The sequence below is a fragment of the Pectinophora gossypiella genome, unplaced genomic scaffold (genome assembly GCF_024362695.1).
Source record: "Pectinophora gossypiella unplaced genomic scaffold, ilPecGoss1.1 Pgos_35, whole genome shotgun sequence".
Classification (NCBI taxonomy): Eukaryota; Metazoa; Arthropoda; class Insecta; order Lepidoptera; family Gelechiidae; genus Pectinophora; species Pectinophora gossypiella.
Genome location: NW_026063245.1, coordinates 203,352 through 275,440, shown reverse-complemented (window position 1 = coordinate 275,440; position 72,089 = coordinate 203,352). Strand labels below are relative to the sequence as shown.

Here is a 72,089-nt window from a genome sequence, read left to right as displayed (position 1 = left end):
CTGGTTTTATTGCTGCAATTTGTATTTTAGGAAATTTCACGAGGTGGTTTTCTATTTTATAAGATGCTAGCAAGCACTAGTATGGCTCATACTCCACCACCCTGTTCCACTGCGGGTCGGTGGAGGTTTTTTTTTTCTACGGCTAGTAGCCAAGACAAACGTTTTAACTCCTCAAAAGCACAGAATCATCTCACTTTTTAGGGCAATCAGTTGATTCAAGCCTGCAATGTCGCTACCAGAAAATGCAGTCTTACAAAGTAATTTCGTAAATTTTTATTCTATTTTCTTTAATGATTCGAACCCTGACCATGAGCTCAACGGACTGTTATGATAATAGTATTTTATTATTTATTATTTCAGTTGTACCGGTTCGCAGCGGACTTCGTGTTCTCAGTGATTGCGGCGTTCACACTATGTGTCCTGGTAGACGCGCCGTGCATTACGCTGCAAAAACTATTGATTCAACAGCTCGGAGGTGACACCACATTTTATTCTACTTTATCCTTTATCACAACCTCCGCCCAACAGCCTCCGTGGTCTAGTGGTTAGAGCGTTAGGCTCACGATCTGGAGGTCCGGGTTCGATTCCCGATGAGAACATTGTCGAAATCACTTTGTGAGACTGTCCTTTGTTTGGTAAGGACTTTTCAGGCTTGAATCACGTGATTGTATGAAAAAAGTAAGATGATTCCGTGCTTCGGAGGGCACGTTAAGCCGTTGGTCCCGGCTATTAGCCGTAAAAACACCTCCACCAACCCGCATTGGAGCAGCGTGGTGGAGTATGATCCATATACCCTCCGGTTGATTGAGGGGAGGCCTGTGCCCAGCAGTGGGACGTATAGGCTGTTTATGTATGTTTATGTCATCCTTTATCATGCGGGTCTTAAGTGCACTATTACTCCAACACTGACTCGACCATTATAGACGGCTCACCACATATCGACGCTGATGCTGACAAATCTGAAATTTTCGGCTAATCTGATTTGTACCTTTTTCTATTGTCTATAAGACACAAATTAGTTTAGCAAAAAATTGCAGATACGTCAGTTTGCAAAGTCAACCACGACATCACGTTGGTCTCACAGAAAGCTCGATGATGTGTGGATACTAAGTGGATACTAATTATTATTTACGATGGATGTACTTCTGACTACCCCGATAGGGATATAGTCGTGAGTTTATGTTATGAGTTGTTATTTTATCTTGAGTAATTAAGATTAATAACTCGTTGTTATAATTATATTTTTTTTTTTTCAGGAAAACCACCACAAAGAACTAAAAAAACGGAATCTACAGCTAATATAGTAGAAGATGGCGAGGCGACAGTCAAAACTTCTTTATAAAGTTCACTGTAGTTAGAAGAAATTAGGATTTACTAAATTTGTATTTTAAAAATATAAAATACAATTTGCAGACAGAGATTTTTTTGGTATATTATATAATCTCGGAAAATGATGAAGAAATCTCTCTTTGTAACACTGTATCCAATCAAAAACATAAATGTGAAGTGAGAGCCAAGTTCAATATTATGATTAATGCCTTGGTTATTGACTTGAACGACAAAAGTAGTGAGATGTAAATGGATGCCAAGTTCAATGGTCAGTTCTGAAATTTATTTATAAGTAACAGTATAACATAATGTCATATCTTCTTATAACATAGGATAATGTATTGTAGCCTAAGGTCTCTCTTGGCTAGTTTTTATAAACCTACTAACGAATTATTATGTTCGATCGCTAGTTTCTACCTACAATCCAAATTTTCAGAATTATAAAATAAGAACCGACAAATACTTGTAGGTTTAGAACTTGCGAAGGCTATAATAAATTCATATATGAAAATTAGCCAAGACAGACCTTAGGCTACTAAACATTATCCTATGTTATAAGAAGATATGATACTATGTTATACTGTTACTTATGAATAAATTTCAGAACTGACCATTGAACTTAGCACCCATTTAGATCTCACTTCTTTTGTCATTCAAGTCAACAATCAAAGCATTAATCGTAATATTGAACTTGGCTCTCACTTCTCATTTCTGTTTTTGATTGGATATCATTACTTTTTGCAGGAACTTACCTACTAAAACGGAAATACCTAAGTATCATGAATCGATGAAATATACAAATTTCTAAGCGTTGCTACTCATAGTCAATACATCTGCATAAATTTTACCCTTGAGTAGTAAGTTTGACCTAAGAATGCTGTCGACTCCTTCGACCAACCTTCATTGATCAATCAAATATACAATTATCTAGGAGTTGCTACTCAAAGTCAATACATTTGCATCAATTTTATCCACAAGTAGTAAGTTTGGCCTAAGAATGCTGTCGACTCCTTCCACCCACCTTCATGAATCGATGAAATATACAGTTTTTTAAGAGTTGCCACTCAAAGTCAATACATTTGCATCAATTTTACCCCCAGGTAGTAAGTTTGACCTAAGAATGCTGTCGACTCCTTCCAACAACCTTCATGAATAGATGAAATATACAGTTTCCTAAGCGTCGCTACTCAAAGTCAATACATTTGCATTAATTGTACCACTGAGTAGTAAGTTTGACCTGAGAATGATGTAGATTCCTTCGACCAACCTTCATTAATCGATAAAATATACAGTTATCTAGGAGTTGCTACTCAAAGGCAATATATTTACATCAATTTTATTCCTAAGTAGTGAGTTTGGCCTAAGAATGCTGTCGACTACTTCCAACAACCTTCATGAATCGAAGAAATATAAAGTTTTCTGAACGTTGCTACTCAAAGTCAATACATTTGCATTAATTTTACCCCTGAGGAGTAAGATTGGCCTAAGAATGCTGTCGACTCCTTCCAACAACCTACATGAATCGACCAAATATACAGTTTTTAAGAGTTGCCAATAAAAGTTAAAACATTTGCATCAATTTCATCCCCAAGTAGTAAGTTTGGCCTAAGGATGCTGTCGACTCCTTTCACCAACCTTCATGAATCGATCAAATATACAGTTTTCTAAGCGTTGCCACTCAAAGTCAATACATCTGCACCATTTTTATCCCCAAGTAGTAAGTTTGGCCTAAGGATGCTGTCGACTCCTTTCACCAACCTTCATGAATCGATCAAATATACAGTTTTCTAAGCGTTGCCACTCATAGTCAATACATTTGCATAAATTTTACCCCAAAGTAGTAAGTTTCGCCTAAGAATGCTGTCGACTCCTTTCACCAACCTTCATGAATCGATCAAATATACAGTTTTCTAAGCGTTGCCGTTCATAGTCAATACATCTGCACCATTTTCATCCCCAAGTAGTAAATTTGGCCTAAGGATGCTGTCGACTCCTTTCACCAACCTTCATGAATCGACCAAATATACAGTTTTCTAAGCGTTGCCACTCATAGTCAATACATTTGCATAAATTTTACCCCAAAGTAGTAAGTTTCGCCTAAGAATGCTGTCGACTCCTTTCACCAACCTTCATGAATCGATCAAATATACAGTTTTCTAAGCGTTGCCACTCATAGTCAATACATTTGCATAAATTTTACCCCAAAGTAGTAAGTTTCGCCTAAGAATGCTGTCGACTCCTTCAGACAACCTTCACGAATCGATCAAATATACAGTTTTCTAAGCGTTGCCACTCATAGTCAATACATCTGCACCATTTTTATCCCCAAGTAGTAAGTTTGGCCTAAGGATGCTGTCGACTCCTTTCACCAACCTTCATGAATCGATCAAATATACAATTTTCTAAGCGTTGCCACTCATATTCAATACATTTGCATAATTTTTTCCCCAAAGTAGTAAGTTTCGCCTAAGAATTCTGTCGACTCCTTCCAAAAACCTTCATGAATCGATCAAATATACAGTTTTCTAAGCGTTGCCACTCAAAGTCAATAAATCTGCACCATTTTTATCCCCAAGTAGTAAGTTTGGCCTAAGGATGCTGTCGACTCCTTTCACCAACCTTCACGAATCGATCAAATATAAAATTTTCTAAGCGTTGCCACTCATAGTCAATACATTTGCATAATTTTTTCCCCAAAGTAGTAAGTTTCGCCTAAGAATGCTGTCGACTCCTTCAGACAACCTTCACGAATCGATCAAATATACAGTTTTCTAAGCGTTGCCACTCATAGTCAATACATTTGCAAAAATTTTACCCCAAAGTAGTAAGTTTCGCCTAAGAATGCTGTCGACTCCTTTCACCAACCTTCATGAATCGATCAAATATACAGTTTTCTAAGCGTTGCCACTCAAAGTCAATACATTTGCATAAATTTTACCCCAAAGTAGTAAGTTTCGCCTAAGAATGCTGTCGACTCCTTTCACCAACCTTCACGAATCGATCAAATATACAGTTTTCTAAGCGTTGCCACTCATAGTCAATACATTTGCAAAAATTTTACCCCAAAGTAGTAAGTTTGGCCTAAGGATGCTGTCGACTCCTTTCACCAACCTTAATGAATCGATCAAATATATAGTTTTCGAAGCGTTGCCACTCATAGTCAATACATTTACATATTTTTTTTCACAAAGTACTTAGTAAGTTTCGCCTAAGAATGCTGTCGACTCCTTTCACCAACCTTCATGAATCGATCAAATATACAGTTTTCTAAGCGTTGCCACTCATATTCAATACATTTGCATAAATTTTACCCCAAAGTAGAAAGTTTCGCCAAAGAATGCTGTCGACTCCTTCCACCAACCTTCATGAAACGATCAAATATACAGTTTTCTAAGCGTTGCTACTCAAAGTCAATACATCTGCACCATGTTTATCCCCAAGTAGTAAGTTTGGCCTAAGGATGCTGTCGACTCCTTTCACAAACCTTCATGAATCGATCAAATATACAGTTTTCTAAGCGTTGCCACTCATAGTCAATACATTTGCATAAATTTTACCCCAAAGTAGTAAGTTTCGCCTAAGAATGCTGTCGACTCCTTTCACCAACCTTCATGAATCGATCAAATATACAGTTTTCTAATCGTTGCCACTCAAAGTCAATACATCTGCACCATTTTTATCCCCAAGTAGTAAGTTTGGCCTAAGGATGCTGTCGACTCCTTTCACCAACCTTCACGAATCGATCAAATATACAGTTTTCTAAGCGTTGCCACTCATAGTCAATACATTTGCATAAATTTTACCCCAAAGTAGTAAGTTTCGCCTAAGAGTGCTGTCGACTCCTTTCACCAACCTTCATGAATCGATCAAATATACAGTTTTCTAAGCGTTGCCACTCATATTCAATACATTTGCATAAATTTTACCCCAAAGTAGTAAGTTTCGCCTAAGAATGCTGTCGACTCCTTTCACCAACCTTCATGAATCGATCAAATATACAGTTTTCTAAGCGTTGCCGTTCATAGTCAATACATCTGCACCATTTTTATCCCCAAGTAGTAAGTTTGGCCTAAGGATGCTGTCGACTCCTTTCACCAACCTTCATGAATCGACCAAATATACAGTTTTCTAAGCGTTGCCACTCATAGTCAATACATTTGCATAAATTTTACCCCAAAGTAGTAAGTTTCGCCTAAGAATGCTGTCGACTCCTTTCACCAACCTTCATGAATCGATCAAATATACAGTTTTCTAAGCGTTGCCACTCAAAGTCAATACATTTGCATAAATTTTACCCCAAAGTAGTAAGTTTCGCCTAAGAATGCTGTTGACTCCTTCAGACAACCTTCACGAATCGATCAAATATACAGTTTTCTAAGCGTTGCCACTCATATTCAATACATTTGCAAAAATTTTACCCCAAAGTAGTAAGTTTCGCCTAAGAATGCTGTCGACTCCTTTCACCAACCTTCATGAATCGATCAAATATACAGTTTTCTAAGCGTTGCCACTCATAGTCAATACATTTGCATAAATTTTACCCCAAAGTAGTAAGTTTCGCCTAAGAATGCTGTCGACTCCTTTTACCAACCTTTATCAACCGATCAAATATACAGTTTTCGAAGCGTTGCCACTCATAGTCAATACATCTGCACCATTTTTATCCCCAAGTAGTAAGTTTGGCCTAAGGATGCTGTCGACTCCTTTCACCAACCTTCGTGAATCGATCAAATATACAGTTTTCTAAGCGTTGCCACTCATAGTCAATACATTTGCATAAATTTTACCCCAAAGTAGTAAGTTTCGCCTAAGAATGCTGTCGACTCCTTTCACCAACCTTCATGAATCGATCAAATATACAGTTTTCTAAGCGTTGCCACTCATAGTCAATACATCTGCACCATTTTTATACCCAAGTAGTAAGTTTGGCCTAAGGATGCTGTCGACTCCTTTCACCAACCTTCATGAATCGATCAAATATACAGTTTTCTAAGCGTTGCCACTCATAGTCAATACATTTGCATAAATTTTACCTCAAAGTAGTAAGTTTCGCCTAAGAATGCTGTCGACTCCTTCAGACAACCTTCACGAATCGATCAAATATACAGTTTTCTAAGCGTTGCCACTCATATTGAATACATTTGCAAAAATTTAACCCCAAAGTAGAAAGTTTGGCCTAAGGATGCTGTCGACTCCTTTCACCAACCTTAATGAATCGATCAAATATATAGTTTTCGAAGCGTTGCCACTCATAGTCAATACATTTGCATATTTTTTTTCCCAAAGTAGTAAGTTTCGCCTAAGAATGCTGTCGACTCCTTTCACCAACCTTCATGAATCGATCAAATATACAGTTTTCTAAGCGTTGCCACTCATAGTCAATACATTTGCATAAATTTTACCCCAAAGTAGTAAGTTTCGCCTAAGAATGCTGTCGACTCCTTTTACCAACCTTTATGAATCGATCAAATATACAGTTTTCTAAGCGTTGCCACTCATAGTCAATACATTTGCATAAATTTTACCACAAAGTAGTAAGTTTCGCCTAAGAATGCTGTCGACTCCTTTCACCAACCTTCATGAATCGATCAAATATACAGTTTTCTAAGCGTTGCCGTTCATAGTCAATACATCTGCACCATTTTTATCCCCAAGTAGTAAGTTTGGCCTAAGGATGCTGTCGACTCCTTTCACCAACCTTCATGAATCGACCAAATATACAGTTTTCTAAGCGTTGCCACTCATATTCAATACATTTGCATAAATTTTACCCCAAAGTAGTAAGTTTCGCCTAAGAATGCTGTCGACTCCTTTCACCAACCTTCATGAATCGATCAAATATACAGTTTTCTAAGCGTTGCCGTTCATAGTCAATACATCTGCACCATTTTTATCCCCAAGTAGTAAATTTGGCCGAAGGATGCTGTCGACTCATTTCACCAACCTTTATGAATCGACCAAATATACAGTTTTCTAAGCGTTGCCACTCATAGTCAATACATTTGCATAAATTTTACCCCAAAGTAGTAAGTTTCGCCTAAGAATGCTGTCGACTCCTTCAGACAACCTTCACGAATCGATCAAATATACAGTTTTCTAAGCGTTGCCACTCATAGTCAATACATTTGCAAAAATTTTACCCCAAAGTAGTAAGTTTGGCCTAAGGATGCTGTCGACTCCTTTCACCAACCTTCATGAATCGATCAAATATATAGTTTTCTAAGCGTTGCCACTCATAGTCAATACATTTGCATAATTTTTTCCCAAAGTAGTAAGTTTCGCCTAAGAATGCTGTCGACTCCTTTCACCAACCTTCATGAATCGATCAAATATATAGTTTTCTAAGCGTTGCCACTCATAGTCAATACATTTGCATAATTTTTTCCCAAAGTAGTAAGTTTCGCCTAAGAATGCTGTCGACTCCTTTCACCAACCTTCATGAATCGATCAAATATACAGTTTTCTAAGCGTTGCCACTCATAGTCAATACATTTGCATAATTTTTACCCCAAAGTAGTAAGTTTCGCCTAAGAATGCTGTCGACTCCTTTCACCAACCTTCATGAATCGATCAAATATACAGTTTTCTAAGCGTTGCCACTCATAGTCAATACATCTGCATACATTTTTACCCCAAAGTAGTAAGTTTCGCCTAAGAATGCTGTCGACTCCTTCAGACAACCTTCATGAATCGATCAAATATACAGTTTTCTAAGCGTTGCCACTCATAGTCAATACATTTGCAAAAATTTTACCCCAAAGTAGTAAGTTTGGCCTAAGGATGCTGTCGACTCCTTTCACCAACCTTCATGAATCGATCAAATATATAGTTTTCTAAGCGTTGCCACTCATAGTCAATACATTTGCATAAATTTTACCTCAAAGTAGTAAGTTTCGCCTAAGAATGCTGTCGACTCCTTTCACCAACCTTCATGAATCGATCAAATATACAGTTTTCTAAGCGTTGCCACTCAAAGTCAATACATCTGCACCATTTTTATCCCCAAGTAGTAAGTTTGGCCTAAGGATGCTGTCGACTCCTTTCACCAACCTTCATGAATCGATCAAATATACAGTTTTCTAAGCGTTGCCACTCATAGTCAATACATTTGCATAAATTTTACCCCAAAGTAGTAAGTTTCGCCTAAGAATGCTGTCGACTCCTTCCAACAACCTTCATGAATCGATCAAATATACAGTTTTCTAAGCGTTGCCACTCAAAGTCAATACATCTGCACCATTTTTATCCCCAAGTAGTAAGTTTGGCCTAAGGATGCTGTCGACTCCTTTCACAAACCTTCATGAATCGATCAAATATACAGTTTTCTAAGCGTTGCCACTCATAGTCAATACATTTGCATAAATTTTACCCCAAAGTAGTAAGTTTCGCCTAAGAATGCTGTCGACTCCTTCCAACAACCTTCATAAATCGATCAAATATACAGTTTTCTAAGCGTTGCCACTCATAGTCAATACATCTGCACCATTTTTATCCCAAAGTAGTAAGTTTGGCCTAAGGATGCTGTCGACTCCTTTCACCAACCTTCATGAATCGATCAAATATACAGTTTTCTAAGCGTTGCCACTCATAGTCAATACATTTGCATAAATTTTACCTCAAAGTAGTAAGTTTCGCCTAAGAATGCTGTCGACTCCTTTCACCAACCTTCATGAATCGATCAAATATACAGTTTTCTAAGCGTTGCCACTCATAGTCAATACATTTGCATAAATTTTACCTCAAAGTAGTAAGTTTCGCCTAAGAATGCTGTCGACTCCTTTCACCAACCTTCATGAATCGATCAAATATATAGTTTTCTAAGCGTTGCCACTCATAGTCAATACATTTGCAAAAATTTTACCCCTAAGTAGTAAGTTTGGCCTAAGGATGCTGTCGACTCCTTTCACCAACCTTCATGAATCGATCAAATATATAGTTTTCTAAGCGTTGCCACTCATAGTCAATACATTTGCATAAATTTTTTCCCAAAGTAGTAAGTTTCGCCTAAGAATGCTGTCGACTCCTTTCACCAACCTTCATGAATCGATCAAATATACAGTTTTCTAAGCGTTGCCACTCATAGTCAATACATTTGCATAATTTTTACCCCAAAGTAGTAAGTTTCGCCTAAGAATGCTGTCGACTCCTTCCAACAACCTTCATGAATCGATCAAATATACAGTTTTCTAAGCGTTGCCACTCAAAGTCAATACATCTGCACCATTTTTATCCCCAAGTAGTAAGTTTGGCCTAAGGATGCTGTCGACTCCTTTCACCAACCTTCATGAATCGATCAAATATACAGTTTTCTAAGCGTTGCCACTCATAGTCAATACATTTGCATAAATTTTACCCCAAAGTAGTAAGTTTCGCCTAAGAATGCTGTCGACTCCTTCCAACAACCTTCATAAATCGATCAAATATACAGTTTTCTAAGCGTTGCCACTCATAGTCAATACATCTGCACCATTTTTATCCCAAAGTAGTAAGTTTGGCCTAAGGATGCTGTCGACTCCTTTCACCAACCTTCATGAATCGATCAAATATACAGTTTTCTAAGCGTTGCCACTCATAGTCAATACATTTGCATAAATTTTACCCCAAAGTAGTAAGTTTCGCCTAAGAATGCTGTCGACTCCTTTCACCAACCTTCATGAATCGATCAAATATAGAGTTTTCTAAGCGTTGCCACTCAAAGTCAATACATTTGCATAAATTTTAACCCAAAGTAGTAAGTTTGGCCTAAGGATGCTGTCGACTCCTTTCACCAACCTTCACGAATCGATCAAATATACAATTTTCTAAGCGTTGCCACTCATATTCAATACATTTGCATAATTTGTTCCCCAAAGTAGTAAGTTTCGCCTAAGAATTCTGTCGACTCCTTCCAAAAACCTTCATGAATCGATCAAATATACAGTTTTCTAAGCGTTGCCACTCAAAGTCAATACATTTGCATAAATTTTACCCCAAAGTAGTAAGTTTCGCCTAAGAATGCTGTCGACTCCTTCAGACAACCTTCACGAATCGATCAAATATACAGTTTTCTAAGCGTTGCCACTCATAGTCAATACATTTGCAAAAATTTTACCCCAAAGTAGTAAGTTTCGCCTAAGAATGCTGTCGACTTCTTCAGACAACCTTCACGAATCGATCAAATATACAGTTTTCTAAGCGTTGCCACTCATAGTCAATACATTTGCAAAAATTTTACCCCAAAGTAGTAAGTTTGGCCTAAGGATGCTGTCGACTCCTTTCACCAACCTTCATGAATCGATCAAATATACAGTTTTCTAAGCGTTGCCACTCATAGTCAATACATTTGCATAAATTTTACCTCAAAGTAGTAAGTTTCGCCTAAGAATGCTGTCGACTCCTTTCACCAACCTTCATGAATCGATCAAATATACAGTTTTCTAAGCGTTGCCACTCAAAGTCAATACATCTGCACCATTTTTATCCCCAAGTAGTAAGTTTCGCCTAAGAATGCTGTCGACTCCTTTCACCAACCTTCATGAATCGATCAAATATACAGTTTTCTAAGCGTTGCCACTCAAATTCAATACATTTGCATAAATATTACCCCAAAGTAGTAAGTTTCGCCTAAGAATGCTGTCGACTCCTTCAGACAACCTTCACGAATCGATCAAATATACAGTTTTCTAAGCGTTGCCACTCATAGTCAATACATTTGCAAAAATTTTACCCCAAAGTAGAAAGTTTGGCCTAAGGATGCTGTCGACTCCTTTCACCAACCTTCATGAATCGATAAAATATAAAGTTTTCTAAGCGTTGCCACTCATAGTCATTACATTTGCATATTTTTTTCCCAAAGTAGTAAGTTTCGCCTAAGAATGCTGTCGACTCCTTTCACCAACCTTCATGAATCGATCAAATATACAGTTTTCTAAGCGTTGCCACTCATAGTCAATACATTTGCATAAATTTTACCTCAAAGTAGTAAGTTTCGCCTAAGAATGCTGTCGACTCCTTTCACCAACCTTCATGAATCGATCAAATATACAGTTTTCTAAGCGTTGCCACTCATAGTCAATACATCTGCACCATTTTTATCCCAAAGTAGTAAGTTTGGCCTAAGGATGCTGTCGACTCCTTTCACCAACCTTCATGAATCGACGAAATATACAGTTTTCTAAGCGTTGCCACTCATAGTCAATACATTTGCATAAATTTTACCTCAAAGTAGTAAGTTTCGCCTAAGAATGCTGTCGACTCCTTTCACCAACCTTCATGAATCGATCAAATATATAGTTTTCTAAGCGTTGCCACTCATAGTCAATACATTTGCATAATTTTTTTCCCCAAAGTAGTAAGTTTCGCCTAAGAATGCTGTCGACTCCTTCCACCAACCTTCATGAATCGATCAAATATACAGTTTTCTAAGCGTTGCCACTCATATTCAATACATTTGCATAAATTTTACCCCAAAGTAGTAAGTTTCGCCTAAGAATGCTGTCGACTCCTTTCACAAACCTTCATGAATCGATCAAATATACAGTTTTCTAAGCGTTGCCACTCATAGTCAATACATTTGCATAAATTTTACCCCAAAGTAGTAAGTTTCGCCTAAGAATGCTGTCGACTCCTTCCAACAACCTTCATGAATCGATCAAATATACAGTTTTCTAAGCGTTGCCACTCAAAGTCAATACATCTGCACCATTTTTATCCCCAAGTAGTAAGTTTGGCCTAAGGATGCTGTCGACTCCTTTCACCAACCTTCACGAATCGATCAAATATACAATTTACTAAGCGTTGCCACTCATAGTCAATACATTTGCATAATTTTTTCCCCAAAGTAGTAAGTTTCGCCTAAGAATGCTGTCGACTTCTTCAGACAACCTTCACGAATCGATCAAATATACAGTTTTCTAAGCGTTGCCACTCATAGTCAATACATTTGCAAAAATTTTACCCCAAAGTAGTAAGTTTGGCCTAAGGATGCTGTCGACTCCTTTCACCAACCTTCATGAATCGATCAAATATACAGTTTTCTAAGCGTTGCCACTCATAGTCAATACATTTGCATAAATTTTACCCCAAAGTAGTAAGTTTCGCCTAAGAATGCTGTCGACTCCTTTCACCAACCTTCATGAATCGGTCAAATATACAGTTTTCTAAGCGTTGCCTTTCATAGTCAATACATCTGCACCATTTTTATCCCCAAGTAGTAAGTTTGGCCTAAGGATGCTGTCGACTCCTTTCACCAACCTTCATGAATCGACCAAATATACAGTTTTCTAAGCGTTGCCACTCAAAGTCAATACATTTGCATAAATTTTACCCCAAAGTAGTAAGTTTCGCCTAAGAATGCTGTCGACTCCTTCAGACAACCTTCACGAATCGATCAAATATATAGTTTTCTAAGCGTTGCCACTCATAGTCAATACATTTGCAAAAATTTTACCCCAAAGTAGAAAGTTTGGCCTAAGGATGCTGTCGACTTCTTTTACCAACCTTCATGAATCGATCAAATATATAGTTTTCTAAGCGTTGCCACTCATAGTCAATACAGTTGCATAATTTTTTCCCCAAAGTAGTAAGTTTCGCCTAAGAATGCTGTCGACTCCTTCCAACAACCTTCATGAATCGATCAAATATACAGTTTTCTAAGCGTTGCCACTCATAGTCAATACATTTGCATAAATTTTACCTCAAAGTAGTAAGTTTCGCCTAAGAATGCTGTCGACTCCTTTCACCAACCTTCATGAATCGATCAAATATACAGTTTTCTAAGCGTTGCCACTCATAGTCAATACATCTGCACCATTTTTATCCCCAAGTAGTAAGTTTGGCCTAAGGATGCTGTCGACTCCTTTCACCAACCTTCATGAATCGATCAAATATATAGTTTTCTAAGCGTTGCCACTCATAGTCAATACATTTGCATAAATTTTACCCCAAAGTAGTAAGTTTCGCCTAAGAATGCTGTCGACTCCTTTCAACAACCTTCATGAATCGATCAAATATATAGTTTTCTAAGCGATGCCACTCATAGTCAATACATTTGCATAAATTTTACCCCTAAGTAGTAAGTTTGGCCTAAGGATGCTGTCGACTCCTTTCACCAACCTTCATGAATCGATCAAATATATAGTTTTCTAAGCGTTGCCACTCATAGTCAATACATCTGCACCATTTTTATCCCCAAGTAGTAAGTTTGGCCTAAGGATGCTGTCGACTCCTTTCACCAACCTTCATGAATCGGTCAAATATATAGTTTTCTAAGCGTTGCCACTCATAGTCAATACATTTGCATAAATTTTACCCCAAAGTAGTAAGTTTCGCCTAAGAATGCTGTCGACTCCTTTCAACAACCTTCATGAATCGATCAAATATATAGTTTTCTAAGCGTTGCCACTCATAGTCAATACATTTGCATAAATTTTACCTCAAAGTAGTAAGTTTGGCCTAAGGATGCTGTCGACTCCTTTCACCAACCTTCATGAATCGATCAAATATACAGTTTTCTAAGCGTTGCCACTCATAGTCAATACATCTGCACCATTTTTATCCCCAAGTAGTAAGTTTGGCCTAAGGATGCTGTCGACTCCTTTCACCAACCTTCATGAATCGATCAAATATACAGTTTTCTAAGCGTTGCCACTCATAGTCAATACATTTGCAAAAATTTTACCCCAAAGTAGAAAGTTTGGCCTAAGGATGCTGTCGACTCCTTTCACCAACCTTCATGAATCGATCAAATATATAGTTTTCTAAGCGTTGCCACTCATAGTCAATACATTTGCATAATTTTTTCCCAAAGTAGTAAGTTTCGCCTAAGAATGCTGTCGACTCCTTTCACCAACCTTCATGAATCGATCAAATATACAGTTTTCTAAGCGTTGCCACTCATAGTCAATACATTTGCATAAATTTTACCTCAAAGTAGTAAGTTTCGCCTAAGAATGCTGTCGACTCCTTTCACCAACCTTCATGAATCGATCAAATATATAGTTTTCTAAGCGTTGCCACTCATAGTCAATACATTTGCAAAAATTTTACCCCTAAGTAGAAAGTTTGGCCTAAGGATGCTGTCGACTCCTTTCACCAACCTTCATGAATCGATCAAATATATAGTTTTCTAAGCGTTGCCACTCATAGTCAATACATTTGCATAATTTTTTAACCAAAGTAGTAAGTTTCGCCTAAGAATGCTGTCGACTCCTTTCACCAACCTTCATGAATCGGTCAATTATACAGTTTTCTAAGCGTTGCCACTCATAGTCAATACATTTGCATAAATTTTACCTCAAAGTAGTAAGTTTCGCCTAAGAATGCTGTCGACTCCTTTCACCAACCTTCATGAATCGATCAAATATATAGTTTTCTAAGCGTTGCCACTCATAGTCAATACATTTGCAAAAATTTTACCCCTAAGTAGAAAGTTTGGCCTAAGGATGCTGTCGACTCCTTTCACCAACCTTCATGAATCGATCAAATATATAGTTTTCGAAGCGTTGCCACTCAAAGTCAATACATTTGCATATTTTTTTCCCAAAGTAGTAAGTTTCGCCTAAGAATGCTGTCGACTCCTTTCACCAACCTTCATGAATCGACCAAATATACAGTTTTCTAAGCGTTGCCACTCATATTCAATACATTTGCATAAATTTTACCCCAAAGTAGAAAGTTTCGCCTAAAAATTCTGTCGACGCCTTCAGACAACCTTCATGAATCGACGAAATATACAGTTTTCTAAGCGTTGCCACTCATAGTCAATACATTTGCATAAATTTTACCCCAAAGTAGTAAGTTTCGCCTAAGAATGCTGTCGACTCCTTTCACCAACCTTCATGAATCGATCAAATATACAGTTTTCTAAGCGTTGCCGTTCATAGTCAATACATCTGCACCATTTTTATCCCCAAGTAGTAAATTTGGCCTAAGGATGCTGTCGACTCCTTTCACCAACCTTCATGAATCGACCAAATACACAGTTTTCTAAGCGTTGCCACTCATAGTCAATACATTTGCATAATTTTTTCCCCAAAGTAGTAAGTTTGGCCTAAGGATGCTGTCGACTCCTTTCACCAACCTTCATGAATCGATCAAATATTCAGTTATCTAAGCGTTGCCACTCATAGTCAATACATTTGCAAAAATTTTACCCCAAAGTAGAAAGTTTGGCCTAAGGATGCTGTCGACTCCTTTCACCAACCTTCATGAATCGATCAAATATACAGTTTTCTAAGCGTTGCCACTCATAGTCAATACATTTGCATATTTTTTTCCCGAAAGTATTAAGTTTCGCCTAAGAATGCTGTCGACTTCTTTCACCAACCTTCATGACTCGATCAAATATACAGTTTTCTAAGCGTTGCCACTCATAGTCAATACATTTGCATAAATTTTACCCCAAAGTAGTAAGTTTCGCCTAAGAATGCTGTCGACTCCTTTCACCAACCTTCATGAATCGATCAAATATACAGTTTGTTAAGCGTTGCCGTTCATAGTCAATACATCTGCACCATTTTTATCCCCAAGTAGTAACTTTGGCCTAAGGATGCTGTCGACTCCTTTAACCAACCTTCATGAATCGACCAAATATACAGTTTTCTAAGCGTTGCCACTCATAGTCAATACATTTGCAAAAATTTTACCCCAAAGTAGTAAGTTTGGCCTAAGGATGCTGTCGACTCCTTTCACCAACCTTCATGAATCGATCAAATATATAGTTTTCTAAGCGTTGCCACTCATAGTCAATACATTTGCATAATTTTTTTCCCCAAAGTAGTAAGTTTCGCCTAAGAATGCTGTCGACTCCTTTCACCAACCTTCATGAATCGATCAAATATACAGTTTTCTAAGCGTTGCCACTCATAGTCAATACATTTGCATAAATTTTACCTCAAAGTAGTAAGTTTCGCCTAAGAATGCTGTCGACTCCTTTCACCAACCTTCATGAATCGATCAAATATATAGTTTTCTAAGCGTTGCCACTCATAGTCAATACATTTGCAAAAATTTTACCCCAAAGTAGTAAGTTTGGCCTAAGGATGCTGTCGACTCCTTTCACCAACCTTCATGAATCGATCAAATATATAGTTTTCTAAGCGTTGCCACTCATAGTCAATACATTTGCATAATTTTTTCCCCAAAGTAGTAAGTTTCGCCTAAGAATGCTGTCGACTCCTTTCACCAACCTTCATGAATCGATCAAATATACAGTTTTCTAAGCGTTGCCACTCATAGTCAATACATTTGCATAAATTTTACCCCAAAGTAGTAAGTTTCGCCTAAGAATGCTGTCGACTCCTTTCACCAACCTTCATGAATCGATCAAATATACAGTTTTCTAAGCGTTGCCACTCATAGTCAATACATTTGCAAAAATTTTACCCCAAAGTAGTAAGTTTGGCCTAAGGATGCTGTCGACTCCTTTCACCAACCTTCATGAATCGATCAAATATATAGTTTTCGACGCGTTGCCACTCATAGTCAATACATTTGCATATTTTTTTCCCAAAGTAGTAAGTTTCGCCTAAGAATGCTGTCGACTCCTTTCACCAACCTTCATGAATCGATCAAATATATAGTTTTCTAAGCGTTGCCACTCATAGTCAATACATTTGCATAAATTTTACCCCAAAGTAGAAAGTTTCGCCTAAGAATTCTGTCGACTCCTTCAGACAACCTTCATGAATCGACGAAATATACAGTTTTCTAAGCGTTGCCACTCATAGTCAATACATTTGCATAAATTTTACCTCAAAGTAGTAAGTTTGGCCTAAGGATGCTGTCGACTCCTTTCACCAACCTTCATGAATCGATCAAATATACAGTTTTCTAAGCGTTGCCACTCATAGTCAATACATCTGCACCATTTTTATCCCCAAGTAGTAAGTTTGGCCTAAGGATGCTGTCGACTTCTTTTACCAACCTTCATGAATCGATCAAATATATAGTTTTCTAAGCGTTGCCACTCATAGTCAATACATTTGCATAAATTTTACCCCAAAGTAGTAAGTTTCGCCTAAGAATGCTGTCGACTCCTTTCACCAACCTTCATGAATCGATCAAATATACAGTTTTCTAAGCGTTGCCACTCATAGTCAATACATTTGCAAAAATTTTTCCCCAAAGTAGTAAGTTTGGCCTAAGGATGCTGTCGACTCCTTTCACCAACCTTCATGAATCGATCAAATATATAGTTTTCTAAGCGTTGCCACTCATAGTCAATACATTTGCATATTTTTTTCCGAAAGTATTAAGTTTCGCCTAAGAATGCTGTCGACTTCTTTCACCAACCTTCATGAATCGATCAAATATACAGTTTTCTAAGCGTTGCCACTCATAGTCAATACATTTGCATAAATTTTACCCCAAAGTAGAAAGTTTCGCCTAAGAATGCTGTCGACTCCTTTTACCAACCTTTATGAATCGATCAAATATATTGTTTTCCATGCGTTGCTACTCAAAGTCAATACATTTGCATAAATTTACCCCTAGGTAGTAAGTTTGGCCTAAGAATGCTGTCGACCCCTTCCACCAACCTTCATGAATCGATTAAATATACAGTTTTCAGATTAGTGATTCCCGCCTTCTCTTCAATGATTCACGTTACGAATTGTTTACGCGATCGCTTGCAGTTTGTTGTTTTCCCTGCCGCCCGCTACCCGCCCGCACGTCAACGAGCCGGCCAGCCGCTCATTATTGCGTCATCCGTGACACGAGTGAAATAGTTAAAATACTCAAAAAGTTATTAAAACAGTGCTGTATGTATGTGCTGCATGTAAGAACAATGAGTGGGCGAAAAATATCAGGTGTTTGGACTTTCTTTTTAGAAGTAAATCAACCAAACAAAGTAAAAAATGTAGTTTGTATGCGAGTCACTAATATCTTGTGGTGGTAGTAATTCTGAGTTTTATTTAAATAATGCCATTGACTTTGAGTACCTCCTCAAAAAAAAAAAAAAAAATTCCATAACACATTTACATAATTAATACATAAATAAGTCCATAATACATTCCACCTATCTAAACCTATAATCAAATTATATAAATGAACATATTTATTTTTTATGAACGTTCTACCCCGCAAGGGATCTGTGCGTGACATGTATGAATGCTCGCTCGTCAACCTAATGACGAATTTCGGCCGAAGTTCGGTTTTGTGAACCGAATTTCGGCCGAATGACGAAATTCGGTTAAACCTGCCGAATTTCAGTTAAACCGAATGTGAAACGAACTTCGGCCCTTCCCTAATATTTATCAATTGATAAAAACAAAAAAATACGCTCTTGAATGTGCATGTTGATGAAAAGTTCGCTCCTTTCATAATGGCATTAACAGCAAAAGCTCATCCTTTTCCTAAATTCATGTTTGGAGAATCATTCAAAAGCACCCGCCCTTTATTGTGTCGGACTTTTGTGACTATAGAAGATGAAGAAAGATGGCCAGAAAAAGAAAGTTCATTAAATTTTGTGAACAGTTATTAACCGCAACCGCTTCAACTGCGGCATTAGAAATACGTTTTTCAACATTCGGGCTAGTGCAGTCGAACAGATTGTGCAATGAAAAGGCTGTAAAGCTTGTATTTTTGTTTAAATATTATAACCAAGACAACTAAACCAAGAAGCAAGATATAAGTTGGATTTTGGGAGAACAAATTAGTTGTACTTCAGCTACAGCAGTGTCCAGACCAATGGAAATAGATTCATCAGCTATACTTCATGCATGTATGCATACAATAAAAAATTAAAAAGGTAAAAATGAAAAATTATCAGATAATTATTGGTTATGATAATTATCAAGAAACATAATTATCTTGATAATTTCGAAACCTGGTTGTATGTTAAGTTAATAACATAACATAACATAACATTAATCCACATACCTACCACATAAAGACCGGCTGTTATGAGTTTTGATTACTTACTGATTTTTACATCTTACATGTATGTACTTATGTATTCATTTAACTAAGAAGAGCGGCGGTTCTCTGCTTACCTATATACATTTACACACACAAAAAAATATGGTAGGTAGGTAAGTACTTCTACTATTTGAGCTACATTCTTCCATTATGACATAAGGTGGGTATTTTGTTTTGATAAAACAATTTAAAATAGATAAACTATTAAGCATAGGTAGTAGCACGGAAAGTTCAATCACCTTTGCATTTTTATTCCTCACATTTCGGCGACGACGAAATCACTATTAGTTGACAAATAATGCGCAACCATTAATCCATCTATTTTAGGTAGATTATCCGATTGCCCTTTTTCGAATCCTTCATCCATTTTATTAATCGAATAATATTTACTATTATTAGGACGAAAACAACAAAATACTGCGCAAACTTTTACACCTATTACTACCTATAAAAAAACAAATCATCAGCCGTATGACGCCCACTGCTGGGCATAGGCCTCCCCCAAGGATCTCCACGACAAAAAAATGCAAAGGTGATTGAACTTTCCGTGCTACTACCTATGCTTAATAGTTTATCTATTTTAAATTGTTTTATCAAAACAAAAAACAAATAATTTTGTTTAATTTTTTTGTTATCAAAATGAGAGATGTGGTGTAAAATAGTCTCTGCTTACCAAGGTGGGAAATAGGCGTAAATCGTTTTCGTATCTTCGACCTGTAGAGTCCTGGACTTTAAGAATGCGTGCGTGGAGCCGAAGACAACACGTAGAGGCCCCTAGCTAATGTGGTGGGACACCAACCGGCGGTTATCCTTGCACGTTCTATGGGAGTGATCTCAAAGACAACTACCGGTTCGTGTAGGACTATTCCGTATCATTATTAACGTAGAAACATTTTCTTTATTTTCATCAGTCGTGCGTGCTGCGACTAATAATATCCAATGAATATCTACTTAATAAAAGTGCGAGGCGACCTCATTCGGAGTGGACACTGGCTGCTCGACTCCAACAACGAGAAACAATGTAATTGGGTTCCACAACTCGTTACAACTTCTTACTAAAGGTTACTTAACTGGGACTCCGCTAACTTCTATTAGTCGCGAATAAAGATTATGTTCTTGTAGCGGGGATTCACAGGAACGGGGGAAGTTAGGAGAGAGGTGTTGTGTACTTATGTCGGACTGCGAGCGAATAGTAACGCATTCAGATGGTTATCTCTTTGGGCATTTACTTATTTATTTATTTAGATAGGTATACCAACAGTACACATATTGTAAAGTTATAAAATGCAAGTCTTAAAAACTACTTCCTTTCATAACACACTATATAATTACGCCTGTATCTTTGTAGGTAGAGGTATATAGTAATACACCTACACCTTGCCAGCTATTATTATTATTTCTAGCCTACCCCATCCCACTGCAGGGCAAAGGCCTCTCTCCCTTTCTCCCAGTCTTCCAGATGTTGGCCGCCATACCATTAACAAATACAAATTCAAATTCAGATGTATTTATTGCATTGCTACAGGTCAAGAAGGTCTCAAACAATATTACATACATCCTTTGCAGCATACCAGTCTAGGTGTACAATTTTTAATGTTAATATATTTAAATTACAATTTTAATTAGATATTAAAATAATGTGAGTCAATATAAATGTGAATATGATTAAAATTAATTTGACTAGGTACGCTTAACTAAATACATTGTCAAAATTATAAGATAAGGTCAGTCAATATAAATGTCAATATTCTTAAAATTAAATTGATTTACGCTTAATTAAATACAATGACAAAATTATAATTATCAATATTAAATCCATAACTCATAAAACTCCAACCGGGCTTATGCCTACGTGGTACCAATTATCTATGTTCCAAACATGAATTCAAAGTTATTTATTTACTTGTCGTAAAAAATCAACAGAGGGACAGTATTGTTAGCATGATTTCATGGCAACAGTGGCTGCAAGTTGTCTGCCCACGCCATTACGGTCGCAAGTTTATGTATATGTAGGTATGTGTGTATTACAGTGTTTTATAATAAAAAATACTAGTAACTTCTTATTGCAACTACTTTATTACTATTTAAAAAGAAAGTGTTTATTTATAGCATTAGAAATACAATTGTTGTGTTGTATTGTTACTTTTATAGTAATGTGTCATTGTTACTTATAATGTAACAAAGTAACATTGTTACTTTTATAAGTAACAATGATTAATTTTAGAAAATTCGTACAATTATAATTACCTATTTCAATTGATTACCAATAATTGTTTGTTTGTAAAAGACAGATAACAATTATATTCTGCACGCACGCCACCTAATAATAACCGGTATTGTGCGAATCTTATCAGGTTTGCTCATTCATAATGTGATCTTTAATACAGTTTCGTGACTCATACAAAGGGTAACTAATATACGAATTATATCCACAGTATATAAAATTCCGGGGCAGTCTATTTGCGCAATCGATTGCAAAAATCGCAATAGGACAAATTCGTTAGTGGGAAAATTAATAGCTTTTTTAAATACACAAGTGGACCTATGAGATAATAATGCTATGACGTAAGATTGTTGTTGCATATTTTGGCCTTATACATAGACAGAGCAGATACCGCATATTGAAAGAAATTTTGGAGGGGAAAATAGATGGGAAACGGGGAAGGGGAAGAAGGAAGATAAACTGGCTGGATAATATAAAAAATGGACTGACAATAGGGACGCAGCCGTGCTCTCCGGACTGGCTCAGAACAGGGAAGACTTTGCGGTGATGGGCACCGACGCCCGATAGGAAATTTCACTTAGAAGAAGAAGACTTATGGCAGTACATAATAATGAAAAAGCTAGCCAAGTGGGTTCATACGGATAAGTGATTTTGAAAACATTGTGCAACGTACTTTGCTAAAATTATTCGACAGTTTTATCCTTCCTTCTCATGTAAGGGAACAAACGCTTTTCCGTGCCAAATTAATTAACTTTCACCCAAAAATCTTTCCAAATTATAAAATGAAATTAGAAACATAATGATTAAACTCTCCTGTTATGAGTAATCAGCAACTATTAATTGATAAAACTCGTATCTGTATCAACAGAAGACAGTTATACCATTATCTGATATTTCGATAATATTTGTTTAAATCCTTAATAAATTAATTTATAGACTTGCTGTTCGTTCGTATTAATTTAATCCAATATGAAGACATAAATAAAATCAATTAATACATTGTCGGAGCCAGTAGAGCTACAAAACAACAGAAGTATTTTACCAGACACTTTTAGAAGCTATCCCGAAGCTATCGATGTCCAAAATTGATTTGTGTGTAAGGGGATTATCACACGACGACGCAGCACGCCGCTGCACGCCACATGACAGGCGGACGCGGTGAATCGTATTTGTACCGGTGTGGTACACCGAGCGGCGCGGCGTGGATTGACCGCGAGGATTGTCGCCGTCCTGTGTGGACGGTCTTCAGTCAGTACCTTCATACCATACATTCCCTAGACAGCAGTGATCCGCGGGGTAAAGCGATTTGTCGTGTGCCAAGCACCGGCCCACTGCGCGGTATTCTAAAACGTAAGAAAAAAAAAATGATTTGTTCCATTTGGAGGGGAGTTCATCTGCGCGGACAGGCCGTGACAATGTGTTAGGAATCTATGGACTACCATACAAGTCAACGCTACTTACAATCCGCGTCAATACACGGTGTTGTGTGTTGCGCCGTAGGCCTGTAATAATAAACCGATACCAGACTTTATTTCTTAATAGATCGCAGAACAATATTTTCACGAAACATACAACTTGTGAGCACATCGAAGTAACAAATGAACAACTACACAAATAGTCAATTCACACGTTATACGAGTACGTAGTAAACTTATTTTAACGGATCGATACGTGATTAAATGTAAATAAGACAAAAAACCATTACCAAGTTGTGTTGGCGTCTAAAAAAATAGTTGTGAAGTGAGGGTAGTTACACGTACAACACCTTCGCAATGAGCACTCTTCGCGTCATTCACCCCACGACCACGGTCGCTGCAACGCATCTGAAATGATGGGAAAACAAAATTATTTAACAATTAATTAGGCATCGATTCGTTAAAAAATTTACTATATACAAAAATAATAATTATAAACACACAAAGTCAGGTGCAAATAATATCATATCGATAAAAATTTCTTTAAAACAATCCGATTAGAACGACTGTTACTAATTGATCTGAAAACGAGTGGTCGACAAGTTGAGACCATTGTACAATTAATATTAGTAATTACTAAGTAAATAGTAGCAGTGGTAAATAATAGCACATAATAGTGCAATGGGACGACTGCAAGTGATAATATTGTTGTCGTGTGGATTTATGGGTTCGGTGGTGAGCTGGCAGGATGCCTTCGACCAGCAGATGTACCAAGATGTTCTAGATGAAGAGATCTGCAATCGGCAGCTGGAATTACTCAACGAGCATCCACTCAGGCGTCAATGTAAGTGTATACCAGAGAAAGAAATAAGCATTTAATATTTACAAAACTAAATAGTAACGTCCATACTGTAGATTTTTTGCTGAAATAATCAAATAATATTCTACGAACAACAAGTAGAAGTCCACAAAAAATGGGCCTATATTTATTTTATTTTGTTTATTCACCATAACCTTAAAGTAATATTTTAATTATTCGAAATATCAAGAATTAAATCCAGGGCATATAAAGCCAGACAAACCAACCATATATGGTTAATTGTCACGCGTCGAAAGAAAAATTTTACCTAGTTAATAAATAATAAATTGTACTTAATTAAACAGATACTTTTTTGACAAGAAAGATCAAACTGATTAGTCCCTATGCCATAGGTAGAGTATTAATAAAATAAATGTTTCAATACGGATCCTGCCCCCAGAAATTAACTATTCTGAGAAAACTAAAACAATGTTATAGAGCTATCAAAACTCAAATCTACCACAACAAACTGACACCATGTCATTACTGAATAACAACCCAGGAATTTATTTTCCAGTTTTGGATGCAAGCGCAAAAATTCCAAGTGGTATCTTAACGGGAAACCTTGCTAACTTTGGCGACTACCACCAATGTCTCAGTATCGACGGTCTTGTGCAGAACATGAGAGTTCAGGGCAAGTATTGCGCGATCCTGGTTCCTCTCCAACAAGAACCTATCGATTGGCCTAGTATACCAGATTGGAACATAACATTGCCGGAGATCCCAGGGCTGAATTTTACCACGCCAAGCCCTGGGTTGCCAGAAGTTGATCCCGAAACCGTCGCAGTGGTGGAGAGATATTCTAAGATCAACTTGTGGGCGCACAAATTTGCTGGCCATAACGAAGATGATCACTCCAGGTTAGTTGCTAGCTTAATATTACAATTATTAACCTTCATTACGCTCGTGGCTGTTTCCTCAGCAAACGTTGGAACAAGGGTTTCATTCGTTTCGACGGATAATGAACAAGAATTGTTAGCAATTATCACTTAAAGCGACATCGTCTAAGTGGCTAGGAGAGTGGAAGGTGGAGTGGAAAGAAAGAAAGAAAATATTTCAATTACGATCCTGCTTTAAATCATACAAACAAATTAAAAAAACGTAAGAGTCCACTAGATTCAAATTTACAAGAAAATAAAACAAATCTTTATTTATTCATCTTCCGCAGGATATTTCCAGTATTGTTGACAGCCCAGTACGGAATGACTCTAGGTGTTTGCATACCGAAGGCGTGCACGGCTCGACAGGCGCTAACGCACTGGCAGCAGGCCGTGCCTTTCCTTAACGTCGAGTTTCAGGAGTTCTACTATCGCCTGCCCGGAGACAAACCCTTCGTTGCTGGTGACTACGTTGCTATGTGAGTTACTGTAACTTGCTATTGGTTAAGTTTCATAACATGATGATTTCTACATCGTAGAACGAATCAAAAAGTGTACGGGATGAATATATAATATTTATAATTATGATTTGCATTGAAAAATAATGTTTTATTACAAAGATGAACACATATTAATGAAAGATACGTATTTCAATCTTATTTATTTAAGATTTCATATTGCTTTATTTTCTATCTTTTGTAAAACATTGTGTTGAACAAAGTCACAAAACTAATATCAATGACTGCTGGCTTGTTTCAGAGCTCTTTTATCGTTCATCTTACTGCTTACTGCGATAAGCACTTCGTATGATCTCATGCAGAAGTTCTACTTCAAGAAAGGTCAGTATATCTTCTACATATTATTCATCAAGTCCAATTTCCTCCTTCTTTTGAAATTCACTTACTAATGAATCAAGTAGTAGTCTTATTTGCAACAAACTTTCTCTATGAACTGTAACACAGCCAGTAAGTAATTCACTAACTGGTACATTAATGTTACCAGATACGTCAGAAGGAAGCGACCTGTTCCGAAGCTTCTCAGTGTACACCAACTCCCGTCGACTGCTGAACTTCAGCTCGAACCCCGGAGCCTTGGACTGCATCGACGGCATCCGATCCATATCTATGATGTGGATTGTGGCTGGACATACCTACTCCTTCACTATACTCGGGTACATTCATAACCAGATGGATATTCTTAAGGTTTGTAGTGCTATAGTTTTCTTTTACATTAAATACCTACCTAGCTTTTTTAACTTTTTGATGTTATAATGTGTATTATTCAAGAAGTCATATAATTAAATAGGTACACCTTTATGACATTCTTAAAAAACAAGTTGTCAGGAGGAGTATTTGGGTGCTTTTTTACAAGTACCTGTGTATGTGATTTCAATGGCGCATCTGTTGCATGCTTTTTAAAGGCCGTTCAAATGTTCTATATTTATGATGTGTTCTATAGTGGATGACGGACTTCTCGAGCACATGGATCAATGCGGCGCCCATCACCGTGGATACCTTCTTCCTCTTCACCGGCCTGCTCATCGTATACACCACTGTCGGCAAGATGCGCAAAGGTTAGTGTGACGTCATCGTTTTTTTCTTTTTCGTCATTTTTCAGCATAGGTGGGGCTTAGAAGTTCAAGTACCACCATATAGTTCTTAGATACTTAGTTTAATAAAAAATATGAGGGCACGAAGAGCTAAAAGACGTAGACTCACTCATCTGATATATCATCTTTTTTTAAATTTCTATTCATGGGCATCTCTTATCTTAATATTATTAATTTATTTGCGCATATTATTCCACTATCAGCTAATTATTTAGTTTTGTGTCAATTTCTGAAGGTTACATTATTTCCAATGTTCTTCCTATTTTCATAATACAGCTTAATTTATCAGAATGCCTTGAACATCATTATTGAATTATTATGAAATGCAACTCTTGTGACTCACTTAAATAGGTATACCAGTACTTATACTGTAGGTAGGAAGCCGTAACAAAAAATATCTATATCGTTGATGATAAAAATTTACACTCGTAATTGATTTATTTGCGAATGACGCCACGACAAAATGTGAATTACTAGAAATATAATCAGTGTGACTAATTCTGACGCTAATCTTATTGGATTAATTTAAATCGTGATTATAAGGTTTACCTTAATCGTTTCCTTGAATTTTATTTCAGATTCAGTAGTGTTATTTTTAGAAGAAAATATTCGAAGTATTGTTAAAACTTTAAATGGATAAAGCTTCATAGTGTAGCGTCTCTTCATTGTAAATCTTACTGAAAGAAAATTTGTTGTAAATTTTAACAGCTGAATAGCCGAGGCTGTTATATTCACCAGGACCAAACCAAAATAAAAACAAAGCCTTCTTCAATGCTCTTCGTTTGTCGACAACGATCTGGCAGCGATGAACCTTTGTATTTTTAAGATGACTAAACTAGATGAATAGTTTTATCTCGCGCCGTTACAAACGCTAGTGTCGATTCTATATAATCTCGATGGCAATAGCAATGCCTTAGATAGAGAATCACATTGCAGGTAAAAATAATTGTTGCAATAATTTTGTTCTTTCAGAACGTTTCCTGCCTTTGTTGCACCTGTTCTATCTGAACCGGTTCCTGCGCATGTTCCCGTTGCTTGCCGTAGTCGTCTTACTATCGTCGTCACTAGTTCACCACATGGCTGACGGTCCCTTCTGGCTCAACGTGGCGCAGAGCACACACAACTGTCGCGAGTATTGGTGGAGCGCGCTGCTCCATGTCCAGAACTACGTTAACCCGATGCAAGTTGTAAGTAGATTCTGGTAGTAGCATGCTATTAAAAGCGTGATATAGAAATTGACTCCACCAAATGGAAAACCCTTGAGCGTCTGTATTAAGATCGATCATTTTTACCTTAAGATGTCCATTCATTATCACATTGTGTTGTTTCAGCCATTTGACTATGGTAAACGCGTGACAATTTGCGCAACTCGACGTCCAAACGCCCCTTTCTCCCAATAAATGATTACTGTTTTTCCTGCTAGTGCCTGCAACAGACGTGGTACCTGTCGGTGGACACTCAGCTGTACATCCTGTCACCGCTGGTGCTGTGGTGGCTGTGGGGTCACCGCCGCGGCGCGTGGATTGCACTCACTGCCTTCACCCTGCTGGCTCTTGCCTCCTCCTCTGCTATTAGCTACCTCAACAACTTCTCCGCTGCTCTCGCCAACTTCAAGTAAATTATACTTATAATTAATATTATTTTTTTAATATTATTATTGTGAATATCATATGGCCTAGTAAGTCTAAAGGTTGTTTTCTTATGTTTAGCTCTTAGATTAAAAGTAATATCAATATCAATGTTTTATCACGGACAAAATAGAATATCTTAAGACTTACTAGTTACCTTATTAATATTTTCTCAAAATAATTAATATATGACGCCATATTTATTATCTAGATTATTTACTACAAACGTGTCAGTAGCTAATGACTTTATTATACCTAATTAGATATAATATAATTATTCTATTTTGTATGAGTATAATGCTATAGGAATTATTATGCCATATTATAAAATTGTGATATATTAGTACATTATTAATATGATACTAATTATGTTTGTACCCTACAGCCGCGTTGCAGAGTTCAATGACTACTTGAAGTACTATTATATCAACACACTTGCGCGTGCGCCGCCCTTCTTCATCGGAATGATCTACGGATACATGCTGGTTTTGTACAAGGACAAGAAGATTAGAATCTCCACGGTGAGTTTTGGAAACATATTTATTTTTTGCACTATATTTGTAAGTATACGTATAGACTAGCTTTTTCCCGCGACTTCGTCCGCGTGGCGTGTTATAAAAGAGAGATCTTTGTGTGTGGGAGTGCGCATATCAAATTTCAAGCATCTAACTTATGCAGTTTAGATCTTTTCATACATTTTTTTTCCCGCTAGCTCCCATTTTTCAAAATACAGCCATAACTAAACTTTATATTTACTAAGGTATGCATGCATGCTAGATTGAAAACACATATATCTTACGCGATTTCGATATTTTCATACAAATGTTTTTTTCCGCTAACTCCCGTTTTCGTGGGAATTTTGCAATATCCTGTTCCAACTAAGCTTTAAGTTAACTAAGGTACCTGTCCTGTATGCCAAATTTCAAGCGTCTAACTTAAGCGGTTTAGATTTATTCATACAAAAGGATTTTCCCGCTAATTCCCGTTCCCGTGGGAAATTCCGGAATTCCTTTCTTAGTGCACCTCTACGGTACCTAAGCTACGTCTCTTACAAATTTCAAGTGCCTACGTTTAGCCGTTTAGGCTGTGCGTTGATATGTCAGTCAGTCAGTTTCTCCTTTTATATATTTAGATAATGTTCCAATTTGTTTATTTGTAGTTGTAATGTACTTGGGTTTTCCATACTATGTTTGTATCTGTGGCAGCAAGTTGTCTTTGCTTCCTTGTGACTCTGTCCACCCTTGTGTTGATGTATATTTACGAGTTTATAATCACAGATTTTCATATTTTATTATAGATTTTTTTTTGTAGAGGAAGCAAGAGAAGTATGTATGAATTCCATAGTCTCCGCTTACCCCGGTGGGAAATAGGCGTGAGTTTATGTATGTATTTTCATATTCTATCTAGTTGCCATTGAAAATGATTATGACCACACACACACGCAGAACACATCGATATTGTAATCGAAATGCTTTCTTGATCGACAACAGATTCGGAATATCGATTACTTTGTTTTGTGGATTTTTTTTTTGTTAGACAGAGATAAGGATTTCACCTGCTTGTAGATAAACGCGAAAAAACGATAACGCTAATTTTGTTTGCCAAATGATCTTTTAAAAATTATCGTAAGTATAAGTTTGTTGATAACTATATTAATGGTCTTTATCAAGGCATTAAATCTCAGTCAGATTTGTTGGAACTATAAATCATAGATAGTGACACAGTGACGCAAGAGTGATATGTGAGGAAATATTTACTATTTACTTACTCTCGTTGATAATACAAGTAGCGATGACAACTACGTAACTTTCTTATAACGCACGATGATAATTATGCATTTGTGTAGTGAATTATTTCTTAACTTACAGTAAGTGTAAAATACGAAGAATAGGTGTCTTTATTCGTTATTTTAGCGCCTACTTTACATTTACATTATCCCCTAGCCCAATAGAATGTTTTGAAAAAACATTAAAATTAGCTACATTAGCAACGTTATAATAAATTTTATTATTTATTTATTTTTATTTATTTTACAGTTAAATAATGTTTTAAAACTTTTTGTCGCCCAACATCGGATGGAAATAAATTAAAGTTCGCAGAAGAATGATTATTTCTAATAATATTCTTGCACTGTGGCTTATTTGCGCTTAAGGAGCATCACGGTTATAAGTAAAGACGATATCTGATTCTCACGATTGTTTTATTATTGCACTGTTTGATTGTAGACACATAAGCGTGGCCAATTATTGGTCAGCTAAAATTTAGCTTCGATCGCCATCGACTCGCAAAGAAGAAGAAGAGAAGATTGTAGACACATCATATTGTATGGTTTACTATAACATTCTTTACGCGAGTGGTCTGTATGGCGGTTCTTGATGGCGGCTATTGTTACTGACAACTTGACACGCGCTGGTAGCCAGCGCTGGTGGCCAGTTCTCTGCGTACTGCCATGCAGGTACTCGTCGAAGGAGTCCTCATTCAACAAATATTACTTCTTCCCTCAGACGAACACCGCTCTCCTATGGGTGCTGTCACTCTTGATAATGGCATTCTGTCTGGTGTCCATATACCCGGTGATGCAGGCGGACCACACCGCGCAGTGGTTCGACAACTTCCTCAACTCATACATGCGAGCGATGTGGGCGGCCGCGCTGGGATGGCTCATCTTCGCCTGTGCTAAGGGATATGGAGGTTAGTAATGGAGACTATGATGATTGGAAAACAAACATTATTCTACTGGTGGATAATGGGATACCTTGGTGTTGGGCTAACACTCACATAACATAAGATATGTTCACAACTATATCCCGATTGGGATAGTCAGAAGTACATCCATCGCTAGATGAATTAAGTACTCACACCTCACCGAATTTTCTGTTAGACTAACGTGATAGATGGTGAGCCCTATTGCCGTCTATAATGGTCGAGCCAACCGTGTTAGTAAAAACTGCACTTAAGATTAATTAATAACTTATTGGTACTAATTGGGTGCCGGGGTTTGATACCGATGAAAACAAGCCGGTGTACCACAGAACCATAGTAACTAATGTGGACTGACAATAGTTTGATGATATTAAATTTACATATTTATTTATTTATTTATTTATTTATTACATATTCACACACATTATCATAACAGGCCAGGCCCAATTCGATAATGCTTAATACAATCCAATTACAACTAAACATTAATCAATAGATAACAAAAATAATAATCAAATACATCATCAATAATTCCCATAAATAAAAACAAAAAATTAGAACATTATTAAATTATTATTTCAAAAATTAACAATTAGTCAAATTTACAATCAATTGATATTTTAAATTAGGCAATGAATTCCTAGTTCCTAGATCTTAAATTCCATTTACCTGCTTAAGTACTCTAAAGTGACAACCGTGAATTTATTTTTTTATAAAACGATTTTTTTATGTGAACATTCTTCAACAGGTCCAGTGAACTGGTTCCTATCTCTGAAGATGTGGAAGCTGCCGGCCAGGCTCTCCTTCGCCATGTACCTCGTTCACGTGCCCATCATACTCGTCGCCAACGGCACCTGGAGCAAGACTCACTACTTCACCGAAGGAGAGACGGTTGGTATTACCTACTATAAATGTAAGAGTCACATTGTATAGATCGGAGAGCCACATGATTAAGAATGTCGACCAACAAGCTTAATAAAAAGAAGCGAGAACAAACAGATATTAAGTACACTTTATTACAGACGCCAAACAAATTTCTCTATTGTGATACATGCTGCATTGCAAATTGTTATAATTAAGTGCTTACTGAACAATTTTATCAATGATAAAAAACTATACAAAACAAACCTCGCAATTATTTCTAAAACTACAACTATTATAACATACATAAATTACATAATAATGTAAACTCACGCCTGTAACCTTTAATAGAGTGGGCAGAGTCACAAGTAATCAAAAAGTACTTGCAACCGCTACTACTATATTACGGAAACAGATATTATATTTTCTATTTAAATACATAAAAATCGTGGACGTGAAGTGCACCAAAGTCTAGGTTTTTGCCCCGCTTTGTTCAAAATTTACAAGTATAAATTGTCGATCAATACTCATTTTACTAAAGCCAAATAAGCAGAGGAAATGTATTGTGATGAGTTTGTAATAGGTAACATTAAAGTTTGAAAAAAATATAATAGGATTATTGTTTAATAATTCTATCTGCATGTAGCTGGGCCATTATGCTACCGATTGAAAGAGGATTCAGATTTCTCAAAGGTATTATGGATCACACATATTTCTGGAAAGTTATGTTAACTTATCTCGGGATTTGAATAAAAGTATAATCCCTCATTATATTATATACATTTTGGTCTAAATAGCCAAATTAAGTTATTTCGAATTTGAATATTTAAATGAAATAGCAGGATAGATAATCTGTAATAATTGAGACTCATTACTGTGTGAGGTCTGTACCCACCAATGCTGAGCGAATAAATGATTACTAGTTGAAGCTTATCACTGAAAATATTATGCTGTATTTCGCACGGATTGACAGTCCACTAACGAACGTCAATCGGAATTTTGGATTAAATTTACCTTGCCTATCATTTTTTTACCATTGATTTATAATTATGTTACATAATAACATCATATTACTAACACAGGATAAGTATATTCTTACTAACAGAAATGAGTCTTCTTTCTTCGTGTCAAAGTGCTAATGATAGATTTTTAGCGAGGTTAACAATTATGTTTTGATTCTTAATAAATATTGTTTCTTTATAGTTCTACCGGTTCATGTCTGACCTCGGGTTCACGTTCGTGGCAGCGTTCGTGCTGTGTCTCGTGGTGGACGCGCCCTTCTCCACGCTCCAGAAACTCATGATGGGAGGTAATCGTTTGTTTTCATTTCTATATCTTTACAATGTACCCGCCTCACTGCTAGGTAGTGGTCATCTTTCTTACTTATCAATAATGGTATAGTGCCTCTAGCACATTACTGATTGGACAATCGAATCCCATAATATAATATGAGCTCTGTCCAGGATGTACTTAGCGATATACCTACACGTCGTATAATAGTAAAAACCATTTAAGCGCCTTATTTATTAATCACATTCAGGTGTTATTTTTCTTAATAAAACCTCGCAACAACAACAACGAGCTAAGCTATGACTTTTTTTTACTTTTGCTCTTGGCCCCAGACTTGCCCGAAGGAATCGCCCAGAAGGTGCCTGTTCACTCTGGCCTTGAAATCACCCGGGTTATATGCATTCGGGAATACAGGAGATGGCAGATAATTCCACTCCCTAAGACAAAATAATTTCAATCCAGCTCCAAATTTATGTTGACAATTTTACCCTGACTGAAATCGAGGATTTTTTCAAAGAAAATTGCACCCGAATGTGACTTTGCAAAAAGGCGTTGACGTAGTTGGCGACGATATAATACATTTATGTTTTGTTTCTCTAGGATGATGATTTTCGTATTTTTAATCATGAATTGGTCCCGAAAAGTTCTTAGGTTAAAAAATATAACTATAAATATATAATATTTTCTTTTACAGGTAACAAGAAAAGACCACAAAAGCCTAATATCAGCGAGCCTACCATCGTAATAGAAGACGGCAGAGTGTTCAAAACTACTCTCTAGTGATCATAGTTTTATTATTTATACACTTATATATAAAGTAGGCATTAAATCTCAGTATTTACAATTATAATAATATTAAATTAAGCTCGCGGATCGAATGAACGAAATAAATATGTTAATCTCTCTTATAGAATTGTAAAATAAAGTAGATCTATAGGTCTATAGGTATTTAATAATAAATAAAATAATTATGTGATTACGTAAGATTTAAATTAGTTTATGAAAATATTTGAAGTGATATGAATGCGCATAAATATTGAATAAATGCCAGGGTAATAATATAATGTGGAAATTGATTGATTGTGACTAAATATATCAACGGAATATAACTACGACTTATTATTTCCGGCGACCAGTGATAAGCGGGTCTTATTCTTATTATCTTTATGTCAGGTTCTAATTAATTATGCTACTGTTCTATAATCTGTAAAATATTTATTTAAATACTGGATTTAAAATCGTACCTAATTTTGTGACATTTATTTTTCCGGTCTTCTGTAATTCTATAAATACCTACTTTAGCAATGCGCAATAAAAATAATTGCCATAATATAATTAAAACACATAATAACGGGTTCTTACCGCGTTTAAAATAGGGATATTGCAAGTGCCATGATCACGGGATGACTGATGAGATTGGAGTGGAGTAGGTAGATCCATAATTTCCCGTTATGATGTGTTTTAATATTATTATTATGCTACGAATAAATATTATGATAATAACCGCGTAAACTTGAATCAGACGCAAAATTAAAAGCTCGCTAGTATGCACCCGTTAGACGTTGCTGTTGAGTTAATTCTATCGGGTTTTGGTTTGTTTACGTTTTCTGCCTAAAACATATATTTTTAGACCCTCTCCTTTTTGGCGGATAAAATAAGAAGAGGTTTCTGCTAGAAACAACACAAATATATAGTTAAATGTAGGTGTTGTAGGTTCCGCACCCAACAGACACCAGGTGTCAACTACATTCGTTTTTTCTGGTGTCGTATACTTCTGTATGTTTAGCAAATCTATATTTATACATCTAACTACTGTATTACCATTTAAATTTTGTCTGTCATTATCAGAACGTACACATACTTAAGTCTTAAAGTCTGTCACAATTGTATGTGTCGTGTAAATATTTCACGATTTAATGAAAATATTGCGAAATACGAAACACGTGTTTTGTGAAAATGAGCTCTGCCACCTATCGTGTTGGTCTAACGGAAAGCTCTGTGAAGCGTGGGTACCTAGTCAATTCATCTTGCGATGGATGTGCCTCTGACTGTTCCACAATTTGTTAAAGGACAACAACAACAGCCTCCGCCGGTGTAGTAGTTAGAACGTTAGGGCTCACGATCTGGAGGTGCGGGCTCGATTCCCGACATCACTTTGAGACCTTGAGATTGTTTTAGTTTGGAAACGACTTAGCAGGCTTGAATCACCTGATTGCCCAAAAAATAAGATGATTCCGTGCTTTGGAGGGCACGTTAAAGCGTTGGTTGCGGCTCTTAGCCGTAAAAACACCTCTAACAACCCGCAGTGGTGAAGCCCGGTGAAGTACGCTCCATACCGCCTCCGGTTGATTAAGGGGAGGCCTGTGCCCTGAGTGTTATATAACACTAAGTGACAGTGCGGTAAATAATGAAGCCAATTCCATGGTAATGAGACCAAGTTCATGGACAAAGAACGTAGGTAAGAGTCTGGTTGAAGGTGGATAGCACCAAGGCGCTGATTAGCATGACTGAAGACATAATGACTAGTATAGACAAGTGGTCACAGACCCCTGGGATCGAGATGGAACTTGATGCAGAAGGTGATGTCTCCTAAGCCCTGTATAAATCATCTCGAACAGATCTGATGATATCAAATGGTATTCGTTGCCTTTCACCCACTTGCTTTCTGGGCAAATCTGCGTAAGTTACAAAAATAATCTAATAATGATGTATGCGCCATTCACAAAAATATAATTCGATCCAGCAATTTAGACAAAGTGAACAGAAAGAGGTAGTAATAGGCTTGGAAGGAATTAGTTTTGTTGACTTTGATAATTACAATACCAAAAATAATTTATGTATTTATTATGTCTTCTGAATATTTTCTTTAATTTTCGCTACGGCAACGACCCTTATTTTAATCACAATTTAAAGTTTTAATTGATTGTAATTGTTTCCGTTGAAGTATCTATAATTATAATTTGTTTGACCTGAATCCTGTTACGTACGGATCGGGTCGCAATGTCAATTACAAAGGTACTATTGATTAATATGTATAATTATAAGACTGTACGGACCATCAGGGGTCCGTGCCACTGTTTCGAAGATGTTGTTATTAGTTTGTCTATAAACATCGATTTTCTGTCGTTTGTTCTCTGGTGGCAAAGTTCACAGCAGGTCACATTCCTCTACTACTTCTACATCTACCCTTCCAGAAGACGTAGGTTATACTATCTGCGTAATGGATCCTTTTAAGAAATCTCTTCCACGGAACCTTTGAAAAGCTGTGTAGTTTTCTCGCTTGGCCATAACTTACTCTGGTTGCTTTATCTGTGTCGCCTGTTTGATGTCGGTAAATAAAGTTAACTATAATAGTGTGGCGCCAGCAGCAGCTCTTGTCAGTCCGTACCGCCTGCGCCCGCGCCGCTCGGTCTCTTCTATCAGTGACGTAAGGAATGCATAGAACAGAAAAAAGAGTGTCGAAAACTTGCAGAGAAGAGTGTGAAAATAAATCTTTAGAAGTAACTTAACTTGAATAGAACATCTATACCTACTCTGTGGTTTGAAAATTTAGTTTTGTGTTAGTAGTGCAGCAGACATATCTGAACATGAGTGAAGACACGTGCAAGGGATGTCCGGAAAAGCAAATAACAAGCAACACGGACACCAAAAGTAAATTATAGTTCTATATTTATTTTATACATACAATACTAAACATAAATAGATTATTTACATACCACTGCTGGACTCAGGCCTCTCCTCAATCAACTGGAGGGTTTGGGAGCATGCTCCACCACGATTCTCCACTGCGGGTTGGTGGAGATGTTTGGCCTAGTAGTCCGGCAGTAGTAGCATTAACTCAATATGCCACTTTATAATCCATCTGTCTACCTCACCTGTATCCATCATCTTGTTAATAAAGATCAGAGACCTTAGTTTCAAACGTATGTCTCCCAATGACGCCATTCTTTCTGGCATCTGTTCTTTCTGGTTTCTGGTCATCAAACTCCTAGAGCAGAATCGATTGATAGCGTCCCGGGTCTAATTGAAATATTTTTCTGGGCCCGCAGTACAACTGCTGATTTCTGATTATAACTAAAAATTACTGTTTTTTTTAGTTGTTCGATTTTATTCACAAAATTAATATATTTTTCTTTTTTGTTAATAAACATGCTTATTATACTAATAATTATAAAAGGCATTTACACTTTCAAAGTAAAAAAGTGGGTAGAAGAACATTATCATGTCACACAGCCGCGTGGCAGCGAAATGCAGCCCTCACTGGTTTGTGTCGTAGTAAACTGCATTATTGCTGGTTTTCTCTAAAACACTAGCTAACGAAACAAGACTCTTAGCCAACAATTTAACACTTGACTGAACCAAACGATGTTGAGTATGGTAAGTCGATAACATTATTTCCGCATTAAGTATTTTAACGAGAAATTGCTTGGAGCCTTTTGGATAAAGGCTCTATTTAACCATCCTTTAAGTTCGACAAAACACACAGTGTCTTTGACTAAACTTAGCCTGTTTCAGCACTTACTGTGTAACAATTCGCAGACGGATAATATCTGGAAACACTATCCAGACTTTTAGCAAATGAGAACCAAGACCTTACAAATGGCAACGATATATGAAGCCGTATATAATAACTGTTTTACAATACTATCGTGTTGCAGGACTGGGGTGGGGTGTGCGACACATACAAGCGGCGTGTATGTGTGTGTGCGTGACGTCACTATTCATGGTGCGCAGCAGCATGGGCGTCGCCATACTGGCTATGACTGACCGACGCGGCGAGAACGAGAATATCACGGTATGTATGAACAATAAACCCCCTTGGTCCTGCTCGGTCCCTGTTACCAAACGGGTCAACGATATAGCGCTCAGTTTATTCAGCCATAGTTTAGAGAGGCTAATAATCGTGTGGCATAAGGAAGAAAGACGCATCAGGGGAAGGAGGTGTTCCGATGTAGTGAGAAGAATAGTTAATCATGCATCGAGCTGAAAGAAATTTCGTAGTACGATTGATCTTCAACAATGAATGATCAGTGAAGATGTGTGTGTATATGTTCGCGTGTATATAATAATGTTAACTATGTATTTTTACAGTAGGCATAATTATATAAGATACTTTTTGTTTGGCACAGGTATACGACTGGGACAAGAATACTCAGGGTGTGATCCTGTCATCGTTTTTTTGGGGCTACGTGGTGATGCAGGTCCCGGCCGGAGTGCTATCCAAAAGGTTCGGAGGCAAGGCCATACTGCTAGCGGCGCTGCTCATCAACACCGTGATATCCTTGCTACTACCAGTATTCGCTTCTCTGGTAAGTTGCATTTTGATTTTTAAGATCTCAAAAAACACATCCAAAGTGTCCCAGTAGACCTTTATTGCGCATTCGTTTTCGTTTATTGTTGTATAAGGATTTTCCACCCGCTTCCACTTTACGCCGAGAATTCATTACTTAAATCTGTGAACAAAATGGAAAATTATTTTTTTCTTTTTCGTGTGGATAGTAAAGTCGATGTAACATAATATCGACCTTTACTAACAATCTGGTTTTAGGGTTCTAACCTTAAAACCAGATTGTTAGTAAAGGTAAAAATAATAGGTAATTCCCGAGACCAACAACTTAACGCATTTTATTTCGGATAATCTGCTTGACAGCAGACAGAGTAGTGCGGGGCGAAAGGCAAGAGGGAAACCACTGCTCTATTTTTCCTTAAAAAAGTAGCATGGAGAATGCTACGCCGACAAGAGCGTGGCTCTTAAATTAGTGATAGCAGCTTGCAATAAACCAAACCAGGAACAGTCTCATAATGTAGTGGTAAATTTTATGCAATTGTGTGTTCAGGGTGGGTGGCAGTTGACCTGCGCAGCACGCGTGGTAACAGGTCTTGCGCAGGCGTGCACATTCCCCGCGTCGCACACGCTGCTCGGTCGCTGGTTCCCCGACCACGAACGAGTCATGCTCTCTGGCTTCGTGTACTCCGGTGAGCTGCAACTTTTTACTTTCATTTTAACACTTTCAGGGATGCAAACCACCGGTCATTCACTTTTTATTTATGACGCTGGACATCGGGACATCCCGAAGGCAAGGAAGGCATTGAGCTCATTTTGTGCCCCTAAAAGTGATAACTACAAAACTGGTAACTGAAAAAGCACTTCCTTTCCTTTTGTTTTAGTAATTCTTTTTAGTACAAAATAGACTTTCAATGTTTGTTGTTTTTTTATATTATTCCACCTTAAATTTACCTGTCTCAAGATTCAATTGTATTTGTCGTGTTTTTTCATAAATTGTTGCTTGTTCATCCAGGCTCTCAGCTGGGTACAATCCTGGGTATGCCGATCTCCGGCTGGCTAGCAGGCACGACCCTCGGCTGGCCGCTGGTGTTCTACGCGATGGCGGCGCAACTGTTGGCGGTGGCTGCTCTGTGGCACTTCCTTACCGCCTCCACGCCTGGTGAACATCGGTTCATGACGGCTCTAGAGAGGGAATACATTGAAAAAGGGCTGAATACCTCGAAGGTAAAAGTCGTCTTTAACAATTTTTCACGATTTGTCAAGTCGATTCACGCACGACATACAGACGAATAATTTGTTACCTACTTCAAATATTTTGAGTCGATAATGCATTGTTTTTCCATTGTTGTGCTTGCTTTAACAAAACTATCGCGTCCTTATTATTCGCGTCCAGTTTTGACGCTATTGACAAGTCTGGACTAACTATGATTGAATTTTGTTACTTTTTAGAATGAGCGGCGTGTGCGCACTCCATGGCGTCAGATCCTGACAGCGCGGCCGCTGTGGGGCATCGTGTTGGCGCACATCGGCTGTGCATACGGCTTCGTGCTCTTCTTCGTCGACCTACCCACCTTCCTCGAAAAGGGACTCAACATATCGATGCGGAGTGTAAGATATTTATTTTGGTTATTAATTCGATGGCTGAATGCTATCAGCGATGGCCTACTGTACTCAATGTAGTTTCATAACAATAATTATTTATTATTATACACATACATACATAACATACATAAATAGCCTATACACGTCCCACTGCTGGGCACAGGCCTCCTCTCAATCAACCGGAGAGGGTATGGAGCATAACTCCACCACGCTGCTCCACTGCGGGTTGGTGGAGGTGTTTTTACGGCCAATAGCCGGGACAACGGCTTAACGTGCCCTCCGAAGCACGGAATCAACTTACTTTTTCGGACAATCAGGTGATTCAAGCCTGAAAAGTCCTTACCAACAAAGGACAGTCTCACAAAGTGATTTCGACAATGTCCCCATCGGGAATCGAACCCGGACCTCCAGATCGTGAGCCTAACGCTCTTACCACTAGACCACGGAGGCTGTTCTTAGTATTTATTATTATACTAAGCTTTAAGCGTTGAGGTTGTCGAGCAAACTTTTATGGGGTCATCCTTGTTTTTTGGAGTACGACGGCTCCAGGTCCAGTGCTATACTGCCTCCAAATCGCTTTGGATACATGCGATAAACATGTTCGGTCCAGTCTCACTTTAATTTGGCAGATTTATTCCCAACATCAGTGATACCTGTTGAATTGTGGTAATTTCGGACGTGATCGATTTGGTGGACCCTATCCATCCAGCAGACCCGGTCCATTGCTCTTTAAGTTACTTTATGAAGTAAGTAAAACATTTCAGAGCGCGATCCTGTCAGCGCTGCCATACATCGGCATGTGGGCGGGCGGCTTGTTCGCGACCAGTGCGTGTGAGCGCGTCTACAACAAGGGGCTGCTCTCCGGCCTCGCCTGCCGCAAGATCTTCAACACCATTGGTACATGCTTGCATCTTAAGTACAATTATCTTTGCCTTTAATGTATCTCTGACTATTTCAATTGAGAATATAGTCGCGAGCTCTAGATTTTTACGATTTTTTTTGACATGGTTCCAGGAGCGGTTGGCATCTCCGTGGGGCTGGTAGGTCTAGCGTTCACTGGCCCGGGACACACCACGCTGGCCATTGTGTGGCTCGTCGCCGCGCTCACTTTCAGCGGCTTTTGCGCCGCAGGGTTCATGGTGAGATTCTTCCACTTCTTCTTTGTCCATCTCTTCATCGTGCTGACTCACCCCACACCCCAGACTTACACAGACACTACACAGATGTAGTTTTTGTACTCGCACAACTGTGTCTGTGCCACCTTATCATATGCATGGGAAGTCTTGCTTCCCATTCTTACTTCTTACGTCTTGCAGATGGACGAGGTTACCCAAAATAGGGGTGGAGTCAGAGTACGGATTAATTTGGAGTGGAAAGTATCCCTTCTATATGTTTTGATTTAAGAATACTTACAATAATGGCGTTTTCCCAGGTCAACCACTTGGATCTGTCTCCGAACTTCGCGGGTCTACTGTTGTCGCTGACTAACTTCATCGCCAACATCGTCTGCGTGTTCGTGCCTATCCTCACCAGCTTCCTGCTGCAGAATGACCCCGTCAGTATTATCAATACTTCTAACTTAACTATCAGTTTCAAGTACTAAAACCGGCATCTATATTAAGAATTTGATTACCAAGAGTATGCCAGTCATCAGAGGTAATACATTTAGCAACCACACTCGTCGTGATGGAAGTCCAAAAATGGCTATGATGAACCACAAATGGTGACAATATACCAGCCTATGACGCGAGTTTAGATAGTACAAGGTGTTAAAAAAGTATAAACATAAGTAAGTAAATAGTAAGTAGTAGTAGTAAGTAGTGTATAAGTATAGTGTATACTAATAAATTCTGTCAACTTTGACGACGTGTTCGGGTTTTGGTGTTATTCCAGCTAAGCAGTCTTCTTCTACTATCGTGTAGGTTGTGAGGAAGAATACCAACTTTATCAACCCTGACGTCAGGGTTATTATAGAGCCGCCAAAGGCCCCAGGAACCCACCATGTTAGGGACATGATTCATGTAACGACTACGTACTTACATCAGTAAATATTAACCGGGACCAACGGCTTAACGTGCCTTCCGAAACACGGATCATCTTACTTTTGGACAATCAGGTGATCAGCCTGTAATGTCCTTACCAAAATAGGGTATAAAATGCATAAAATGCATGTTAGAAAATTTTGACTAAAGCTTATGGATTACCTATTGTGCCGGCTAGCACAGTTCAGGGTCTCGTAGGGTATCAGCAAGGAAACAACGTAGGTATTTAGGTATCCTAGGTATTTATTGCTTGCGATAATTCTCCCCACTCACTACAATCAGTGTGGGCCTAAGATGGAAAGGTCACTGGCCTGAGTAAGTCCAGTCTTCTAAGAGTAGCACGGAGTAGCCCACTGGCGTCCTTTGCAACAGGTTAGGCAACAGGGTTTTTATCTTATAGTGTTTTGTTGATTGAGAAATGTATCTGTCCAGACGGATCTAAGCCGATGGCGCATAGTGTTCCTGGTGGCGGCGGGCATGAGCGTTGTCACCAATGTGGTGTACGTGATGTTCGGCTCAGCAGAGTTGCAGCCCTGGGATGACCCCGACTTCCTGGACAAGAAGGTTGCACAGCCAGGTAACGATATTCGATTACATACATACACAAGGTCACGTCTATTTCCCACACATCTACGACTCTGACACATCATTTTCTTCAACTGTCTTAAAAATCTTCTTGCATACTCGCTGCTTTAGATATACAAAATCAAAATCAAATCAAATATACTTTATTGCACAGAACTACATTTAAATATATACCTGATTGCCAATCGGACATCGGGGTACAGTTATCACTTTGGCACTCCGATGTCGACCGGTGTAGTCAACATTTTCCCTTCTTTAGCGCTTATAACTGTAGCAGAGTACAAACTCTGCACATACTGGCCTTCCCTTCTGACCGTCAATCATTTTAAATTTCGAAATTCTCATTCCATTCTGCATTTCTTTTCATTTTTACACTGATTCATTGCATCCTCGACCTTCATAAGAACAACATAAATATATTATCCTGTTTAGCTCTGGCCGTGCCCTCTAATTTTGGTTTTGATCTTATATCTAAGCATCGTTATATTTTTTTTGTGAAGTGTTGTTAATAAACTAGATATTTCTGTTGAATTTAAAACGTTATTTTGTCGTCGTTATTACCAATCATCCCACTACTCTGCCGGCACGTAGGGACTCCATCACCACCCATCGTGCCACATAACTATCGGCCCAGTTTGGCTGGTTCTCTCTGATATACCTGATACTGCTCAAACGACGCCATGGGCCGAGGCTCGCGCTCATTTAACCTCCTTAATACACGGGATAAGTTGATATATTTATGTTAAAGTAATTGATTGTTTGTATTATTATTGCAGAGGAGATGAATCCCGTGTTGACACAGGAACCGGAGAAGCCGGAGAAATCTGAGAAGGACAACAACAAATTGCTCGAGCGGGTTTGAAACTTGGAATAGATTTGGTATGAAGAAGATCACAATTTCTAAAAACGGTATTAAAGTTAACTTTTTCTCAGAAAGAGCTCGTTGCATTGCTGATATTGGTCTGTAAGACGTAGACTGGTATATAGTTATTTTTTAACTTTAGTAAAGTTATAATATTTTTCTTTATCTGTAACTAACCCATAAAAATGAGTTATAATGTAAATACATTAATTTATTAACACCTGACCCAATAGAGATATTTTATTATAACAAGTTGTACTATTATCTTGTAAATATTCTGTTTAAAAACCAAAAAAAAAACAACTAACATAGGTAATATAACAAATAATTTACATAGAAAATACAAATCAAAAGTGACATAGAAAGAATACAATTTGCTAACATAGTGTCGTGATTTGCGTATAATCATTCAGCATATTGGTTGTAAGAATAGAGTTATCAGTAGCATATTTACAGAGAGCATGATATGATAACAAATATGCGAGCCAGCACGATTAAACAAAACACATCAGCATGCAAATACCGTAAGCTGCCACCACAAAGCACCGTTCGACGAGATAACTCGTCTCGTCAGATAACTCGTCGCCGAGACCTCTGCTTACCCACAGTTGGTTGTATTGGCAGTGCGCTCAACTATTGTCTAACATATCGAGAATTCAATTTCCGACTTGTGCTTAGTCTCTCAGTACTAACTTTACAAGGAAACCGTCGTAGTCTCCATATGACAGAGTTTTCTGTCAGTGCGGGTGAACAAATATCAAGATAATGGAGCCAGTTAGTAAAATGCCCGACTCCCACTGTGAGGTCGCAGGTTCAACATGGGCCTAAACTAATGATGTTCGAGTTTTTTTTGTTATTGCGGTTTAGAAGATCAGATCGCAGTCGCTTCTGTACAAAAATATTGGACCCGTCAAAGCCTGCAGGTTAGTTTAAAGGCCTGGTAAAAAATATAATATAGAAGAAAACGCTAGGATGATGTCAAAGATGACTACTTAATAGAATGAATCGTGAGGAAAACCTAGAAAGACGTACATTGACCAAATTGGAGATGTTCTTAGAAAAGGTTTAGTACGATCTACTCTGAACCGGCGTGCGTGTATGAAACAATGATGAATGTGGAGGAAGCAAGAGAAGTGTGTCAGGATCGCAGCAAATTGAATTCCATAGTCTCTGCTTGCCCCGGTGGGAAATAGGCGTGAGTTTATGTATGTATGTATTAATCGTGACCATATATAATATAAACTCACGCTCGTGATACCCAACGACGTGGATAGACTCACAAGTAACCAAAGACAATTTGTCGGCACTATGGATACGAAGTCCTAAGATGAATAATGATGAACCTTATGGTAACATGATTAGATTCATTTATTTCACATTTAGTTATACAACACATTTTAGACACAATATAAATCGGTAACAACATAAATATGATCGACGAAAATGATAATAAAAGAATGTCAACAAAGAAGATAATAAATTAAATCAAAATGTCAAAAGATAATAAATTAATAACAATGTCATGGCTAATAAGAGTAATAAATTAATTATGTATAAAATAAAATTACATTCAAGTAATGGGACCAGTCTATCGTCCATAACGATTGTCCACCATGTTAGAAAGGACAGCGGGAAGACAGGCAGCTGCACGTGTTCTATGATTTTTATTCGCTCCCAAAATCGCATCATCATCATCAGCATCTATCGTAAATGATTCTTGCAGCACTTGTGAGTCTTCGGGTTCCCGCAGACTCACAAGTCCAAAATAGCATACTAATAGTAATCCCATAACAACAGATTATTAATACATGGCCTGATATGCATTATATATGGTGGCAAAACAGGTGTTCTGTTGTGGTCTTGTGGTCTTGCGCATAGAGAGGAGGTTGGGGGGTGCTCCACATTATGCATTACGAACCAGCTATTTGTCTGTTAATAGCTAATCACATCAATAACCTGTAAACCAGATAATTATCCCAATTTGCTTGTAGGTATTATAAATTCAGTTTACGATTTAAATTTGGAGATTAGATATTCAAATGAATTTCGTTCCTATTGTTTTATTTCAGTAGCCACTGAAGAATTGTAAATGTGGTGTCAATGTGAACAAAATTCTAATTGCCTGCAATAAAGGCTTTTTATTACACTTTCTTCTTCTCGGTTTTACGACTTAAGGTCACATACATGAATATCTTCATCTTGAATTCTTTATTTAAAGTAGGGGAAGATAATGAGGTCTAGAAATGAATATGAAACGATTTTTTTACTTGCTGCACAGAGTATGTCTATGTATATTAGGGTCTAAGTACCTCACAGTTAATTATTAACTAAATATTGTAATGACTTCAGTGCAAATAAAGTAAACTAAAATGGTCTACGTGGCTTTTTTGTGGGTGACTTTTATTGTTACTCGTAACTTGTTTGGTCGTTTCTGCACATTTGTTAAAACAATAAGTATTGGATTTCATAGACGTGTGTATATCGCTGAACAAAAGACGATCGCGAGGCAGTTTACCTCACACAAAACAAAGACACTTGCCCCACCGGGCACTAGGAAGCGATTAGCTATGGACAATTTTCTCTCCCAAGAAATAAACAAAAGACAAAGATTCCGGAAAAGGCACATTTATATATTTATTTAATATTTGGGAGGCCAACAGCTCCTAACTAGTGTTGTAAAACTGAGCGCTGAGGGTCGAGCGTTTAGCGCTGAGTCGACGCTTTGGAGCGTTTTAGACTCGAGCGTAAACCGCTTGAGTGTTTAAGGCTTGCGAGGGTTGAAGGCTCAAGACTTCTACGCTCGAGTCACGCGCTCAAGCGTCTGAGCGTTGTATTAATATTTTAATATTTCATTCATTTAATTAATTCATTATAATTTTTTTTTTATCTAAAAGCATTTTATTTCGCGTATAATATAATACCTTTTTTTAACAATTCCTCTTATTAATTACTATTCAATCTAGACGCTCACGCTCAAGCTTGAGCCTCGTAATAGACTTTTTCACTTAAACGCTCAAGCCACTGCTCAAGCGTCAAGCGCCTCAGTCGAGTCCCGACTTGCAATCTGCTCGAGCGTCGACTCCAGCGTTTAAGCGCTGACTCGAGCGGTTTTACAACACTACTCCTAACAACTATAGCAAAACTAGCGCGAATTTTGGCTCGGTACCACTGAATTAGACTTTATTAGTTTTAATTATATTAATGGCAATAGGGCCGCCCCCTATTACACGGGACTTAAACATATGGTTGGCGTGGGGTAGGTGTATATGAATAGTGCACATCTTGCCTACACTAAACAGGCGATGCTATGTTATGTTCGCTTCTCGCTCAACGTCGTCACTGGAACAAGTACCTAAGTAAAGAATAAACTGAAAAGTATACAGAATATTTCTATTCTTCACAATAATAACTTCACGTCGCGTCCGTGTAAGTTTCAGTTCAGCGCAACACCGTCTTGTATACAAGGACGCTAGTTTATAACTACATGTAGGTAGTTGGAAACTCGGAGTATAAGTTGCCAAGTTGTGGGGGACTACGTCTATCACGCGTATCTGATACAACAGACAAAATCGATTTCAAACTGAGTTTGTTGGTTCTTCTTTACAGATTGAATTTGTCAGTTTGTATTTTAAAATTAGTTTCGAACGTTAGATTTTTTTTTACATACATACATAAACTCACGCCCGTTATCCCTAATGGGGTGGGCAGAGCCACAAGTCAACTTGCGGCCACTGTTGATATGATGTCGTAAGCTGGATATGACGAACCGTATGGTGATAAGGGATCAGCCTATCGCCCATAACATTAGTCTTAGAGATGTTCTAGATGTTAAAGGACACAATCCCTCTGTCGGTTTTTACGACATGCCCGGGAAGACAAGCAGCTGAACGTGTTTTATGTTTTTTTTTTGACGTGACTTATTGTAGATTTGCCGCAGATGGCATTAACTACTTAGCCGGACAATAAATGGGGAGCGCTGAAGACTCTCACCCGGTACAACGTTTAAGACAACAGGTCTGAGAGTGCCCAGTTGGCAGTTGGGCGCGAACCTCGGCTCAGGGCGTCGTCTGAGAGGAAAAATAACTGTAAGAATTAATCGACCCCAGCGGGTCGATAGTAATAAACGCTGAATAAGGGAAATTGTCGAACACGCCGGCGGGGAATGGAATTCTATAGTCTCTGCTTACCCCGGTGGGAAATAGGCGTGAGTTTATGTATATATGTATGTATGTACGCCGGCGGGGTCGGTATCGGGGTCATGAAGTGTTTGGTGTCGCGAGCTGATTGGCTGCCTCTATGGCTAGAGTAATCGGGTCGTCAGGAAAACGTTAGCCTTCGTATCGCAACGTACGTGTACCTCATTAGAGATTATCCTCTTGCCATTAACCGGCCACAAACCCTGGAAACCACGTGATATCAATTATCTGTGATCCAAACACAATCACTCGCTACATAATTACGCTCGCTTGCCACTAGGACATAAACTTACCTCTATTAATATTTCCTTGCATATTCCTTACATTGACTTTAATAGACGGCCTCCGTGGTCCAGTGGTTGAGCGTTGGGCTCACGATCCGGAGGTCCCGGGTTAGAATCCCAGTGGGGCAAATCACAAAAATCACTTTGTGATCCCTAGTTTGGTTAGGACATTACAGGCTGATCACCTGGTTGTCCGAAAGTAAGACGATCCGTGCTTCGGTAGGCACGTTAAGTCGTTGGTCCCGGTTACTACTTACTGATGTAAGTACGTAGTCGTTACATGAGTCATATCAGGCGCTTTGGCAGCTCAATAGTAACCCTGACCCCAGGGTTGATGAGGTTGGTAATCCACCTCACAACTCACACGATAGAAGAAGAAGACTTTAACAGTCGTTCTAATAATAATAAATTCATCTTTTTGAGGTTATGTATACGTTTTTATATTGTCAGAAAATAAATTTAAAGCTCATGTGAAGCTTACTTCATAAAATACCTAGTAAAAATACAATACAAAAACGCTTTATTGCACATATAAACACAACACTAAAAACATTAAAACAACAAATTAATGTGTAAAACAATAAATGTGTTCCTCTAGTTATTAAATAACATGTTTACCTACATTTATTTAAAAGATGTGTTGCTGTTGCAGTTTCTTGTCATTTTGTCTCCTGAGCCATAACGCCTTGCGAAATTAAGTAGATTCAAAAGTGTTAAATTGACCTTCAGCAAGTCTATGCATGATAACTACGTTGAATAATTCAAACACATAACGAGTTCTTTCCGCGTTTAAATGGAGATATGAGACTCGATATTTCGACACTGTTGCAAGTGCCATGATCACGGGGTGACCCGTAAGAACCCGTTATTATGTGTTTGAATTATGATAATAACCGCGTAAACTTAAAACTACGTTGAATAATTGATTCTAATTTCTGATTATTTTGAGATTTCAAAGCTGAAAGAGCCTAGACCATTGTTTCACCTCATAACGCATCTTTTCTTCGCTCCGATGGTGATTATGGTAATATAATTAAAAATAAATTGAAATAAAAAAAAGAAGATTTTTTGTATCCAATATCTTATCCTACGGAATGTTTAAGCTTTAATAATACTTGAGTAAGCTTAGTGGGCTACAATCTGATTCCCTCTTACGTACAAAATATATCAAGTTTGCAAGAAATATTGTTACATAATTTTATGAGAGCTCTTCTTTGATATTTCGAAGGTTCTGCTCAGCTGCCGGTCCATTAAACTTTAGGTACCTGGAATTCATTAAGTACATCGAATATACATTTTTTTCCTCAACCTATAAGTATTTACCTTATTTAGCTATTTTATACAATAAATTGCCTCATTTTAACGTCTTAATGAAATTAATGGTCGTCGTAAATATATTTTCTTAGCATAAAAAATAAAAAGTGTTGGCAAAATTTACGTTACGTTATGCTACTACATTATTTATCAAGTATCAAATAGTTGATGGTGTCAATGGTATGTTTGACCAAAACTTGAATTCAAACCCATATTGCCGGATTCAGTAGATTAAAGACCTCCGGCGTGGTCGACGATTTTCCTCATTCAGCGCTTATCGCTATCGACCCACTAGGGTCGATTAATTCTTTCAAATATTTTTCCTCTCAGACGACGCCCTGAGCCGAGGTTCGCGCCCAACTGGGCACCCTCAGGCCTGTTGTCCTAAACGTTGTACCGGGTGAGAGCCTTCAGTGCTCCCCATTTGTCCGGCCAAGTAGTTAATGCCATCTGCGGCAAATCTACAATAAGTCACGTCAAAAAAGTAGATTAAAGCCCAAGTCGGAATTCGAACATATAACACTATGAAATCAATTATTGTTAAATCTAAAAATCGCTACATAACATCTGTTTTAAACCATAATTCGTACCTCCCTGTTCTACCGCCCCAGGGCCCTCGATCACTCAACTACGTCCCTGGCGGAAACGTCAATGTTTAATGTTATTGTTAGCGAGGGTGTTTGTGAAGTGACGCGGAGATCGCATCGACACCAATGACGACGAAACAATGAACCAAGTGAAATCTTGGCAACACATATAATAACAAATACATTTTTTGTTGTTACATTTCTGTGTTATTTCCTTTGGAATGAACTATTGAACTGTATGGTCACATTCTATATGAATAGAATAAAGTTATGTCTATAGGGTCATCATCATCAGCCCATTAACGTCCCCACTGCTGGGGCACGGGCCTTCCCTATGGATGGATAGGGAAACCGGGCCTTAAACCATCACGCGGGCCCAGTGCGGATTGATGGTTATTAGCGACTGCTAATGCAGCCGGGACCAACAGCTTAACGTGCCTTCCAAAGCACGAAGGAGCTCGAAACGAAAACTTTTTTTTGTGGTCACCCATCCTATGACCGGCCTTTGCGAGAGTTGCTTAACTTCAACAATCGCAGACCTAGCGCGTTTACCGCTGCGCCACCGAGCTCCTCATAAGGACATTAGAGAGAAATTTTATAAGAATTCAGTAGGTAAGTAGGTATGGCGGCCTAAAATAACATAAAAAAATCATGTCGGCAACGCGCACGCATATTGGCGACCTGTCTCCGACAAGTATCATATTAGTGGAGTCAATAAAACCCAAACTTCCTAACTAACTTTTAATTTGCCAGGGACAGGTCCGATTTTCATGATTTTTTCTTTTGTAAGCGAATGTTTTATATCATTACATGTCATAACGGCATACTTATAGGTAATCACACAGTATTAATGTTTTTTTTAAGATTGTCAAAACCAACGACTTGCTGTTCGTTTGGAGTTGTAAGATAGACGTCGTCATAACACAGATTGTATTCAATAAGTAATCGTGTATTTTTATAGAACCATACAATACAATACAATACAACACAATACAAATACACTTTATTGCACCAAAATAAAAATAAATAATAACAAAAAGTCTCTTAACTAAGTACAACCATATCAATGCTATATATTTTTTAAAACCTATCTTCTTCACAGCGCCATCTGTGTAACAATGTCGGAATTATCAGGGTAACTGAACTAACACGAGAGTTCACGAGACGCGACCCTTGCTTGAAGTACTCTACAGTCAGGTCCCTCTCAATAAGGAGACATAGTACTATTTAATTGTCAACAGATGGCACTACAGTACTGTTTTTCTTACAGTAATGGATTCATGCTTATCATAAATGCAAATATTAAATTATGGAAAGATTTTCAAAAAATATACTTGCATATTATGTATATTTCTTGTCAGAGAAAACTTTATAGTCTATAGTGTAAAACAGTCTCTAGGTACACTTTCAGTTCTATTTGCAATTTTCTTAGCACTTTCTCGAGTGACTTAGGTGCTATAACGTGTCTTTAGCCAACTAAGATTTGCTTTCGCATTAATCAAGCACTCGATTAAGGTCAGTCGAAGCCAGACTATTCCTCTTCATTAATTTATTGCGGTTCAGTGCGCAGCCAGCGACCGCAGTGGTCCGGTCCCCTCTAATGTTACTAGACCATCCGAATTTTCCTGACATGTGCTCTGTTTTGGCCCTCTGCCAGGCTAATAAGAAAATCCTGTAATTGATAGTAATTTTTGATATTGGAAAAACAAAATGTTGTCATCTATCTTAAGTGCAGTTTTCCCTAACACAGTTGGGTCAACCATTACAGACGGCGATATGACTCCCCACCTATCACGTTAGCGTAACAGAAAGTTCGGTGAGGTGTGGGTACATAGTTCATTTGCGATGGATGTCCCTCTGACTACCCCAATTGGGATATAGTCATGAGCTGATTTTATGTTATTTCTACAACATTCAAATAAATTATCAAGTTCTCGTAAGAAAACTTACTTTATTTGGTTAGAATGTGTTTTATGCACCTTCACCGTATTGGAGCTGTGCCCATTAGTTCCAGAAACTTGGTGCAAGAGCCAACAGACAGTCCGGGATCGCTTTTCTAGTCGTATATTTACTTACTAACCATTCTGCGATTTAAACAAGGTTTTACGACTATTATGTTCGAGTATACGTACCTATGTATTGTATTGAATTGAGTCAGTCATGTGAGTTTGCCTCAGATGGTATTAATTATTTGGCCGGAAGTCATTAGATAAAATTGGTGTTGAAGTCCCAATAAAAATGTTTAGCACTTACCACACCTATAGGTAAATATTTAATTATTCAACCATTTATAAGCTCCCTGTCTGTAAATTTATAAGTAGTTCCTAGTTAGTGTCTTCTCTCTCTCTCTCTTTCTGCTATAAAGGAGCGGAGTCTCAAAAGGCATTGTTATACTTAAAAGGAAACTCCATCTACTAGTATAGTAATTATTTTATAATCACCTAAAGGACTTTACGAAATACTCCGAATGTAATGCCGAGGAAATCGTTCTGTTGTCTCTTTCCCCCCATCCCAAACATGAATACCTCTAATTTAACGTTATTATCAGAGTATTTGATTTGAAAGGCGTTTATAGAAAGCCACAGAGGCGGAACAGCATGGAATTTTGCGTGCTTTCAAATACTGCACGACCCCTATTGTACGGTGGGCTATTCAACTCTTTTCAGAGCACACGGCGCAATCCCAATTCATGTTTCATAGTCAAGCTTGCATGTTTGATCCGATTATACGCTCAGCTGACAGTAGCTGCTCTCACCAGTATCCGAAAAGCTTTACTGGATATCACCCGTCGTATTGTGTCGATATTCTGTAGTACCTACTATAGTGTGGAATCCAATTTAACTGCAGTATACGTAATAATATATCATACTCCACAACGTTCGATATCAGTTAACCATCAGCGAAAATTAATTTCGCCGCGTTCCACGCGATTATTTCGATTCAAATTGGCTCAATCGCGTCACTGATACATAGGTACATACATAAACTCACACCTGTAATCTCTAATGGGGTGGCCAGAACCAGTACAAGACAACTTGCAGATGCTGTTGATGCGTAGTCTATTGATACTCCTGAGTATAAATGCCTGGGAACCAATTGCAGGCAGCCAAATAACTGAAATTGTATAAGTTTAAATAGAAAAAAGAAAATGTTCTCGTTATTTTTAGATCTGTCTTTATTCAGCAATCAGAATTTCATAATTTATCTTGAACCTAGTACATAACTCAATTAGCGAAAATTGATTATGACGCGAGTTAAGTATCGACGGTCGGAGATTGGGTTTTTAAAAAACAATTATTTAATTAAAAAGATGTTTACTGTAAGATATCCACTTATAGACTAAATACAATTAATAATCAAATGCATAATGAGGTAAATGCTCAATCAGCAGTCTGTATGTTTGAGGTCGGTGCAGCGCCAGCGATTACCAGGCCTTTGGGCATGGTAACTCTTCCCTCCTTAAGATAGAAGCACGTCCCGTTGCTTCCAGATGGGGTCTCCATTGAAGTCGGTTCAGGGGTTACTTTCCTTTCTCTATTCCAGCTTGATAGTTTTCTGATTAATATTGCTGCTCCAATGACGTACAGGATTATCGTAGTCCAGCTTGGTGTTGACATCATTAAAGGCCAATTTATTTTGTAGTCGATGTCGCTTCTCAGGTCATCTGCTTTGTTAATGAGTTGATGGATGCTGTCGAATGATATATCTTCTAGTTGTAGTTCATAGTTTATCTTCTCAGGTGGTATATTTTCTGCTTTAGGTAGCGGTATGACGTCTTGAATGAACACGGTGTTGATATGTGTTTGTAAAGTGGTATTCATTATATTGACTTTGCATTGGTCGGTGAGCGATATGAGATGAACTCCAGATAATGTCGCGTAGTTAGACTTAGCGCCACAGGTTGACTTGACCGTCTCTTCTTGTGTCGTTACTACGAGCCAGCTGTTGGTGTTTATATTCTGTATTCTTCCCCTTTTCAGGTTCATCTTCGCGTATGTACAGTTTGCTTCTTCTTCTTGGATAAGTGAAATGATGCAATCTCCAGTATTCTTCATGCTTCTAGTCTCCAGTTGTTTACAGAGACGGGTGTCTTCGGTGATCTCCCGGCAGCTTCCGTCGAGGTAAGTATACTCTTCACTCCCAAGTGCAAGGTATTTGGATTTTGGGATCATGGTAAGGTTATTTTTATTGGGAATGGAATATATGTGTATAAGATCATATGTATTGGTATCTACAACTGGGATATCTAGGATAAATGTTAGTGTATGTTCTGTACTATATGCTTTCACCTCAATTGACCTTTCTATCATGTATATATTACTAACTGAAATATTTGCGACTGTGTTAAATTTGAATTTATTTTTTAATTCAATAATTTCGTAAATTAAATTTTGGGGGCTTATTATACTAGGGTGCATAATACCTAATTGTGAGAATGTCATAGCATCCTCTAATAACATTAATTTATCTAATATAATTTGCAAGCTAAAATCAATTTGAATGTAAATATCTAGAAAATGTAATTGATTGTAAACTACATTAGAGTTGCTCGTGGCATTCCCTAACAAGGCGCCTATTTTCTTTTGGTTTTCGTCAATTTTCTTTAACTGACTACTAAATTCTTCCATGGTTTTTTGTGCTATACTAATAGTTTTCCATTGGTTATTGTGCACGCTGTAGATTTGGTTATTAAGATTAGAGATCTCGGTTTCGAATCTAGTCGCGTCGTCATTATCTAAATTGCCTGTTAGTGCCTTTACTACTGATCCTAATCCATTAATCAAGCCACGCTTTACTCTACTACGAGGGGATAAAAATATCATTTTATTATGAATAACACTAAATGTATGATCTATTTGGTCCGTATATGTTTTATGAGTTACTTCCGAAGTTAACCGTGATTCCGCTGCTTTAGTACTCGCGTATAATGCCATAAGCTTTAGAGATGTACTACGAACTTCCGATATGTTATAGGCACAGACGAGATTAAATGAGTCAATTTGTTTTAGCAGTTTTCCTTGTTTAAGGAGAAGGATTCCGTTGGAATTATCTACAGGGTTAATGTTCACATTGGCTGACGCGTAGAGCACGAAGGCTCCTGCGATGAAGATCCTGGAACAAGGTGCGGTCTACGTAGGAGTTTAAAATGTACTCGGATAGACTTAGAATTAGGGTGGTTACCAATTATTTCTGCTACATTATTAGGATGAAGATGGATAATTTTATAAGGTCCTTTAAAAACTGGTTTCGTTTTGTCATTCCGTGCTGTCTTCGCCACCTGCTTAAAGACTGTTTCTCCTACCTTAAACTTGATTTCTTCTGCTTCCTGGTTCCTCTTGGTAATTACCTGTTCCTTGTTCTTCGACATGTACACTGTTACAGACTCCTGTACTGCTTCGGCGTTCGCTCTGTGCTTTATGACGTAATCCTGGTAATATTCCTTAGTGTAATAAATCTCCAGGGGATTTCTGGCAGCTGTATGTCCAAATAAAAGTTCATGTGGTGTGTACTGAGTAGCTGAGTGTATGGAGTTGTTGTATGCTATAAGAGCGTATCTCATCAGAGTTTGGATCGTGTCCTCTGAATTAGTCATCCTCTGTATCCTTATAAGTTCTGCTATGGTTGAATGAAAACGTTCCACAGGAGAGTTGGAGTTAGGGTTGTATGGTGTTGTAAAATGGATTTGTATATTATGTAATGCAAAAATTTCTTTGATTACTTCATTATCAAACTTACTGTCTGAATCTGTTGTTATTTTAAGTGGCAGACCAAGTACTGCAAAGGACTCTAATAAGGCTTCAGATATGTGGATACTACTTGTTGCTGATAAAGGTATTGCTTGCGCATACTTCGAAAAGTTATCTATGATAGTTAAGAACGTAACTCCACCAGTCGAATACAAATCCATAAAGAGATGTTGCATCGGTTTAGTAGGTGTCTCGGTTAGCGCTAAGGGCGGCTTTAAAGGATTTCTCTCGTACTTAGCCTTTAGACACGTTTCACACTTATTGATGTAACTCTGGATCGTAAGTAGCATGTTAGGCCAGTGATAATTTCGTTGTACGTGTTTGTATGTCTCCTGAATGCCTCTATGTACTGTCTTACCTTCGTGATACTTCTTGATGATTTCTTGTTGCTCTGACTTGTTTTCTACTAGTGTTACACGTGATGAGCACCTGTACAATTTCGGACCCCTATCATTGAAAACTGTTGTGTATACACGAGAAAACGCTAGGTATAATTCCTCGTTAAAGAAATAACAATGGAAAGTACGACCAGCTATCGTATGTTCTTTAAGAAACTGTATAATTTCCTGTTCCGTGTTGTTAATAGGTATGAATACGTCCTTTACTGTTACTCGAGCATTCGTAGATCTATTTTCTACCCTGTATGATGACCCGGGGGTGGACCTGATATAAAACTGTTTTAATTGCCTTTCTATTGCGTCGGGAATAATTGGAATACCGTTATTCTCGTTATCTGGCTGTGAATGATTAGTTGAGATTAATCTGTCAGGGTTCAGCGAAGTTGTACTCATACTATCTGACTCAGCCTCAATTTGCGAATTAGGTAAACTTTCCGTATCTAAGCGTTCACTAGTCGGTTTGTCCATTAAGGTCTCATTTTGGTCATAAGGCGTTTGTTGTCGGGGTTCCTCTGTTTCGTTCTGTCTAGCTACGTTTTCAAAGATTCTGTTAATTATGTCATCGTCCTCATTGTCGTCAAAATTGACAGCTAGAGAGTCTATACTGTTATGAAATATTTTAACGCGCGATAGGGCATCAGCGTTAGTATTTTGTTTGCCCTTTTTATAGATTACTTGATAGTCATACTCTGCTAGTTTCAAGCGCCATCTAGTCAATTTTGAATTTGGGTCTTTAATCGACATGAGCCATGTTAATGGGCGATGGTCAGTGTAAATCGTAAACCTACGACCATACAAGTAGGGTCGGAAGTACTTAACGGCCCATACTATAGCTAACAGTTCTTTTTCTATTGTCGAATACCGTGTTTCGGTTTCGGACAATGTTCTTGAGGCGTAAGCTACCGGTTTGTCGGATCCTATTTTGCCTTGAGACAAAACTGCACCAAGGGCAAAGTCAGATGCGTCAGTGGTCAATATGAATTCCTGGTCAAAGTCGGGAAACTGTAATATAGTGTCATTAGTCAATATATGTTTGCATTTATTAAAAGCATCTATAAATTCCGGAGTATGTGTCACTTTATGGTTCTTCTTCAAACAGACTGTCATAGGTTTAGTTAGTTTGGCAAAGTCCTTTATGAACTTTCTATAGTAGCCTACTAAACCAAGGAAGGCTTTTATATCCTTCTGGGTTTTGGGTAGCGGAAAGTTCAAAACCGCTTTGATTTTGTCCTTGTTTGGTTTCAGTCCGTCAGAAGTCAACTCATGTCCTAGGAATTGCACGTTCTTTTGAAGAAAGTCCGATTTGTCTAGCTGAATTTTTAAGTTATGTACTTTGAACCTGTCAAAAACTTGTTTAATTTTCTGTATATGGTCCTGAAGGGATGTTGATACTATTATGACGTCATCTAAGTACGTAAATACACCGTCAAGTCCTCGTAAGATGTGGTCCATAAGTCTTTGAAAGGTGCTAGGAGCATTCTTGAGGCCGAAGGGCATTCTCAGGAACTCGTAGTGACCTCTCTCGGTGGAAAAAGCTGTCTTCTCTATGTCACGGGGGTGCATTTCTACCTGATGATATCCGCTCGCGAGATCTAAAGTCGTAAAATATTGAGCGCGTCCTAATCTGTCTAGTATGTCATTGATGTTAGGGAGGGGATACTTGTCCTCCACAATTCTATCGTTAAGCCGTCTATAATCTATAACAAGGCGCCATTTCACCTTGCCAGACGCGTCAGGCTTCTTAGGGACGATATGAACTGGGCATGACCACGGGGATACACTTTCCCGGATTATTCCCTGTTTGAGTAAATTGTCTACTTGGTTCTTAATTTCCTGTCGTTGTAAAGGGGCTTGTCTATAACTCCTAACAAAGATAGGGGTGTCATCTGTCAGTCGTAGTTCATGTTTCACTGCATGAGTAAAAGTTAAAGGAATTCCTTCCGCGTAAAACAACTCTCTATACTGATAACAAAGTTTTGTAATTTCTCGCCTTTCTTCTTCATTTAAATGTTCGGTTCTAATTTTCTCTAAATTTTTAATCAAGATCTTATCAATATCCGATGCACACTCCATAGAGTTTAACTCACATCGGGTATTAGTCTCTATGTCTTCCACATAAGGTTGTAATTCGATTAACTCTTTATTTGAGATAATTTTTTTTTCGTCATTGTAATTTATAATGGTGGTTTTAAAGGTTCCGTTTTTAACTTTTACTACAGCATTAGGAGATCTTAGTCCTTTCGACCATTCGTGTTCGTCATGTATGTATTGTCCATCTAAATAGTGTGTTTTTACCGTAATTACCTTTTCACATCGAGGTTCTATCCTGATTTTCCGCACTGGGTAGTCAAAACATATAGGAATTTGAGCTGTGCTAGTATATAAGACTTTGTTTTTCAGATCGATGTTACTAGACAGTGTTTTAAGCAAATCTAGACCTATTAGACCCTTGTATTTAGTATCAAAATCAAATATCAAGAACTTATGCACTATCTCACTATTAAACGCGGGTGGTAAGGGTAAATACGCAACGTATTCGTGCCTAGTGGTCGCATGCGCTGTTTTCACTTCAAAAGGCTCGCGTTCTATACAGTTTTCAAAGATAGTATTACGAATAACATCGGGTGAAACCATAGAGCGTGACGCTCCTGTATCGATAAGAAACTTACCTTTAAATTCAGGTAGCTCGATGTAAGGTAGATGGTCCTTGTCTTGATGATTTAACTTAACTAACTCTGGTCTCCTTCGTCCTTGTCCTCGGTAAAATCCTGAGGGATACCTACCGGGCTTCCTTCATTGTTCTGCGCGTCGAAGTGAGACTCGTTAGTTGGCATCTCTGTGTAATAATAACCGCCGTTTTGGTCGTAATACTGTGACTGGGGTTCATTACCTTGGTATGAGCTCTCATTTGGTGTGTAGAATAACTCCTGCACAGCGAACTGGGGTTGTGGTGGCTTACCCACAGATCTCATGGTGACGTCCGACATCTGTTGTGGTGGATTTACCTGTTGTCGTGGGACATTCGGCTGTTGTGGTGGACCCCTGAATATATTAGAGTTCCTAAATTGGCCAGACGTTCGTACGTTACCTTGTTGACGGTTTTTCCATGGCAGCATCGAATTGACGAGTTGTTGTCGTTGCTCTGGTGTCCAGTTGTTAGGTTGTGGCACATAATTTTGGTTAATCACGGGCTGAAAAGGTTGCACAGGCGTCTGTCCGAATACAGATTTAAACGGGAACTGCGGTTTAGGCAGCTCTTTAGGTTTTTGCTGAGACGTACCAGGGGGGGGATGACACGTAAGCCTAGCCTCCTCTTGACGTGCTACTACTATTGCTGACTCCAATGTATTTGGTGTTGCAATCCTCACGCCGATGGACACGTGAAACTCAAGTTGATTGACATATTGCTCAATAGCCATGTTTTCGTAATATGACTTGTCAGCATGTTGTCCCACCGAATACAATGTGTCCAACAATTCTCTAAGACGTCTACCAAACGCCTCGGAATCCTCGGTTTTCTGTCTGCGTAGGCGCATCAGCTCCTGCATAACTTGGACCTCGTTACGTGGGTCACCTAAACGTCTAAGTAACGCTAACTTGATGTCAATCCACGTAGTAAGATTTTTTTCAAACGCAATAGCATCTAAGGCGGCACCCTCTAAACGGCTCATAATTAAATGTGCAAACAAGTTTACCATCACACCTTCTACTGTAATAAGGTTTAATATCCCATCAATTTGTCTAATAAATGCATTAAGATGTTTAGGGTTACCGTCGTATCGCGGAACTAGGTCAGACAGCGTCTTGAAATCTGAGGCCGACATTGTGTGGCGCGCGTGCGGCGTAAAACAATATATTATAATAATTTTAATTACCTAACTTCTATGTTAATTGACTAAACGCGTGCTAAGTATCCTTTTAATTCTAAGAACACAGGCCTACCGCGATGATAGCGTATAGACAGACACACGTAAGATAGGAATACAACAGGAAATATAGCAAGGAACTTGAGAGTAATGAGCACTCACCACAACTTCCACTGCATCGCCTGAGGGAGTCTTCAGCAGAACAGGATTCCAATTCTCCGGAATCCCGCGACGACCGTCTTCCTTGTAGATTCTTCTAGGATTGCGGATTAGCGATAGGAACCGCTCGCTCACGAAGATGACTTTGAGTTTGAAAAGTTCTTCACCGTGAGTTTACCACAATCCTACCGACTGCGCCAGTTAAGTATCGACGGTCGGAGATTGGGTTTTTAAAAAACAATTATTTAATTAAAAAGATGTTTACTGTAAGATATCCACTTATAGACTAAATACAATTAATAATCAAATGCATAATGAGGTAAATGCTCAATCAGCAGTCTGTATGTTTGAGGTCGGTGCAGCGCCAGCGATTACCAGGCCTTTGGGCATGGTAACTCGCGTTCCGCGCGATTATTTCGCTTCAAATCGCTTGGCTGATATTTCTGACATTCAAGACCACAAAGTATGAAATAATCCTAAACTCTTTCAAGTCCAACTGGCGATGTTTATTTCGCAGCAACAAAGTTAAAGTTTGTCACGTGAATATTTCTATTGAAATGTTTCAAAGACACTGTTCAAGAAGTTTCTTGTTCATACTAATTTCTCAGTAAGTTTGATTGAAAAGGACCAGCTTGGCACCTGTGTCATTCCATTGACCTTAATATTATCTGAGTGTTTGTATATTCATTTGATATTAGATGTCAAACATGGATAAAGCAACGGAGAGACGTGCACAGGATACAGGGTAAATAGAAAAAATACATTAAAAAGATAACGTAAACATAATAACTATCAAAATTACCACGTAAATATTTTGTATCATTTTATTGTTTTATCTACCTATATAAATGTAAGTACTTTTTCTTTTCCCTTTTGAAGTTTGTTGTTGTGTTATAATATTTGCGTATTATACCTAATAGATATCATGTGTATTAGGTACGTATATTATGAATTTTGTGTATTAATTTGTTTTGTTTGCACCCACCATCTTTGCACTTACTTACACATATTTTCCTCCCTTATGTTTGCCTGGAAGAAATCGTTTTAAACGATAATGCCACCATTTGCTATAAAATTTTGAATATATTCCCAACTGAGCCAAAAAAATAATCTAAAAAAGAACAAAAACGTGTAGGATAATTAAAACACATAATACCTGGTTCTTAACGCGTTAAATCAGGGATATGAGACTCCCGATATTTCAACACCGTTGAGTGCCATCATCACGGGACGACTGATGAAATTGGAGTGGAATAGGTAGATCCATAATTTCCTAAGGGAAAACATATCTGTTTACCCTCCACCTGTCTGCGATAAGAACCCGGTATTATGTGTTTGATTATGATTATAACTGAACTGGAGGAGAGATTATAACTCCGTAAACCTCAAACAATGTACAACTTGTAGGATAACAATCAATTCTATACCTACTTGCAAAACAGCACGAGTACGCATCATTAACCATTGAATGATTTTCCAAAGTCGTGCGAAAGTTTTTCTGCAAATCGTCGGAAGTCAGCAAACGACTTCTGGTTAATGTCCTTGCGGCTTACGACGGAGAGAGGATCACCTCGCACCGCGGAGCGCCCGACTGGTGCCATTGTGACTAATGATGCTTCAAATTGTTTAACGTTTTCTATATATATCGCAAATCATCCCCTTACTTTTTTTATGACGTTTCTTATAGAAGATGGGCCGCATTGGCATCAAACATTTGAGCGGACACCATGGGAAGAGCTGACAACAGGCCTAGTTGGGCGCGAACCTTAACTCAAGTAGTTAATGTCATCTGCGGCAAATCTACAATAAGTCACGTCACAAAAAAACCTTGACTCAGGGCGTCATCTGAGAGGATTTATTTGAATGCCTTGAACGATCGTGTAAGCGCAAATCGTGGAAATGAGGCAAATCGTCAATCACGTCAGTACCGGAGTCCATCTACACTTAATAGAAATAAGAATTAAGAGAGTTTAATGCTGAATTTTTAAAGTACTTAGAAGCGTTTTGTTAACAATTTCCAAATTAAAGTTCAGAAAAGTTTAGGATTATGTAAATTCAATTAAGTAAAAAAATAAAATTCACCTTTTGTGAATATTCAGACAATTCAAACTTTAACAAAATTGAGTTTTTAAGATCAGCAAAGAGCTGATCACGTTCTTTTGAGACGAGTCAAGTTCGTGATCTTAGTTTTATTAGAAAAGTTTAATTTATTTCGACATTAAACACTTACAATTAATTTATTCTGAGGGTGAAATTGTAAGACTCTCTGAATATTCAAAACCTTGGCTGGTGTTATAGTTACTGTAACAAACCCGTCTCTAGTATGGAAGCACGCTCTGTATACGTAATATTCACAGTTTTGACAGAAAACAGTTTTTTCGCGTCGTGGGATAAGGAAAAATTAGAGGATTTGATATATGTATTTTTATCACGACATCCAATTTCTGTCATTTGGCTTATCCTGAATTCGATCGCTTATGATAGGAATATGCAGATATTTGACGTTTAGAACCCAATAAGAGTTTGTATTATGTAATTTGAATTACACATTAACGCAACATAACTATGCCGGTGCATTTTTATAGCAAGTGGTTGCGTGTTGTTTGGGGAAAGACAATTTGGAACGCTTATCCCAGCCCGAGTACTTATTTAAGTAGATACAGTGAATAGGTAGTATTCATCATTTAATTTTAATCAATCCAAGAGCCCACAAGTCAGCAGTAGTATTGACGGAGGCCGGTCAAATATTTGCGTAGTGTAACCAGTTAACATCGATGGTACAACCAGGTAGACGCCTATGTGTTTTTTTTTTTTTCACATAGTATTCACTCTGACATCTCGGTCTTAAAAGCGGTTAAGATATACAAGCATTTACGATTAAGTTACCGTTTATCATACCGATATTTTTCCGTTGAGGAAAAAATATGAAATTACGGTACCGATAGGAATGATCCATAAAACGGTAGCGGTTGAATATCAAAATTTCAAGTTTGGTGGCGAAATTTCATATTATTTTTAGTGAAAAATTGGGTTCCGACATGAAAAAGATCCAAAAGGATCCTCAGTTCCGACATGAACTTGGCACATTTTGATATTCACGTAACTTTAACCGCTTTCAAGTCCTGCCGTCATCTACCTGAGGTGAAGGAGAGAAAGAGGAACACTGCATGCTACAAACATATATTTATATTAGATATTTCTACTGGAACGCGAAATTGATCGCAATCGGGCGACATCACATATCTGATTTATTAGTCATATGTGTTAACAAACCCGTTCGTCTATTACCAAGCGTTTAGAGGTTGTATCGTCGATACAAATTAACTACGCCGGCTGAGGAATCAATAGGTACGGCTCGCGGGGCCTATTACCTTGTAAACAACCCTTCGCCTCCAAAAGTTCCGGTTGTAATATTTTTTGTTTGTTCTGATACTTACAGACTTAATCGAAAAGTCAAAATTTAGTGAAATCTTTATTTATTTGAGTTCACATCACACTCAAATATCCCAAATAAAGATTTCACTAAAATTAGACTGCACAAAAAGCTAGGTATCTGGTTTCCGAACCCACACGCGTGCGTACCTACATTTACATATGGCCCGTACGGACTATGAGATTGCTCCCTTTGAAACGTATTAATTGGATGAGCAATCAGTTTAGCGCAAAAAGTAGATAGTCATTCTTAAGTTGTAAGGTCAATGACCGACCTTATCCGACCCGGTGTCAGTAGGGTTTCCAATGAGCCGACAACGGGTCCTGGATGTGGCTTAAATATTTGTAGCCACGACCAACTGCTTAAAATGCCCTCCAAAGAATGTATCGTTCAAACTCAAATACCAATGCTAAAGCCATGAGATTACAAGTATCAATATGTATCAGGAAATCAACGTTGTTTGATATTACATGAAATCAAATTACTCTGCCGATGGTTATGGTATCCGTGTAACGGAACGGAAGCCCCTGTACATTACGTTCAGTATACCGCGCGACCACTCCCACTGATGAACGAATGGCGGGGCCAGCTATGGATTATTTAAACAGACTAACTATAAGTATTACAGAATAACAAATTATATATTTGTATTCTATCTATAAGAAAATATGATAGAATAAAATGAACTGTTTTTTAAGGAAATAAAGACGTTATGTGTCACCTGAGACGCGGGATTAAAAATAAAATTTATAACAAAAAAAAACCGACTTCAAACGCAAAACTAATAAAAAGCAATAATAATGTTTTATAAGCTCAGTAGACAGAACGCTTGCCTCTCACTTTGAGGTCACATGTTCGAATCCAGCACAGGCCTAAATAAATGATTTTCGGATTCATGTTTGGATCATAAATTATTATCACGTGCTCAGCGGTGAAGGAAAACATCGAGAGGAAACCCACAATCCTAAGAAATTCATTTTCAGAGGTATGTGATCTAACCTGTATTGGACTGGTTTTCCCTTCGCGGGTTGGAAGGTCAGACAGGCAGTCGTTTCTGTAAAAATCCGGTCCTGTCAAATCTGCAGGGTAGGTAAGCGGACCCTGTGAAAAACGGGATAATGCTAGGGAGATGATGATGAAGTAGAAGATAATACCTGCCATTTTCTTACCCGACGAATAGGATAGGGACGGATGACCGGTAATGCAGCTATTACCTGGGTGTCTCGCTGGTATGCAACTCGTTTGACGAATCACTTACGCAACTTAGTTTTGTCGGATTGTACGCCAACTTTAAAATTTTGTTTCTACCTAAATTTTACGTGTGTTCCATAAATTTCCAACCCTTCGATTACTGGTAGTTGGCCTGCGGGTCCTTTCCTTGTTGGCATATAAGAACACTAAATCACCGAAATAGCTGCAAGTACTTTATTCGGTTCTTCCTACATGTGAATGTGACTATTCAAAATTATTAGGATTCTCGTTAAGTGATCTCTCAGTGCGCGCTATATTGAGATTTACTTATGAACTAGTGTTTTATTCAGTTCCTCTTAAGTCCTACATTGTGTGTGATTATTCAAAATTTTCGGGATTCTCGTTAAGTGACCCCTCAGTACGCGCTCTTGTGTCGCTACAAACGTTTGAATACACCGCACGCCAGTCGTGCCTTCACAAACTAGGTCTAAGCGTTAGTATTATATGATCTGTGGTCTAAGCTAGAGTGTATACCTCATCCACTCTCCACCGAGTACAATTTAAACATAATATTGCCATCTCTATTCCAAAATGCAGTCTCAACTCTTTAGCATATTACTAGCTCGTTCCATTTGCATACTATAGGGAGTTTTATTATCGTATGTAGCGCACATTACAGAAACTATAACATAAGAATAAAAGTGGTACTTACTTAGTAAAACTATCTCCTCTCGTACTATAAGTTGCAAAAACTATGGCGATGTGAGTTTTATGGTCGTTTATAATCAGTTTGTAGCCAAGTTGGAAACTAAGTAGTTCCTAATTTGCGGATAGTTTGCGTATTCTTGGCAGCTGCAGTTTTTTGAGAATGTCATAGTCAAGTAGTCAGAGGTATAGAATAATCTGAGGTACCTACATTCATTGCAAGATGAACTAAGTACCCGCACCTCACCGAGGTTTCTGTTAGACTAACGTCGAGCCAACTGTGTTAGTGAAAATTTCACTTAAGATAAATTAATAACTGTAAGTCCGGTACCGGAGTTTGAACTAGGGCTACCCGTTTGAGAACGAAGTCGGTATACCACAAGACTACAGTAAGGTATAGTAACATAATTAATACGAGATTGCTGTCTTACAGCTGGCGTTTAGTTAATTTAACCATCAAGTCAGCGGTTAAAGCAATAGGGGCCCTCACCACAAGCGGGCTTTTACAGACACTTAAGCACCATTGTTTGGTAAATTATGCACTTTCGTAGATGGAAAAATCTTACTTAATTTCCCACCTAAGTGTACTAATAGGTATATTACTACCTGGATTGTCCACTGGAAACAATTACGTAAAAATGGGGCCCGCACTATCGGGGCCACAGGTCCTCAATGCTGCGGAGGAAGGCTCGAATGCCTTGTGAGTTTGGAGATTTAACTAGTTTAAATTACTCGTGCGTGTAGCTAGTGCATGGTACTATTTAACATACTAGTTATCACGACCGAATGCATGCCGGATGACGTCACACACCCCCCGCCCGCGAGCCCCCCCGCGCCCGTCGACTGCTCGTCCAGTACAATGTTTGCAGTTCACTCAGTGTAGCTCGACGATATTAAATTCCTGAGGAGTTTGAAGATGTTACATACATCACCATGATATTGTGCCTCGGATTCAAAGAGAAGAGTCTATTTCTAGACTTTCAAATGAAAATAATCTCTTTTGGGGCACATGTGGGTCACATATTTAAAAAAAACAGGCTGCATCGTTAGAAGAAGTGAAAACAACAGATTTATTGAGTTCAGTTTATTTTGTTTCAGGTATTTATATGCAAAAGGAAAAACACAATAAATGTAAAGCAAACGCCATAGGTTACGCCATACATAGGTTATTCATTAACATAGGTAATGTTGAAGAATATGTTTCTTACAGTTCAATAAATACTTAATTATAGCCAGGAAATTCATTTTTACCGTAATGGAATTTCGTTGTGAGCCGAGTAAAGACGAAAATCCGTACAAAAGGCTGGCATGCAGTATAAAACACTTTGCAGAACAATGTAGTATTAATGTGAACTTGGATACCTTGATATAGGTGAAGTAGGTGCAGTCAGCGCACTGACACCAGTAGGTATACACACTTATTACGGCCTCTTTGAAGGCAATTGGTTGCTTATTAAATGGTTATCTTACTATCAAAACTTTCAGTGATGTATGTAAAAATATATGACTTTTTAAATCAAATGTTACTATGTCAGCCAGTACAGTAAGGTATGTAGTCACATAAAATATCAAAATCTTTCATATCACATCTTCTAAATCTTACGTTCTCACTGACATACAACACTTGACAACATTTACTACAACATTAGTGTCTATTTGGAAGACGGGATTGCTTGGGAATAACCATCTGGGAACCACTATTAGATAGGAAATATAAAAAAAATAAATAATAATAAAAAAAGTTTATTTAGGTAAAACCTACGACACACATATGCATTTACAACATTAAAATATACACACATTAATATACTGAAACTGTACTTGCAACATTTTTAAGAATGTCTTGGGTCCCGTGCCGTACTTTTCCTTGAGAAGTCATCCGCCTAGAACTATTGCAGCATTGATAAAAAACTTTAAATCGATATAAAAATTACCGATTCAAAATTTAACTAAGTTACCAACTGAATAAAGACTATGTTTGAGTTTAAATTGAGACACTTGACTGTTTTGTATGTGTTTATTTTTTATCAACATTTGTTTTTGGGACAAGATTACTCTGACTGCAAGCATACCCGTATCCTGCATTTAATATTTCTGTCAAACAAGTTATACCTTTACATCTGTCTTTAGAATCTACAACTGATATTAACTTGGTAAACGGAAATGAGATTGGTATTACTTTAATACATGTAGCAGTTGTGGTTCTGTGTGTAATAAAGGAACATTTTGTTTACACATGTTTTAAACTTAAGGTTTCATTTCCAGTATAGCAAAACCAGTTTAATAACAATAAAATATTCAAAGAAGGAAATTGGAACAACAACTGAATGCAAACTAGCGGAATAAACAGAGAGTTTCCAGTTAAAGCAAGAGAAAATAAATGACTATGCAACGATGCTTCTAAACATGTTAATGAAAAGACCGTCGCGACCCAACAAGGATAAAAGAAGCACAAAAAATGCTTTTCAACATCGAGCACTTATAAACATAATTATATTACGCAATTTTCCTGTAAGTCAGACAATCTAAATGTACCATTACTGAATAGTAAACAATAATAACGCGAATTTCTATTCCCAGCGTAAAAGTTTGAAACGTTGTGGTTTATTTTTCGTTGTCGTTTGACAGCAAGTAAAGATAAAGGGTGTATTCTTATTCGCATTCGGAAGCATTAACAGAGATTAGGGTTAGGTTTTGTGGTAAATTTATAATAAGTGACGTCTAAAAAGTACTTCTCTTCTACAAGCAACGTTTTCGGTTTTAATTTTTCATTATGGTTGTAAGGCCCAAAGTCCTTTTAAAATCCAAATCCCATTGTTTAACTATTGTGTCTGGAACTCCGGGCCTTACGAGGTTAAGTTATTTTCAGGATTGAGAGACTAAGTAATTTTCTTTAGAACCGACTGCGGCGAAACAGATGGGAGGACTATGTTTTTCATTCTAATTCGATGAGTGCTCTCTCGATTTTATAAAATTAGATTTTTATATATACTTGACCCCTGCCTATAAGCACGTAGCGACTTCGAAAGTATAACGAAATTGCGAGGACTACAAGGAGTTTCTTCAATAAGCTACTTCTATATTAGCCCATCGCCTCCGTCACGACCCATTGCACTCCACAGCTGGCTCTCATTGGTAGAAATTTACAAAAGCCATTTTGCCATGATTACCACGCTTTAACAGGGAATATCTTTCCGTATTTCCAACTGACTTGTAGCTTTATACCTTATATTTTTTTTACAATAGTACTATGTGCATGGAAATAATACAAGAAAACAAGTTAGGTACCTATTCTCATTACTTGCGTACATATTTGTGCGAATCCGACGTCATCATAATATTACCATCATTGGAATCTCCAATATTCTATGGATATTATCGAAATGTTAAATAACGTAACCATATACTTTCACTTATCAGTATCACATTATGCACTATCATTATAACAATAAGTAAGTACGAATATTTTATTGAAAGTTCGAAATTGCTCCATTAAATAAACGAAATTTTTATTTTACCTATTTTATTTTAAATTTTATTTATTTCACATAGAAGCTGTCTATCCCGCTACGCTTTTATTAAATTCATTTCCTTCACCAATAGGTTGGGCGGAAGGCAAGATGGAAACCACTGCCCTAACTGCTTTTTCCCTAAAAAGTAGCATGGAGAATGCTACACCGACAAAAGCGTGGCTCTTAAATTAGTCATGACCTAAAGGTTGCCTGGAAGAGATTGCTTCATTAGCAGAAAAGTCGCCTACCTAACTGATTATAATTATGTATTTTTAATGTAGCAACATATGCCGTCACTAATGAAAATACCAGGTAGGTAGAAAGTATGATGTTATATCATGAGAAGGAATTACCCTCCGCCCCTCACCGACCTGAACTACCTCGCCGCATATTTACCACTTAGTCTGTGTAACTTCTTTTGTGTAGTGTCTGTGTAAAACGGCACGTAACGAGATTTTTGTATCCGAGGTGTACCCAGAAGGTATTCAGTGCTTTAGGCTTCCCAAGGGATTTAATCTGATATTAAAAGCCTGCTTGCTCAGGTGGGTTTGTTGGAAGCCAGTAAAATAATTACCTTGGTTGTACAATGTTCAGCCCTTTCATCATGATCTATTGCTGAGATTATACTTAGTTTGATGGAAGATCAACCTACCTTAGGGCTTGTGATATTGTTCTAATAATTGTGTTAATAATTACTTTATTGCTGAAAGTGGCAAAATACTGGACTGAAAAAATCTGAATGTCATCGAAACGACAAGAAGAAGAAGAAGATTACTTTATTCAAATTCAAATTCAAGAATATCTTTATTCAGTAAGTAACATAGTTACACTTTGTAACAATCATTTTGACAACTATACAATACTGTTCTACATCATGAAACTAATAAACATAACAAACACAACATTTATAAAATGTTATTATCGGGACGTAATTGGAACCCCATTACGTAACAGTCCGAGTTTCACTGTAATTAATTTTGTGGATTAATAAATTTCTCGTGAAAATTACAATTGTGTGCGGCAGCGACACAGCGCAGTTCTCTCAGTTTGATGCGGTTTTAGCAATAGACAGTATGTCATGTAAATCATTAATTGGATTTTCTGAAATACAATCGGTAAAATGAGAGACAAGATTATTGTTGGAAAGTAATTATTGTGCGTCCAATATTTACATGGGCGAAACCAATTTCAATCATGTTTTTACAGCGTCAGCAATGTTATAGACAAGTAAGTTAGTGATGAAAAGTTGTTTCAATATTGTGTTACTGGAAAGTACTAAAACTCTACAATACACTGACAGATGTCAATAACTTTCCTGCACTCTTATGAAAAATTCATGCGACATCCGATATTGTATTGTAAGTATAATATACACCCACTTCTCATCAGATATATAATGTTTAAGTCTCATGTGGGTGAGCCATTAGATTAACTGGGTATACATCCTGGAAATCACGTAATATAATATCATATAATATGGTCCAAAAATAGATTCAATCTCGTGTGTATAGCTGTAAGTGATCCTTTAAATAAATAAATAGTCTACTCTTTACGTTTTGATATCTTAAAGCGTGGAGTTTCCTTTCGTCGCTACTATCTGTACTAAGAAATAAAGCATCGGGAACTTTGTCACGTGAAGTATGAAACAAGTTGGTAGCTTCCTGTTCCAAGTTATTACAGGTTATCTTATCACTTAAGAATGCAAAGGACAGCTGAATGAGTTGACTCACGCGCCAGTCGCATTCGACTGGGAGTTATTTGTGTCTCTCGAACAACGCGGGTCGCTCGCGCGGCCCCGTCCGCGCCGACCTCGATTGCAGCAATTCATATTTTACGCTTCAGTGGTCTGTCCAGTCTGCTGCTTCTGTTGATAAAAGTCATTATTCGCTACATTAAATCAGCTTGCTTAGTACTGTCGAAAAGTACTTATACACAATTTGAATTGAAAACCGCCTTAAAGACCACTCAGAAGAGATCTTGAGCATCCAAGCAATGTTCTTCTGCATTATTTTACTGTAAGTTCTAGTTTTTTAATGGCGTGACTGTTTATCTATTGTAGATTTCCTCAGATGGTATTCGCTATTTGGTAGGAATGTCTATTTCCGATAATGAAACTTCAGATTCCGCCACGTGTTTCAGTCGCATGAGGCACTACGTGTAACCCACAGTCACATTGCACAAATATTTGAATTTTTCCCAAACGTAAACTCAATTTCCATTCTTCCTCTAAAAAGTGAATTTCACTGAAAATTTTATAAAATTAAAGTTTGCAAAATTATTTGATACGTGCAGAGCTTTGTAGAATGAAAATAACAGCTGAGTTACAATAACATCAAAGTCCATTAGGAATTCCACTATACTCCGTTTCATATAAGTCGGAGGTAAAAGCAGAAAAATATTCAGCTGCCGAATGAATCTCGAATGAGGTCAATAGCTATTCATAACAGATATTATGTTGTACATTAATGTAGGCACTCTACTTTTGAACAAGTATTACAGAACCATATTTTATTTGACGTATAAAATATGGTGGTGCCTCTCTGAGTGATCACATGACAACAACGAGTTGTTTGATGTCCTCGTCAGTTTCCGAGCGGTTGATGGATACTCTGTCAATGTAATTGATCACAAAATCTATACGACGTACTATGGGAAAATATTTTTGATAGGTATTGTATTATGTAGCAGCTATCAGGCCTGATCATGGGAAGTATGAGCATAGAATGTTCCACATTGATTTTCACACCTGCGCCCAGCCGTCTAGTTAACGGTTGGCGCAGACCGAGCGGCAAATTGATCGAACTCGATCGATCTCTCACTTGGTTGCTAACGAACTCGCAAAGTGCATAGTGTATTAGTAACGACATTTTTTTTGACGTGACTTATTGTAGATTTGAAATGGGGGCGCTGAAGGCTCTCACCCGGTACAACGTTCAAGACAACAGGCATGAGGGTACCCAGTTGGGCGCGAACCTCGGCTCAGGGCGTTGTCTGAAAGGAAAAATATTTGAAAGAATTAATCGACCCTAGTGGGTCGATAGCGAAAAGCGCTGATTAAGGGAAGTCGTCGACCACGCCGGCGGGGTCGGTATTGGGGTCCTGAAGTGTTTGGTGTCGCGACCTGATTGGCTGCCTCTATGGCTAAAGCAATCGGGTAACGAGTAACGACAGACTCTTGTCGCCTGAAGTGAATTTTTCAGTGTTATCCTCATATTCTCTCCGCTGCTCTCAGTCTGCGCTGACCCTAAGGAGTAACGTTTTGCCTGACGCAATAGCTTTATGTCGTCTTATCAACGTTTGTACGACAATAATATTGCAACATATCTTCTAACGACTTACGTAAGTAACTCACTAGAATGAAAATAGCGACACTTTATGGTTGCATAAAAGACATAAATGTTACTGTGTGGAGAGAATTGTGTAAGTACAGAGATATAATGTATGCAGCCTCAACTTAATTATATCATAAACGAGGGGGAAAAATAAAGAGACATAAAAGGTCCTTTTATACCTTTTAATTATAATTACGTTTGTGTTGTCGTATTTCGTAAAGTGACTACTGAAAAGGCCACATTCATAAGTATCAGCTTCATATCTTCCTCAGCCTTTGCCTCTATATACAGGT

The 72,089-nt window shown here is 37.9% G+C and overlaps 3 protein-coding genes and 1 long non-coding RNA gene across 8 annotated transcripts in view; 3 read left to right on the top strand and 1 right to left on the bottom strand.

Moving 5' to 3' along the window:
• Positions 1-1,342, top strand: part of LOC126381093 (nose resistant to fluoxetine protein 6-like) — an 8,731-nt gene extending 7,389 nt beyond the window's left edge. Inside the window, exons 12-13 of the mRNA XM_050030627.1 lie at positions 361-475; positions 1,257-1,342. Of these exons, the coding sequence (XP_049886584.1) occupies positions 361-475; positions 1,257-1,342 (201 nt within the window). The remainder of the gene's footprint in view (positions 1-360; positions 476-1,256) is intronic.
• A 4,982-nt stretch (positions 1,343-6,324) lies between these two features.
• On the bottom strand, positions 6,325-13,245 carry LOC126381100 (uncharacterized). Of its 5 annotated transcripts, none has more exons than XR_007568674.1 (3): positions 10,717-10,968; positions 9,437-9,732; positions 6,325-6,362 (listed from the first exon to the last, which is right to left on the bottom strand). It is a non-coding gene; the product is annotated as an uncharacterized LOC126381100 (long non-coding RNA). The 5 variants fall into 5 exon arrangements; XR_007568673.1 differs by lacking the exon at positions 6,325-6,362 and adding an exon at positions 8,169-8,206; XR_007568677.1 differs by lacking the exon at positions 6,325-6,362 and adding an exon at positions 8,907-8,944.
• Positions 13,246-23,453: 10,208 nt separating this feature from the next.
• On the top strand, positions 23,454-33,803 carry LOC126381102 (nose resistant to fluoxetine protein 6-like). The gene is made up of 13 exons (XM_050030636.1): positions 23,454-23,710; positions 24,243-24,585; positions 24,894-25,082; positions 25,363-25,442; positions 25,606-25,805; positions 26,062-26,176; positions 27,185-27,399; positions 27,636-27,826; positions 28,226-28,361; positions 30,345-30,531; positions 31,292-31,434; positions 32,608-32,713; positions 33,389-33,803. Exons 1-13 carry the CDS (start codon positions 23,548-23,550, stop codon positions 33,472-33,474), a joined length of 2,154 nt encoding a protein of 717 aa, XP_049886593.1. The 5' UTR covers positions 23,454-23,547; the 3' UTR covers positions 33,475-33,803.
• Positions 33,804-36,071: 2,268 nt separating this feature from the next.
• Positions 36,072-43,431, top strand: LOC126381103 (putative inorganic phosphate cotransporter). Its single transcript, XM_050030637.1, has 11 exons — positions 36,072-36,345; positions 37,353-37,489; positions 37,824-38,003; positions 38,532-38,670; positions 38,994-39,205; positions 39,431-39,589; positions 40,348-40,480; positions 40,598-40,722; positions 41,016-41,138; positions 42,058-42,202; positions 42,987-43,431. Exons 1-11 carry the CDS (start codon positions 36,282-36,284, stop codon positions 43,070-43,072), a joined length of 1,503 nt encoding a protein of 500 aa, XP_049886594.1. The 5' UTR covers positions 36,072-36,281; the 3' UTR covers positions 43,073-43,431.
• The last annotated feature ends 28,658 nt before the right edge of the window (positions 43,432-72,089 follow it).

Bases quoted from the DNA above. Each gene is read 5' to 3' on its own strand.
- LOC126381102 (XM_050030636.1), top strand. From the start codon at position 23,548: ATGGGACGACTGCAAGTGATAATATTGTTGTCGTGTGGATTTATGGGT. The intron at 24,586-24,893 runs GTTAGTTGCTAG...CATCTTCCGCAG, and splicing joins AACGAAGATGATCACTCCAG to GATATTTCCAGTATTGTTGA. The intron at 32,714-33,388 runs GTAATCGTTTGT...TTTCTTTTACAG, and splicing joins CCAGAAACTCATGATGGGAG to GTAACAAGAAAAGACCACAA.
- LOC126381103 (XM_050030637.1), top strand. From the start codon at position 36,282: ATGAGTGAAGACACGTGCAAGGGATGTCCGGAAAAGCAAATAACAAGC. The intron at 38,671-38,993 runs GTGAGCTGCAAC...TTGTTCATCCAG, and splicing joins CTCTGGCTTCGTGTACTCCG to GCTCTCAGCTGGGTACAATC. The intron at 39,590-40,347 runs GTAAGATATTTA...AAAACATTTCAG, and splicing joins TCAACATATCGATGCGGAGT to AGCGCGATCCTGTCAGCGCT.